This window comes from Heterocephalus glaber, unplaced genomic scaffold, assembly GCF_053883595.1.
Source record: "Heterocephalus glaber isolate CG9 unplaced genomic scaffold, H.glaber_assembly_v1.0 deba00001606, whole genome shotgun sequence".
NCBI classification, from domain to species: Eukaryota; Metazoa; Chordata; class Mammalia; order Rodentia; family Bathyergidae; genus Heterocephalus; species Heterocephalus glaber.
The window spans coordinates 29,627,226-29,681,538 of record NW_028258377.1 but is presented as its reverse complement, the minus strand read 5'-3'; the positions used below and the strand labels follow the sequence as shown (position 1 = coordinate 29,681,538).

Here is a 54,313-nt window from a genome sequence, read left to right as displayed (position 1 = left end):
GCGTGGCCCACACCCACACTGACACCGACCTACACACGAAGGGCACCAGGGACGAACAAACCTGGTGCCAGGAGACAGAGGACCTCAGCTTGGCATGTGCTCATCTGGACAGTAATGGTGCACTGCATCCAGAACTGTCTGAGACCCGCGCTACACTCATGCAGAGTATTATTTACAGCTAGTCAGAAGCCGTTACTTTTTACATTGAAACATATATAAACAGTAGGAAAGTGAAGTGTTGCTTCTACCTACTAACAGCAGAAAGAAAAAAAAAAAGGCCAAACAGCCAACAATCACAAAAAAGGATAAAGAAAAGAACATCAGGACAGGGATTTACCTCGATGGTTCCGCTGCCTGCCTCGCAAGCACAAGGTCCCGAGTTTGATCCCCGGTACCAAAAAAAAAAAAGAACATCAGTGTCAGTAAAGCAAAGAAAATGAACAGGTCTCTAGACAAGTGGGATTATTAGGATTTACTGTCTTCACTAGAAAATCCTACTTTTACTCTGAAACTTCTCCACACAATGCAACCAAGTACACTGCAGGAGAGAAGCAAAGCATTTCCCCAAAGGATCGAAAGAGTTGTTAGTTCTCTAACTTGCTTCTAATATTCGACTACTTTTTCCCCCTGGTTTTTCTGAGATAGGGTTTCACTATGTATTTCAGGCTGGTCTTGAACTCACTATGTAGCCCAGGCTAACCCTGAGCTCATGGTGATCCTCCTCCCTCAGCCTGCTGAGTGCTGGAATTACAGGTATGCAACACCACACCCGGTAATGACTATTTTCTAACCAAGTATTACCCTATAAAATGTAACCCTACTCGTGAAAGCCACACCATATTTTTTCTCCAAAAGCAGGAGAAAAAGGTGTGCCTCAATTGATAAAATACAAAATTGGAATGTGTTTAGTTTTTGGAAGCCAATGACATGCAGAAGACTTTTTTGAAAAGGCAGGAGAGTGAGTGAGGGTGAGTTGAGGGGTATACTTGCCAGCGAGTTCTGCTATCATCAAATATAAAGCAACCTGGAAGGCTAATTTCCAAATGAAATTACGAGTAAGTTCTATTCTTTATACAGTATTTGTCTTCCCAAATAATAAGCAATGTTTAAAATAACAATTTTAAGCATGTAACACATATATTTTTAAATAACCAACCTTGTAACTCTCCTACCTTCAACTCACCATGATGCTAAAGTTGGAGCTTTTACAAAATCCAGCAACAAAAATGTAAAGCTTAGTTTTTAATGTTTCCCCTCCCCCCATAACTGATACGATTTATTGCTACTTAAATATCTATAAGGTTCTTGCTCCATTATCATAGACAAAAGCCTTTCCTTTTCAACTTGGAAACTATAAAATTTTCTCGACCAACTAAATTCACAAATTGACTTTAAATTCAAAAACCTTTAGATCCAGAGTGTTTCTGATGGGAAGTCTTCATGACACATTTCATGTTTAAGAAGACATCCAAACCCTCACAAGGGGAGTCAGGAAGCCCTATACTCAATCCAGTGTTTAAAATCAGACCTCTAGAGAGGTGTAGTGCAGACAGCATGGTTTAGATTACTGGAACAAAGTATACAAAGTGAAAAAAACAACACAAGGTAGAAATATGTTAACCAGAGTAAGGGTTTAGATTGTTCAGTACTGGTTCACAGAGATAAAAACCTTTATTAAATTTTTAACAATACAGCTGGAGTCAAAATAAGTACGCAGTATCTGAAACACTGAAACACAGTACATGGTTTCAGAAAAATGGAATTTGATTATTTTCTCAACTTGCCTGAATATAATCAAAGGGAAAAACAATCTAGTTTTCTTCGTTTTTGGTGGTTCAACTGTATTTTCTTCATAAGTCAAAAAGTCTGCAGTGAATTAGACATCATTACAAAAATGACAAAACAGATAGCTGAAATACGGAAGGCACTGTACGGCTCTACCATCTCAGTATATTAGAGCAAGAAAAAAAATTCAGTCAGAGGTTCCCAACTAGTATGGTGTGAATCACTCACAGGTATGTTCCAAATTTTGAATGTGTAAAACCTCTGCACCAGAGCACTCATCAGTGAGTCTCTTTCCGGACTGCAGAAGACAACTTCTGTAACTTTCTATGGCCACCCAGTGATTCTGCCAAGGGATGGTGATCAGAAGTAATGCCCATGCCTGGGAAGAGCATGTGATTAACAGCCTTTCTGAATCCTTCCCTTTGACTATCAGGAAAAGCTCAAGAGTGGCCGTTTCACAGCCATCCATTCCGATCCCTGCCAACTGGACACTTACGCAGTGTGTGCATGAGGAAAAAACGCCTGCTGTTTTAAAGCCACTGTACCTGTGAGGGTTTTTGCCACAACTAATTCTCCTGAGTGAAGCAAAAGGTACACAGCTACAGGTAAGTGTCCACATCTACCAGGGTGCGGAGACGTTCATCCAAACCTGGTAACACACGTGGGGCCTAGTAGCTATGTGGAGGAAAAATTGTGTCACTACGTGAAACTGATGCTGAGGAAGCCTCTAGTATTTTCCCCTATAAAAGTGGTAGGCCTTTGGTCAAAAGACTCAGCGATCTCACACAGGTACTTAGTCCTGAGGACAACCAAATTCAACATACTATGAATAAGTTCAACATTATCTTTCATTCCTTTAAACGGGGCACCATAATGCTTAATATGTGAACATGTATCTTTTTCACAAATACTGTAAATCACTTTAAAACCCTACATCAGCACTGCTAGGTCTTCGGACACCAGCTTCATTACCAGTAGAGGGAGCTATCTGCTTTGTTTTCTGTCTACCATGGCTCCATAAAAGGATAGTGAGAAACGCTGGGTTAGCCCTAGAGAGAAATTTACTCCCATCTAGTCGTGCCTTTTCTAAACACGTTAGGCTAGTGCCAGACTAGATGGACAGTCACCTGAGAAGGTGTGAAATGTTCTCCGGCACCCTCAAAGGTGGATTTAGGGGTCTAAGTGGGGACAAGAAATACAGTAATTCATTTTTTTTACAAAGGCTTCCCAGATGTTTCTGGCGCAGAGCTGAGTTTGCTACCACTTAAGTGGGAGATTTCAACCAACCAGTCCTTCTGGAGTTCTGCCATCTGCAGAGCAGCATCTGTGATGGGGCTCAATCTATCTGCCCCAGCTCGGGAAAACAGAACAGCCTGAGAATAGAATTTCAAAACACTTAACAATCACAGAGACAAAACAAGAGTTATCTTCAAATTTAAATTTATTAAGACATTCAGTTATGTCTGTCAGTCTACATCCAAATCTGCTACTAAAAATAAAATGAAGTCACATCCCACATTAGGAATACCGAGTCTGAAAAACACTTTTTGAGCCAAGCCTATTGTATAAATAAATGACTAGTTTCTTTTCATATCAAAATTCCCATAAAAAATTACATTCCCCCCTCCCCAGTTCTACCTGTAGCCATGATGAATGTAAAAATTTAAATATGACACATCCTTGTCAAAGAAAAGGTGCAAAGTCTATTAACAGCTTTAAAAGTGGCATTTGCAGAGTGTGATCATACAGTTATGTACTCATTCCCAAAGTGCAAATATTGCCATAATTTAACACTGTTTTGATTCAGTTGCAAGAATTAACATTACACAAGATTGAAAAGTACACCCAGGGCCTGTATCAGTGCCCTAAAGCCCCTCCCACTTTGGCCTCCTTCGCTATAGCGAACTCCAAAGTGTTCATTAGAGTTTTAGATTACTTCACACAGCCAAAAAAGTATACAATATATTAACAAAAGTTCCATATACATCAAAATAATGAAGACTCCATCACAAAGTTCAAGAGTCTCAGGTAATGTGAATGCACCCACAAGCCCCAAGACCCCACCCACCCCTCTCCCTAAAGCACATCTGAAGTATGAGTGTGCTTCCATCTTTGAATACAATCAGTGCTTCTATATCTTTGATTTCACTGCAGTGCTGTACAAAATTCAGTAATCAACTGACTGAGTTCCAATTAACTGAAGGAAAAGGGGGTGGAGAAAAGGGCTGGTTGCTACTCATACTTTATAACAAGAATGATCCGGTCCCATAAAAAGGGAAGTGCCAGTTCCACTTCTTTGCAATTCTTCCCATGCTGGCCTCATGCTCTTTATTCTCTTTTCCTTCGCTCCTTTCAAACATTTAAATCTGATTTTACTTATGCCTCATGATTCAGAGGCCATTCCTGAAGTTGCTGAGGTTGAATTTTCTTGGCAAACCTCTAGAAAACATCAGCATAGAAGATATAAATACATTTTGATTAGCATACATTGCAACATCTCTCCTACATCAAGGGATGAAGGCAGGTGGTTTCCACTGTGAGTGCTTCCTAGAATCGATCACTGGAATGTCAGTTTCCTACCTATTCATCCCACACACACTCACTCCTCAGATATGAGCATGAATTCCATCTTCAGCCCGCTTCTCCGGAACACCAAAGTGCCACTCCCGCTTCTCTAGGCGGATTCAACTGGATGTGCTTCGGCTTTCGTACTCTGAGGGTACTCTCTGGAACTGGTGGCCCCTTCCTGGGTGTCTGGTCTTCTGGCAATGTGCTCAGTACTGTCCGTGGACCCTTCCCGCATCCCAGTCCCTGGAGGATGCTCACGGTCTGGGGGTTCAGTACCTTCCTGAAGCATGATGTTTTGCTCAGCTCCAGCATGAGGTGGTGAGGCCGGGTCTGACCCTAATCCTGTAAGCTGAGAGGAGTTTTTGAGGTGGCAGTGGCACAGAGGGCAGGTCTCCTGCACATACAGCCATTTCTTAAGACAGCCTGCGTGGAAGAAATGACTGCACGGCGTGATCACAGCTGATTTCATGTCCTAGAAGAGGGGCCAAAAATGTACCTCATGAATGTCTACCATCTAAAATTCTTAGCGCTACCCTCAACAGTTCTGGCTCGATGTAACACAAATAGAGTATCTGTAACACAAATCTTAGAATAAAATTCATCATTTTACTTCAGTAATAATGCTATTGCTATCAGAGACCTCTTATACAAATAACACAAGAACTAATGGCTAAGTAATTAAAAAACATAAGTAAAAACCAAAAATAAGGAAGAAACTAGCTTCTTAACTGGGTTTAGCTACACATGAAATACAAGGTTATATGACTGTAGCAGTACAATTACTTGAGCCATTGGTATGCCAACAGTGTAATTATAACCTCAGAATATCTGAAGAAGACAGGATTTTTTCCAGTTACACTTCAACACAACTGAACATATTATCCCATGATGAGATTATTTGCAGGAGACAAAATCAGCCACATGTAACACCAGGGTATTGGCAAGGAAGTGGCAGTTTTATTAGAGCCAATATGTATAACCCAGTTTTAAACATTTGGTCTGTACAAGCTCGTGTTTCTCAACGTGCATCAGAACCACTTGTTATCAACTCATATTCTTGGGTGACGACCTCAGATCTGTTGAATCAGGACATCTGGCCTAGGATTCATAAATCTGTAGTTTTAATAAGCCTCTCAGGTGACTTTCATGTGCACAAGTGTTATAACCACCAGAATAAAAAGTGGCTCATTTTGTATTAATATTTCTTGTATAAAATATATACGGGGACTGAGGACTTGCAGTTGAAATTTTAAGGATAAACATTTGATGAATCCACCATTAATTTTGCTTAAAGTCCCAAAACAATGAGGAATATCCCAGAAATTCCTTGCCAAGAACTGGTAACAACTGGGAATCAACTTATAAGCAGAAAGCCATCCAAAGAAAAGCGGCCAGCTAGAAAGCTAAGCAATTCTACTCTCATATTCCAGGTAATTTCAGCAGGGGAGTTCTAGCACTCAAAAAAGTGATGTGACAACAAGAAGTACAAACAGAGGCCTCTTGAATCCCAAAGTGGAATATTTAGACACTGGCTGCTAAAGCTGATGTGCCCTGTTTCTGTTTTTGATGTGCATTGTTCTAAGTGCACAACAAGGTTATGTAGCACAAAACTAGAGCTAGAGAACACTGTAACAATAAACAGAACTACAAGAAGGGGATCTAAACTGGGAAGTGGGGGCAGGGGAAGGGGCTACCTTATTTCTCATTTCCCTCCAATGCAAAAATAAGCTGCAAACAGTTTTACTAGTATTTAAAAGTATGTTCTAACCACAGTAACTATACACACACACACACACACACACACACATGTCATATATTACTGAGAAAGAATTCTTTTATTCTTCACAGTTTTAATCACATACAAATACATACACACCCCACCTAAACTGTAAAAGTAGCCCTGAGAAAGAACATTCCCTGTACACTCACTGACAGCATGGTTTCCCTCCACCAGCTCACTCCTTAGGAGTGACTGTAAGTGGACCATGGTTTCTGCTATTGCCCGTAATTTTTGTCCACCCCAACACTGCAGTTTAGTAGTAAAAGCTGCTGTCAATCACCCTCTTGCTTAGACGACTGATGACTAAATTCTATAGAGTCTTATTTTATTTCCAAGATGACTGAGGTACTATGTGTGAGTAGTAACAGAAGGCAATCATCAGCTCCGTATGGTGCACATGCCCGAGCTGGCAGGCAGGCCAGCTCTAAGGGTCTACCAAAGTGGCCTCCGCCACCTCTCCCAACCCCTGAACACAAATGCTTGCAACTCTGGTCCTAGCAACACACAGGTAAACACATTCTCTCTCCACCTGCATGAAGTACATGACAGCTCTTCCTCCCAACCCCAGCAATACTGGAAGAAAGAGTCAGGATCATGGCACACCACTTTTCAGAAGCTGCTGACTCCATATGATAGTATATATTTGATAGTACACATCTGTATAAGTGTATGTGGGTATTCAGGAGTAAATACAAAATACACCTAACCTGTTTTTCCTTTTTTTGTGGGTGAGCAATAATGTTGAAAACAACAATAATTAGAACTCAATGGATTGAGGTAAAAATTTAACTTAGAAATAAAATGGAAATATTTTATCATGTCTTTAATAATTTGAGGCCCATTTTAATTTTAACCCAGGAGTTAATTCTGCTGGCAATTTAAGTTGAATGTGGTTAATGTGGCTGCAGTCCCAGGGATATACCATGGCCCACCCACATGGATTATTACTGAAGAGGTTACCTGATAACAGATGGCACAGATGTCATTGTGTTTCTCCAGCTGCTCTTTTGTAGCAATGGGCAATGATTTAATCTTATTCACAGCATCCCTGCGGAGAAGAAAGCTCTTCCACCCCAGCTGGGCCCGGAGCCACACGTTGTAGTAGGAATGGATGAAGATGATCATTGAGCCCATCACAGTCCATTCTCCAAAAATGGTCTCCGAGACGCCGTAGGCCACCACGCAGAGGGCCACAAGGAACTCCAGCAAGCGGTAGGTGCCATTCACATAGTAGATGACATCATCCATGTTTTCCACTGGCTCTTTTCTGAATTCCTCAACCATAAATAAGACATAAATAAAAAGTGTTCCCAGAACCTGAAAAAAATGTATGTATGTATTATAACAGAATATGACAACTAAGAAACTTTTTCCACAAGCTTTAAATGATAACATATCCCTGGTCCTTTCAGGATACTATTATTTAAAATGTGAGGAGGAACACCCAGGAAAAGGTAGATAAATGTAATTGAAAGAAAAGACACTGGTATAATTAAAATGTGAATGACCTTGATAATGTTTTCTTTGACTCATTCAAACACCACCAAATCTAACTTAATTCTCCTCATGCTATTGTCATTCCTGCTCCTCAACTCTCGAAGAGACTTTACTTCTACAAAGAACAATGAATACATTTCAGGGGCAGCACTCTATTTTCTTTAACTTCTTACTGATCAGGCAACAAAGACTGACTTTTAAGTTATAAAAAGCCCGTCATTTGTATATCATGCAATTATGGGTATTTTCAAGTAGGTATTAAATCTTTAAAAAAATATAATTTCCTTTCTTTCGGGGTGGAGTGGTGGTGGTTCCGGGGACCAAACTCAGGACCTTGAGCTTGCAAGGCAGGCAGCTGAACCACTGAGCTAAATCCCCAGCCCTGCCCCACAAATATAATTTCTTTACTGGAAGGCAACATTTTAAAAATCAATTATATAAAGTTAATAATCTTGGGCTTACCTGGAGAGAGGTGAGAATGCTACTGGAAATGATGATAAGAAGCCAAAAATCCATGTGGAAAAACTGGCAAATCATGTAAGCCATATAAGCAGGAAATACCAGTAAAAATAAACAAAGGCTTACAGCACGGAAGTGTTTCCATAAACTCCTAGAAGATAAAATTATTCTTTCAGAATGCCTGTCACTGGGTCAAGCTGTTTACCAACTGCTTCAATTTCTTTGGCAGTTAAAAAGCTATCCATGCTTTTAAATTCTTGAGTTCCCTGTAGTAAATAACATTTTTCCCATTTTATTTGTTTTAAAAAGTAATGCCATGTAGCTGCTAGTAGTATTCTCTTACCACAGGCAATGGTGGGGAGAACAGAACCTAACAGTTGATCTGTATTTCCTCTCACAACCCCAAAGGCAGCCTCCTCTCCTCTCAGGCTCACGCTGCAGCCTCCTTGAGTATTAACACACACCGCACTACAAAACAACTACCTAGGCTTCTGGGTTTGCTCCTTTTTCTATGTATTTCCTCTACATCTGACTATGGAGAAGGAAGCCAGATGTGTGGACAGCTCAGCATCCTGCAAAGACCCAGAACTGGATGTGCTGCTTTCTATAGTAGTAGAATTACAGAATTTTTTTTCACTTTTGCAAATTTTCTATAGTATCCAATCAGTTTCATTAATATATGCTAAATTAACAAGTACAATTAATAACATATTTCCAGAGACAACAAAATACTAACTGTATTTAAGTCAAAGCAAACCATTTTTCAGATTAAATGGCTATTTAACTGAGTTCACTTTGAACTTGACATCCTAAACACTTCTACAGAGAAATATTAAAACTCAGAAACAAATCCAAATAACTATAATTAACTATGATGATTTAGAATATCTGAAGCATATCCAATAGCTGTGAGCTGATTCTTTCAGCCATCCTACCATTTGAGAAAATCTTGCAGAATGTAGAGCAATGTGGGTTACAGGGACACAAAGATAAATCTGATGAATTATACATAAAATGTTACTTTGGAATGTTTAGAATGTTTTAGAATGTTTTAGAAATTTGCTGTCATCAGTGGTTTTGCCGCCTGCTACACAAGCGCCAAGGACCCGAGTTTGATCCCTGGTACCAAAAAAAAAAGAGATTTGCTGCCACAATTCTACCTCCCAAAAGACTGCCTACTCCAAGCAATAGCTGAGATGTATTTCTATAATCAATAATCAAAATGTGGGTGTAACATTGGAAAAAAATAGTGATAATGAATTTTATGCAATTTTTAATGTAATTTCCTTGCATAAACTACAGCAGTCCAAAATAGTATCTTTAAAGCACTGTTTTTTATTCCTTAAGAAAATTTCTATAATACAAGACGAATGTGAACCCAGCTATGAATTTCATTTTGTCCCAGAAGGTATCAAGAATTCCTATAACCTTAGTAAGTTTCAACTACCTGAAAGACCATCGAATAAGGCTGTTACTGTATAAACACCTATCTTTATGACTATATGACAGCCTTTATATTTTTCTTCTTCACTTGCACTTTTCTCAATGCTTCTCCTTTAGCACTAAACAAAATAAAATGACCTATTGTTATGTTTACTGGACTGAATATGCTCTATGTTTTTAATTTTAAAACTGGACATATATAAAAAATATGATTTTTTTTTGAAGAAAGACTTGTCTACATATAACAGTCTCTGATGTGGCTTTTAACTATAAAAATATCAAGGAGGAAAAGATTAGAAAAATCAACTAAGTCAAACATATCATAACAAAAAAGATAAACGTTGAATTAATCTAAACTAATTCCAATTATCCATTTATTTTCCATCATAAAACAGTCATGAAATCTTTATATAACAAATTCATGGAAAGAATATTACATAAATTAAATCAAAAACCAGCAGGAAGTTTCTTACTTATCTCTAGATGCTCCCAGCGCCAAGACAATAGGATCTGCAATCTCTAACATGGACTGGAGGATTGAGGCTACAACAATGAAAAGGATAATACTGAGCAGGAAGGCCCGGTGAACCACCTGCAGTTCTATCAGCCCAGTCTGTACTGCCAGTATTAACAGCGTTACTCCTTCTGTCATGCCCCTAAAAACAAAAAATTAGATAGTTGCAGAAATAAATAAATAATCCAAATCTCATGTAACTCGAAGAGAAAATAATCCAAAGTCTTAGTCATATATTTTTGAATCAATTATAATTCAGAGTAAAAATCTGATCAATATATAATTTCATGTCTTATAACAATAATGTGATTCTATATACTCATATACATCTCCACATGTGTAAAAGCCTATTATTTTAGCAAACCATGAAAGAGAAAAAAAAGACAACTTCTAAGATATATACTTTTCTAACCAGACTATGTTAAGGAGGCAGGTACTTCTACCATGCTTAGCATCTACTGAAGTTTATTATTATTCTTATATCATGAACTATATATCCTAATTATAAAAGATAAAATATAAGCAAATATTTTCATAATCTTGGAAAGAAAAACATCTCTTTAAAAAGAAAACCACCAGAACCATAAGCATAAAGGAAGAGAAAGATGACTACAATATATTTGAAATTTAATTTTCATTTTAAAAACTACACACAAAGTCATGAGATATTTTATTCTACTGGCTTGATTTATAAAGAACTCTCATAAAGAAGACATAAGCAAAGGACTGGCAGTTTTAAAAATACACATTAGAAAATATGTTGACGTCTAATGTCACCAAGTACTAATAAGAAATGTAAGAGAAAATGTACACACCAATCTTGAGATATACATAGACAAAATCTTCCTGGAGAAAAACTAATAAATTTAAAATGGACATATTCTTCAATTCAATAATCCTACTGCTGGTAGTTTACTCTATACATGTACTACAAAAATTAAGGTATACATAGAAAAAAAAAAAACAATGAGTAGTGAAACATGTTCTGTAACACAATTGAGGATGCAATGAGCAAAAGCCAGACTCTGGGGGAAAACTACAAAGATAAAAGGGACCTAAATATTAAAAGAGACGTAAGGAAGGGGCCAGGGATTTAGCTCAGTGGTTTTGCTGCCTGCTGCGCAAGCACAAGGACCCGAGTTCAATCCCCAGTACCTAAAAAAAAAAGAGAGAGACGTACGGCCAGGTGTGATGGTGCACACCTGTCTCACAAGACTTGGGAGGTTGGGTAGGAAGATTGTGGCAAGTTCGAGGCCAGCCTGGGCTATATAGTGTGTTCAAGATCAGCCTGAACTACATACAGAGAAAGACAGAGAGGAAAAGAAGGAAGAAAAGGGAAGGAAGGAAGAGAGGGAGGGAAGGAGGGAGGGAGGGAGGGAGAGACTGACTGACTTAAGAGACATATCAACATGGGTCTTACTTGGATCTTGAGGAAAGCAAAGTGTTAAAAACAAAATTAAAGAGCTTCTGGGAAGATGGTGAAGTGATAAAAGCAGGAACAAATCAACCTCTCCAAGATTGGGAATCCAGACACTGGAAATAACAACTTGGAGAAGAAAAGGAGGAGGGAGGTGCATTCCTGGGACCCAGGAAAGATCTGAAGGAAAAATTGGACTCCACAGAGAAAGTGAAGAGGCAAATCTCAACACAGAAAAAGGAGGAGGCAATCTGCACTTTTTCCCTGGCTCGTGGCATGGGAGAGGATCAAATCTATAGAGACACAGTGAAGATGGCTGACTCGGGAGGCCTTCAGGGAGAACCCCCACCAGTGGAACACAGCAGGGAATGCTGTGCACTACAATAGCTCATGACTGATTCCAGTCCAAGTAACTGCTGTGTCCCCTGGACAAGGTGCTTGGCTGGATTTTAGGGAGGGGCCAGCTAAACCTGGGATTCAGAGCAGCTGTGGTTGGCTTCGTCTCAGGGCTCCCAGTGTTGAAATCCCACAGTGACTGGGGGAGGCACAACTTCGGGAGACATCCAGGGTCAGAGAGCTGTGGTCAGGCCAGCAAGAGATACCCAGAGTATTACAAGCTAACTCACTCAGGCCATAACTCCACAAACAGACCAGGATCAGCCTGAACTTCTGTGGATTTGAAAATATCCTGCCCTAATCCCACTACAGGCTTGCTGGGATTATCTAGCACAGATCTGGGTTGTGAGTGCCTCCTTTGGCTACCAGTGACAGCAGAAACATACCCTGAATTAGTAGACCCCAGAAGATAACCACAGGCTTGAAGTAATAGAGAGATTTCTTTTGTTGTTGTTGTTCATTTTTTTTTATTGTTTTTTCATGAGTGTGAGCAATGTTTTTAGTTTTATTTTGTTCTCCTTGGTGTTTTTTCCTTCTTTCTTTCCCTCTTGCCTAATTCACTAATTTCCCAAAACTTGGGTAGTGTCGTCCAGCCTTGCTTCTAATCATTTCTCTCCTTTTATTTCTCTATTTTTTCTCTCATCCTTTGTAAAATTTCTCCCCTTAGGGTTAAATTGCTCTATTGAGTAGATACTTACTGTATATAATTTTCTGATTTGTCTTAGATTGCATTATAAAACTATAAATCTTGTACCTATGGTTAAAGGTGGCAAATTATTAGTTACCTCCGTTTGCCACTGTCTATTCTGTGCTTGATGCTACCGGTATTACTGATTGTACTACATTAGCCAAGGTGACACAGTAGTTGCGATCAATTGATCTTTATTGTGTATCATACCTAGACTGTCTGGGTATTATCAAAAACACTATATTCCAGTACCACAGAACTGGGTGCCAGGCCAAACAGGCAGCAACCCTTTGACTCTAATAAATTGTAGATGCAGGATGCTGGGACAGACTCAAAAACCAAAAGCTGGCTAGGCCTAGGAGATATCTCTGAAAAGTACTTGTTTTCTAAAGAGGTCTAAATAATAGTAATAAAGTAATAAAGTTACCTACCAAAAGCAATTTACAAGCCTCAACCCAGAAAACAAATTTAAAAAAATAAAATGAGAAAACATAGAAGCAACATGCAACTCATAATCCCCAAGTCACCCAAGGCAAATCAAGGGGGAGTTGAGGTAGAAGAAATCACAGTAAAGAAGACACAAGAAAAATAAAAAGAGAACAGAAGGAAAAAAATGATACAAAAGCTTTTGTAAATACCGAGAGGAAGAGTCGTCAGAGGGAGGGGAATGGGAAAAAAAGAAGCAAGATATATCACATACAGGTACAAATTCCCTACGATGAATACTATGTATGTATATCTAAAATGTATCAATCAATGTTTTGCTTTAAAAAAAAACCTCTCAGTTGAATTTTATAAAATGGTGGCACTGGAAGTAAAGCAGATCAGTAGGTCTCATAACAAAAACAAAACAGATAAGTAGATGATCAAAATGAAGGAAATGATTAGTAAATCTAGAGTAGATACAGAGCAAAATAAATAAATAAAAAAGCTTAGGAAAGACACTAAAACCATAAGTCAAGATTCCAGAAACTCAACAAAAGAACAGACTACTAAAAGCTGTTAGAGGAAAAAAAAAACAAATCTATGAAGGAAAACCCATTGAGAATCAAAGCAGACTTCTCAACACAAACCAAGTCAAGGAGAGCTAGGAGTGAAGTATTTCAAGGCCTAAAACAATCTAAAACAGACATTGATGTACCCTGCAAAATTATCTTTCAAAATTGATAGAGAAATAAGATACTTCCATGATAAAGAATAGCTGAGGAAATTCAAAACAAAAACAATGAAGACAACAACTCCAAGAATTCCAATAGAATGAATCCACCAGGCAAGGCAAACAGTTAAACAGAAGGTAAAGAAAGGGAGCCAACAACAGAAAAAAAATATGACAAGGATAAGTCAAAATGTATCAGATGTAAACCATTAATGTAAATGGTGTGAATTCACCAATCAAAAGAAACAGACTGGTAGAATGGATCAACAAATTAAGATTCAACAATATGCTGCACATAAGAAATACATTTAACTCAAAAAGAAACTCACAGACTGAAAGTCATAAGGTGCAAAACAGTACATGTGACAGGAACCCGGAAAAAAGCAGGGGTAGCCATTCTATTTGCAGACAAAGTGGATTTCAAGCCAAGACTGATCAGAAAACACAAGGAGGGTCACAATATATTTATCAAGGCAATAATCCAAGAGGAAGAGATAATAATCATAAATATAAATGCACCAAATGTCAGCACACCCAACTATATAAAACAAACACTAATGGATATGAAAAATCAGATAAGCACTAATACAAGAGTAACAGGGGACCCTCAATACCCCACTGTCACAAATAGATCAACTAGACAAAAAAAACTCAAGAGAAATATCAGAGCTGAACCAAACCTCTGAACAAATGAACTTAGTAGATGTGTTCCACCCAACAACATCAGAATACACATTCTTCTTAGCAGCACACAAGACTTTCTACAAAACAGACATAGAACATGCTTAAGTAAATCCAAACAAAATAATCCCATGGATATTATCAGATCACAGTGAAATGAAATGGGAAATCAATGGCAAAAGAAACCACAAAAGCTACATAAACATGTGGAAATTAAATAATATCTTCCTAAATAACAAATGCATCACAGATGAAATTCAAGAAGAAATTAGTTTCTACAATTAAAAAATAATGCCATATGGATACAGAGCATGCAGTCTTACAAGAGAAATTTATAGCGGAGAATTCCCACATCAGAAAAACGGAGTGAGAGCAAATAAATGAGCTAATGTTGAACCTCAAGCTTCGCAAAAAGGAAGAATAAGTTAAACCCTCCACGTTATGAGGGAGGAAATTATAAAGATCAAAGCAGAAATTAATACAACTGAGACTAAGAAAATACAGAGAATTGATGAATTGAAGAGTGGTTCTTTCAAATATGAAATAAAAGTCACAAACCCTTAGCCAAACTTAATCAAAAAAAAGGAAAGACAAGACTCAAATCCACGCATAATGAAAAGGGCGAAATTACAACAGATCTTGCAGAAATCCAAAAGATCATTAATACCTACTTTGAGAACTTGTACTCTAATAAGATGAAAAACTCAGAAGAAATAGATTCCTAGATACATGAGTTACCAAGCTGAATCAAGAAAATTAAAAAATTCTAAATAACCCAGTTATCAATCAATGAAATCAAAGAGGTAATTAAAAACCTACCAACAAAGCTTAGGTCCTGATGGATTCACAGCTGAATTTTCAAGAATGTTACAGAAGATCTAATGCCAGTACTCCTCAAACTCTTTAATGAAACTGAAAGGGAAGCATATTCCCAAACTCATGCCTGGAAGGAAGCATCACCCTGATAGCAAAACCGGAGAAGGACCCAACCAAAAAAGAGAACTACAAGCCAATCTCCTTAGTAAACAAATATGGAAAAATCATCAATAAGATACAAGAAAACAGAATGCTGTAAATCATCAAGATTATACACCATGACCAAGCAGAATTCATCCCAGGGGTGCAGGGATGGTTCAACATATGCAAATCAATAAATGTAATACAACACATTAATAGAACCAAGAACAAAAATCACATGATTATCTCAACAGACGCAGAAAAAGCATCTGACAAAGTCCAATACCCATTCATGATTAAAAAAAAAAAAAAAAAAACCTACAGAAAATTGGAATAGAAGGTCCTTAAGGATCTCAATCTGATAAAAGCCTCTATGACAAACCAACACCCAACATAATACTAAATGGTCAAAAACTGGAAGCTTTCACTCTAAAATGAGGAATAAGACCATGATGTCCATTATCATCACCAGTCCTGTTCAATTTGGTTCTGGAAACATTAGGAAGGTAATTAGACAAGAGAAAGAAATAAGTAGCTCAGTGGCACTGTGCCTGCCTGGCAAGCGCAAAGAGCCTAAGTTCAATCCGCAGTACCAAAAGAAAAAAAAAAAAACCAGAGGCATATGGATAGGAAAGAAAAAAGTTAAATTACTACTTGCTGATGTAGCAGGATACAAAGTCAACACTCAAAACTCAATAGTGTTCCTGTACAATAATGAACTCACTGATAGAGAAATTAAGGAAACAATACCTTTCACAATAGCATCAAGAAAAAGGAAATACTTAGGAAACAACGTAACAAAGGAAGTGAAAGAGTGAAAGGTCTATACATTGAAAACTACAGTACTCTCAAAAAGGAGCTTAGAGAGAATAACAAAAAATGCAAAGATACCTCATTTTTTGGACAGGCAGAACTAATACAGTGAAAATGGCCATACTTCCAAAACGGTTAAGCAGACTGAATGCAATCCTAATCAAAATACCAATAGCATACCTCACAGAACTAGAGAAAACAATCCTAAAATTCATATGGAGCCAGAAGAGACCTAGAATAACAAAATCAACTCTGGGCAACAAGGGCAAGGCAGAGGACATCACAATCCTCAATCTGAAAATACTGCAAAGCTATCATGATAAAAACAGCATGGTACTGGCAAGAAAAAAACAGACCTGAGGCTCAATAGAACAGAATAGAAGATGCAGAAACAACTCCAAGGACACTCAGCTACCCTATGTTTGACAAAGGGGCCACACACCATCACTGGAAGAAAGCCACTTTAATAAACAGAGCTGGTAAAATTGGCCAAAAACTGAACCTAAAGCCCTGTTTCCCACCATGTGTATCAAAGATCTAAATATAAAAACAGAAACATTTAATCTCTTGGAAGACAGAATAGGTATAACTCTAGGAGACATAAATGTAGACCAAAACTTTATGAACAAAACCCTGATCAAACAGGAAATAACAACTGGAATCGTATCAAATTAAAAAGCTTATGCATAGCAAAGGAAATCAACAGGGCCAGGGATTTAGCTCAGTGGTTTCGCCACCTGCTGTGCAAGCGCAAGGACCGAGTTTGATCCCCGGTACCAAAAAACAAAACAAAACAAAGGAAACCAACAACAGAGTGAAGATACAATCCACAGAAGGGAAATTTTTTTACCACCTATTACTCAAAGGACTAACATCTAGAATATATAAAAAACTCAAAAAAATCAGAACCCCCAAATTTAAAGACCCAATCCCAAAATGGGCATCTGAAATGAATAGACATTTCTCAGATGAAGAAGTACAAGTGGCAAATAAATATAAGAAAAAAAGCTCAATATCACTGGTCATTCAAGAAATCCATAAAGCAACACTGAGATTCTATGTCACTCCAGAAAGAATGGCTATCATCAAGAAATCAACCAATATCAAATGCTGGCAAGGCTGTAGGAAAAAAGGAACCCTTCTCCATTGCTGGTGAGAATGTAAACCAGTAAAACCACTATGGAAATCAGTATGGAGAGTCCTCAAAAAACTACAACTAGAGGTTCCATTTGATCCTGCTGCTCTCCTTCTAGGTATCTTCCCAAAAGAGCTAAAAGCATCACACCAAAGTGATATATGCATACACATGTTTATAGCAGCACTATTTATAATAATTAAATCTTGGAAACAGGCCACATACCCATCAAAAGATGAATGGATAAAGAAAATGTGGTATTTACACAATGGAGTACTACTTTGCCAAAAAGAATAAACTTGAGTTATTAGTAGGAAAATGGATGCATTTCGAGACCATAATCTTAAGTGAAATAAATCATACATACAAGTTTAAATATTGCATTCTCTTGTGTGAGAAACCCAAAGGGTAAATAAGAAGCATAATGGAGGATTGATACTGGGAAGAAGGAAAAAGTTAAAATGGAAAGGGGAATAAGGGAAAGGGGAGAAAAGGAAGGGAAAAAGAGAATGGAAGAAAAAAAAGCAAACAAAGTTTTTGTAAACAGGGAGGGGAAGAAGAGTTGAAGGAAAGGGGAATGGGAGGAAAAAGAATTAAGATATATTACGCACAGGAACAAATTCCCTATGATGAATGGGATCAAGATGTATGACAAATATGTACTAATTTAAAATATCAAGTTAAAAATAATTTTAAAATACAAAATTAAATAGGGAAATTTCAATAGTTATTTGATATCAAGCAATTTTTTATTAGGAATGATCATTCCGTCATATTCATGCTTTTTCAAAAGATTTAGTTTGAAATATGTAGGACAAAACGGTATTATAGCTGGGATTGTCTCCAAATAGTTGCAGCCAGGGCACTGTGGGGATGGAGACAGGGTGAATGGAGCTGACAGGGGCACATATGACATGAGATTGGAAATGGATGATGAGAGGATTCATTTTACCTCATTCATTTTACCTCACCCTTAGTGGCTTGAAACTTTCCTACTAAAGGTTTTAAAAAAGAGACACTACAAGGATCTCACAGCAGCATTATTTCCTAATAGCAAAACAACAACAACAAAAAAACAACAACAAAAAAGAGATGCATCCATATTATGGAATTCTTTCATCAAAAGAATGAGATGTGTTATGTGTTGACATTTTTAAAAATGCCCTGTAAAACATACAATATAGAAAAATAAAGTACAGTGTATATAGTACATAAAAATGAACCAAGAAAACCCAAATATACACAGATGTACTTTTCTCTATAAAAATTGTAAAATAATTCTATAAAGTTGTTGCCTTTGGGGAAAGGAAATGGGATGTAAGGGGATGGAGCTGTCACTTTGCATTTTGTAACTTGTAAATGATATGAACTTTGTACTTTTATATGAATTATTTTTCTTTCTTTTTCCCATCATTCTGCCTGATTTTCCATTTTAAAGTTATTGCTGGAGTAATCAGGAAGATTATGAACTAAGGATTTTAAGAAGAGTTTAAATGGTTTTAAGAAATGGTTATATAAATTTATGTAAATGAAATCATTAAATCCCACAAGAAGATAACAAAAATGATGAAAAGTTCTAGAATCTTAGTGATTAAAACACAAAAAAGCTAACTGTCCTGCATTTTCATTAGTGCATCCTTTGGAAGTACATTATGTAGTATTCAAAGTATGTTAAAATTTACCAAAAAAACTAAACAAAAATTATGTAATATAGAAATCAAAATTTTAACAAAGCTACACTTAAACTTCAGATGGGAAAAAGCTTTTAAAGAATCTCTTAAAGAAATATAGAAAAGGAAAAGTATCCAGTATTTACTATAATACACATACAATTAAAATATATCATCTTTCCATGGGAATTTGTTTTCATAGTCTTAATCCAAATATAACTACTTAAGAAAACCTCAAAATTCCATTTCCTCTTAAAATTCATGAATGAAAGAAACTCACTGGGCTACTTCTCAAGCTATCTATAGGATTTAAATTACTAGGTATAGTCCAAATAAAGAAAACTCACCTATTCATGGCAGGATCATTCATGAAAGCTCTATAACCCTGCAAGTAAAACTTGCACAGTGTCAGGACACCCAAGGCAACAAAAGAAACCGTGAAGACCAAACCCAAAAGAGAGTAAGGAGTGCTGCAGCATTCAGCAATGCTGGAAAAAAGTGGGGGAAATTAATATTAACAGAATAAATCTTCTACTTGGAATAATAGCATTTAAAGCCTCTAACCATGAAGCCTGATTACATCCTCATTAAATCATCTCAAATCAGAATCTGGGGTGAAATCAACTGATCAGACCAAATATACTTTAAATTATATTATTCAAATTTTATTTTTTTCTACCTCTTTGGGAGATATCCAGTACATATAGTACCATATCTTAAACAAAGCCTTTATTTTTTCTTAATTATCTATCATCTCCAAATACAGTACACATCAGGTTTAAAGTTTTGTTCAAACCTTTAAAAAAACATAATTAATATGCGGGTAAGCATTTAAAAGAATCTTGTACTTTTTTTTGGTACTGGGGATTGAACTCCGGTCCTTGGGCTTGGGGGGCAGGGGGCAGAACCACTGAGCTATAAATCCCCGGCCCAACATCTTGTCCTTTTGTCCATTGTTTTTTGGAGAAACGATGGCCACTGGAATTGTTCAGACTGTACTGATAATATGGTTACTTATTAAAATTCATTATTTCACCAAACTGTATGGAGCAACCCTCCCCCCAACCCTCCAACTACAAAAGTAGCAAACATAGTATTGGTATTTCTTTTTTTTTTTCTTTTTGGTACTGGGAATCAAACTCAGGACCTTGTGCTTGCCAAGCAGGCAAGCTAATGCCCCACCCTGGTATTTCAAATTTTAATTTAGGTTTAAATAATTTTTTAAACGGTTGCCTTACAAACATGCCCAAGACCACTTTAAAAAAATTTTAATATCAAATTTTACCCAAAATTTTGCTGCCATACCACTTACAAAGGTAAACTGACCCGCTAGAGCTTAGAAATACTTTCACTGAACATATTAAAAATTAACTTATGGGTATAAATTAGAACTATTATGTACCATTGAGTTGGATTTTGCATTTATATTTTAACTCAGAATTTTATTTATATACATGAGGAATTCATTCAAGCAAACCAATGCCTGTCATTTGGTATGTAGCAAGCAAACTAATGCTTGAAATTTACCATATAGCTCCATGCTTCTATATAATCTTCTTTCCCTATGAAATTGTTTATAAGCTGACTTTCATGTAAAAACATCTAATTTTATATAGACCTATACTGTGTATTAATGAGGAGGGGAAAAGTTTTTTCTTTTAAGGAGCCAGAACAACCAACAATCATGGTAATTGATAGCTAAAGGAATAAGTAAATTTATGACATTCTTACAAATCTTAATTTCTAAAATGCTTCACATTTTTCTGACAGCCATCATTAAATATTAAAGTCACTAAAAATGAGAATCATGACTGAAAATACTGATTTCCTTCTCATTGAAAAAAGTCTAAAAATCTCACTAATGGTTCACTCTATTTCTACACTTGTCTCCATACTTAGAGAAATCATTTACACTTAAACAGTATGATTTAATATGTATCCAAGAGGATTACATTCATTTTTCTCCCACCTCAGAAAAGTATTTGGTACAAAGAAAGCATACTAAAGAATTTAGAAGGTTTCAACCTAGCTTTGCAAAAGTGAAAGGTCTGAGAAAATTTATTAACTTTCCTTCCCCAATTCTCTTCAGTAAGTGATATATTTATTGATTTTAGTTTCTATTTTCTGTCTGTTAAAAAAATATTTTGTTTTTCAGTTGTCTGCATGTGCTTGTTTAGTCAGGGTATTCTGGTAAACATCCAACCCTCTTTTTGTAAGTAAGTTGTTTTTGGTAAGGAAACACATAAAAATATAACCTGGCACACAAAAGCATCAAGACAGACATCAAACTCTTACAGAGACATAAACTAACAAAAGAATCAGTATGAGAAATTTCTCAATTAAAAGCCAAATCAAAACATTCTCATCTTGAGAAAAAGTAATCTATTCTAGCTATGTGTAGAAATAGAAGAGAAAAATTATTTTGGCAAGTTATCTAAAATCTATTATTTTCTTACTTTGCAAATAAGTTCAAATTCATTCATAGTTTAGTGACTTGTTGAGCCTATTAAACACTATATGTTACATCTTAATTTGTCCATTACTATGAGTAGCAGTCTGGTTTGAAGCATAATCAATTGCAGTTCCACACTGCAGCTATTAACAACAGAATTTTCTATCTCTATAAATTCAGTAACTTTGTTGATCATTTAAAATTTCTGCATAAAATCTCCACAATAATAGAAACACATACTATACTTATTTAATGAGGAATTCATCATTCAAATGTGTCTGACATTGATGCCAACTAACTGCATTATAAAAGCTACTTAAAAAAATTAAAGATAACTTATTTTCATAAAATACAAAATCTGACTTATTTCTTAAAATAGGATTGCAAACACATTTTATTGATTGATTCATTTATATATTTATCGACTTAGATTCATGTTAATATTTTCAATCTTAAATGACATGGTAATTTAGGACTAAACATTTGTCTTAAATTTCTCATTTTCTACACCACTAGGTACAGAGTTCTCCATAGGACCATATGGCTGAAAAGGAATGGCTCTATTAGCTACAACTCAAAACTTTTATCTCCTTTGCTTCCAGGAAGACAGGTTTTCATTCTCGTCTTTTAAAGTGACAATGAAACAGAGAAACAAGATGTTCTATATACCAATGTGCTAGATTCTGAGGGCCTGTGATTCAAACTTAAGATGGGAAAGAGTAACATATGTGGATCTAATATAAGCTCATGATAAAGATACTGGGATGAGAAACAGACTTAAATGACAAAAGACACACACAAAACCTAAACTACATCTTAAAAACCAAGCCCTAGGATTTTTAGGGGGTAAAACACTAAAGTATTATACATCCATTTCACCAATTATTTGTATCTCAGTACTGAAGCAAAACATTAAATGATAGTTAAAATGTACAGAAATGTCACAGTCTTAATTTAGACAGGGCCTGAGTGCCAGTTCTGCTTGTAAGAGTCATCCAGGCAAGTTACTCTTGGTAGTTTCCTCAGATATAAAATAATAATGACAATAAAAGTTCTTATCTTTCAGGGCTGCTAGATTAAATGCGAGGCAAAGGGTTTAGATGTGACATATACTAAATACTCAATAAATAAGTTACTTTCATAAAAGTATTTTTTGATCCACTAATTCAAAATTGAAGAAATACTTTCACATTTCATTAGGTACTTTTCCACAAATTATGTGCTGTACTTTGGTTCCCAAATATATCAACATTTTTCTATTAGTATTTTCCTACAGTGCCAGACTAGGGTACCTACTGAATGAAAATCTTATAGTTAAATATGAAGTTGTACAATATATAGCTCAGTGGTTCTGCCGCCTGCCTCAATATATAAAAATAATCTTCAAAACTGAACTAGGCCTACATCAACATTTTCTCTTCCTATGGCCATAGATATTCATATCACAGGCCCTAATTAATTACCTTGTGAGAAAAAGGAACAGAAGCCTCTCACGTGATGCTGGCTGATCTCGAGTGCTGAAATAGGAGTAAATCTGAAGAGCAAATAAGACGAGCCAGAAAACCATGAATAGTACAGGGACTACCAGTTGATTCCACAAGGACATTCCCAAGGCTAGAAGGCCATATACCTCCACTACCTAGATAAGAAAACAAGACAGGAAGAGATCTTGTATCACCTTTGACGGATACTTTTAAACACTCAGAAGTGTTTACTCTAAAATACATACAATAAAAAAAGCTTTTCTTTTTGCAAGATCTTTTTAGCTAAATTCCTTTACAGTTAGTTCTACACATAGTAAGTAACATGCTTTTAAAATTTAGTGATTTTTGCATTATTTTTTTCCTTTCCTCTGTTAAAATGATGACTTTTGGGGGTGGATCTTCCAATGCTGAACCAACACTGCCATCCCTATAACAAAACCACTTTCTACATCCTGCCAGATCTGACTTCTAATAGTTTGTTTTGTTAAACAAATTTCTATGTTCATACTTTTTTCTTCTATTACCTTTATCCAGTTTTAGGATTAGCACAATGTTGAGTTCCTAAAATGAGGGGAGAAGTATTCCTTTTTTCTGCTTTGTTTGATATAATTTATCAGTTACAATGTTTATGAGCCTGCTGTTGTCATATAGGTAGGTTTTCAAGCTAGGAATATACTTTCTTTAATAGGTGCTATTCAAATTTTATATTTCCTCCAGCGTTAGTTTCATTAATTTGTCTTCCAAGGTACTTCTTAGAAGTTATCAAATTTATTTCAAAAAAGATTTTTGTAATATGCTTTCTATATCCTTTTAAATTCTGTAAAATCTGTGGTAATGTCTCCTAGATCTTAATATTGTAATTTAAAAAATGTATAACTGATACTGTGTAACAGGAAGAAAAGGTCTAAAAGAGCAGGGTAACTGGGAGGGGTAGGGGAAAGGAAAAAAGGGAAAGGAAAAAAAATATGAGAAGAGGGAAAAAATGGAAACAAGGTCTTTGCAAATAGGGGAGGGTGGAGGGGGTGAAGGGAGGGCAAGGGAAGGCAAAAAAAAATAAGAACCAAGAGACTCATGTAATGGTACAAGATCCCAATGATGAATGTAACTGTATTTTATACCTAAAATGTACCAATAAAGTTAATGGGGGGGGAACATTCAATAGGGCCACATCTATGGTGATAGCAAACTGCCCTAATAGCTCAGGGATAAGGTCAAAATAAGGTCAAGGTCACAACAAAACTACCTCAAAGGCATTTTGAAGAGACTCGGTATACACTCGTGTCTAATGTGTCTAATCAAAGTAATCAAGATCAGCATGAATGATACAATACTTAGTGAGCAGAAAAAAGCGAAATGTAAAAAAAAAATTTTCAGGGTTTATTCAGGAGTAAGTCATAGTTAAGAAGTAGTTCAACAGAAGGCACAGTTCTGTCTGAACACTGGAGAAACTGACTCTATTGCAAAGATAATTTTTCCCCAAATTAATTCCCCATGCTCTTACTGCGCATTCATCAAGCAACAGTTTTCAATTCATTTGGTTGGCCAAGCACACTAACTCAAGAAAAAGGTACGTATTTAAAAGCATAACAATCTATTATAACTCAATAAACTTTTTTCCAGTGTATAAGACAATTCTTATAAAACTGATTAGCAGGGCCCGGGAATTAGTTCAGTGGTTCTACCGCCTGCCTTGCAAGGCAAGGTCCCCAGTTCGATCCCGGTACCAAAAAAAAAAAAACTGATTAGCAAGAATCAATTCCCAGAATCTCATTCAATCTAAGGTCATAGATGTCATTAAGTTTTTAGAATTACTAAGCCAGGTACCAGATCCCGGGAACCTAGTAGGATTCTGCCGGGCAGCCTAAAAGCCCTAACCCAGCAGCCATCTGGTCTTGCTGGAATTTTTCAATGTCAGAAATTGAAACATTTCAGGATGTTTCAATAAACTATACAGAGATTTCTGATTATTAAGTTTGAATACATTGACTTGCAGATTAGAAAAGTTTTAAATTTTTTCATCCATAAAACAAATGCTTTTTCTGAAACCTAGTTATGATTTCTCATTTTCCCAACTAGAAAATATTTTTTAGCCAGGCCTGGTGGTACATGCCTATTGTCTCAAAAAAAAACAAAGCAAAAAATTTGAAATTACTTGCTAACTAGCTACAGTATATTATTATTACTAAAGGCAAACTGATTATTAACAGGTAGAGAGTAGGTTTATTATTTTCTATTCAAGGCATAGGCTAGTTAAAAAGCCTGACAATTTTCACTTCTTGCTCATCCAACTCTTCCCAAGGAACAAACTTCACAACCTATAATTTATTTCCAACTTCTATGCCTAGTGACATAGGAATCATATGGCAGGAAATAAACATGACATTAAAAGTGGAGACTCTGTTTTATGGTAATCAAATATTTAATAGTCAAGATTCATTAAATACTATAAATGAGGATAGCTCCACAAAGTAAAATTCAACAAAAAAGTTAAATTTGTTATTCTCACTCTGAAAATAACTATGTACAGCCTTTTCCCATGAGTATCTCTACACTAAGGGCATGCAAATGAACTACTTCTGGGAAACCACCCATGTTAATTATTAAATTGAAGAAAGAAGGTGGAGTCTGGCTAAAGCCTAAAACTTAATTAAGAAATTTTTTTCTGGTCCACAAGAGAACACTTCTCTCAGTGGTACTGGTTTGGTCATTCTGAGAGATTTCTATACCATAAGGTCACACACACACTTGAAGAGGCAGAAGAGGATGACCATGTTAACACCCTCTTTTTACACTAATATCAGGTTTAAGGATCTGTCTCATACACTGAACCTTAACATATCAAATAGAAACATTTATCTCCCAAATATCTATTGTATTTGGGAGTAATCTGTTTTAGAGCAAAGGCTAAGAATGGAAGGACTACTTCAAGAAGTATGTTGTTAGTTCATGCTCTTTAATGAAATCCATAATAATATAACCCACAACTATTTAGCTTTTCAGTTTAAATAAATTAGGTAAACAGAGGGAAGAAACTATAGTCACAGGAGGACTACAGACAGAACAGTTAGGATTTGACCTTTAGGTATTCCATACTTCCTAACCTACACTGAACATCATCTGCCTGATAGCAGCCTCGGGGCATGAATCCAAAAGTCTGCTCCTAGAGTTGGTCCCTTTACTGTAGTCTTCTCAACAGAACTTTACAAGAAAGAAATCTTAGATGCTCTTAATTGGGCTAAAATCTGGGCTGCGGTTTTGAAAATGTAAAAAAGAATGTTACCATAACTAATACTGTGAAATAAAAATAAACTAAATATTTAATATTTATGTAGAATTTTATCTACCGGTGTGGGGTTATCAGTCTTACCTGAACCAATTCTCTGTATGCAGACTTAGCAAGGTTATAAGGTACTAAAAGATTAGAACCAAGAAAATAGAGAACTTCCAATCCAGTAAAAATCATGGCAAATTTGTTGATGATAACGATAGTTTCCAGAGGAACAAGGCAGAGTCGTGCTAGCAGAGGAAGCATGTGAGCTGAAAAAAGCCAAATCTGCTTGGTTTTCATGACACACGAGCATAAAGTACATACCACCAACTGACCTAAAATGAGGAAAAGAATTCATTTAATTTTGAGCATTTGGTAACCACAAACATAAAAAAAAATACCGTTGATAAGGATGATAAAACAGCCACTGAAGGTTTCTTAGATGTTTTACATCAAATTTTAATTTCATCTGACCATAGTTACATATTCACATCTACTGTGAATTCTGAATACCAATTTCCCAGGGCCAATGTGAAAAATACAGCCTAAATCTCCACTAGTCTTCATCGTATTTCTGATGGGATATATAACATGAAGAAACCTTTTTCTAAAAATGTCTAACTGAATTTTACAGTAATTCAGTTACTGCAGTTAATACAGAGCTCCTTTTCAAAAGGTACTCAACATTTAGCTGTTCTGGACAATAGGCAGAAGCATAAAATCAAAGTGATGCAATTACTTGTCCAAGATCACAATATAACAAGATGAATTATCCTGAGGATTTTTGGATCTTTATTTTTTACAATACTATGTAAGCCTCTTAATAACTTACTTAGTCATTAAAGTTAAAACTATGAAGTTTAAACAAATTCATCTCATAGAGAATTATACAAAATAACTATAGAAAATTGGAAACACAGAGAAGAAAAGAAAATCCCCAATCTTCTAAAATCTACCACTCAACCACTGGAAATCAGTGTGGAAATTCCTCAAAAAACCAAACGAGAGAGGTTCCATTCAACCCAGCTATTCCCCTTCTTGGTATATTCCCAAAAGAATTAAAAGCATCATATCACAGTGATATATGCATACTGTTTACAGTGGCACAGTTCGTAGCTGAATCTTGGCAACAGCCCCAATGTCCATCAACAGATGAACGGATAAAGAAGATGTGGTATGGAGTACTACTCTGCCATAAAGAAGGATAAGCTTGTCACCTGCCCCATCAGCATAAGGTCCTGAGTTTGATCCCTAGTACCAAAAAGGATAAGCTTGAGACATTTCCAGTAAATAGATGCACCTTGAGACCATACTCTTAAAAGTGAGATAAATGGGACACACATGTTTAAATACCACATTGTTTTTCTGGTGTGAGAAACTGAAACTAGAAATAAGGACCAAAATATATAATAGATACTAGGAAATGGGAAGAAAATGTTCAAATGAGAAGGGGAACAAGGGATGGGGGGGAGGGGGAAAGGAAAGAAAGGATAAGAAAATAAAGAATAGAAGGAAGCTTTCCTAAATAAGGAGGGAAAGAGGAGCCGAAGGGAAGAAGGGGGAATGGGAAAAAAGAAGAAAGCTATATCATGTACAGATACAAATTCTGTATGATGAAATGTTATCAGTAAGTATATCTAAAATGTACTAATAAATGTTTTGCTTCAAAAACAATTTTTAAATAAAACAAAATGCCACCATTCAAACAGCCCTATGCATACAGTACCCATTAAATGAAGTATTAAATATAAAGCCGTAACACTGTATCTGAAACCTGGGAAGTGCTCAACAGTTACACTACTTACTACCGTTTCAGATGTAGTCTATCCATATGATTACATAGAAATGTTTACTTTGTACTCTAAAATTTTCAATACAGTGTATTTGGGTTTAGGTAGGAACTTTCTATTATTTTCTAATGATCTACTCTGATGATAAAGGCATCTTGCTCCATTTCTCTGACTACTGCTTTGTATGGAATTTCCTGGATATTCCTAAACATGTTATCTTCCAGACTAAGAATCATTTAGTCAAATGCTCTTCCTCCTTACCAGTGAAAAGCAAAACAAAATTTGGGGGTTTCTGATGGTGTCCTATTCATTCAATTGTTAGAATACAACACTGGCAACCATTTACACATACTAAACATTTAAAACAATCTACTATACTATAAAATGTATGGTATTTTCTCCCAGAAAGCATTATTTTTGCCTTTAAAGAAATAATATTTAAAGAATGTGAATACTCATCAGTGTATAGGAAAAAGAAAAACTCCTAAAAGTAAAGAAAATAAGAAAAGAGGCCACCAAAAGAGACTGTTCAACATATTTTGGAAGACAGAAAACAAAAGACAGGAAGCTCTCACTGGAGGTTTTAACCCACTCTTACTCTTCACCATACTGAGAAGTCTGTCCTCTAAAGATGGTGAAACTGAGGCTGGCAGAGGTGAGGTGCCCAACTGAAAATAGGAGAGGAAGATGCATCTCCAAAGCTGGGCTCTCCCAGTTCCCAAAGCACTACTGTTAAGTTTATCACTTAGTTCTCAGCAGTTCTCTAGCCACTGCCACCATCCTGCCTTCAGATTTTTTTCCGAAGCTGACCATTCAAGTCAAAAGATTTATAAAGACTAATATTTTGGGGTAACCCCCCAAAAAAGCCAGTCTTAACTGATTAGCCGTGGTTGCAACACAGGTTGGTAAACCCTAAAGAGATTCCAGTAACAAGTTAGTAGCTCCCTTAATACAAATGATTAATCAACAACTCCTAGGCATTTAATAAAACTTATGATTTAATCAATCTCAGATATAGCCTAGGCATGGGTATTTATTTTTAAATATATTAAGGTGATTCTAAGTCAGGCTTCAGAAACACTGCTCTCTCATGAAATACAAATACCAAAACGAAGAAATAGGAAAAGGTCTGAAGACAGGGAGAGAATGCAAGTAGCAAAAGAAAGTTTCAAAAAGATAATATTTATGAAAACAAAGACTGCCATAATAAAAGAGGCATTCAATGAAAACAAGCTGTATGATATAAAAAAAATTAAAATGCACCAAAAGGGTTGAAAGATAAAAGGAGAATTCTCAGAAACTGAAAAATACACTCCCTTTAAAGAAAAACAAAAATGACAGGAACAGCTCTAAAATAAGAAAAATACAACGTATCAACAGTAAGAAAATTAGGGCCTCAACGTAGATCAAAATTCAATTAACATGATTTCTAGAAAAGAACAAAAAAACAGCAGGGAAGAAATCATGAGCTGGAGGAAGAGAATTCTAATGAGTGATACCAGGAAGTGTGGATGGGTGATGCAGGAGACGGGATTTTCATCACAGAATTACAGTAGTTTTTAATGACAAAAATAAGCGTATTTCTTTGATTAAAAAATTTAAAAACTGAAACTAAAAAAAAGGAATCAAAGGAAACGCTTTAGTATTGGAATTATTAGAAATTTTAATTCTGGCACATCTTTCTTTCTTGTACTCAGAGATAAACATGAATTTCCTTACATGCTATGATGTAAACTTCCCCAACCCTGAAACTCCCATCAGCCTATGCCAGCATATGCAGTGTTCGCCTGTGGCAGCATCAGCTTCCTTATCTTCTTTCATAGAAGAACATGACTCATACAACATGTTCATCTTGAGAGAAGACCATTCGTGTTGTTTAGGTGAAAGAAGGAAGGAGTCATATTGTGAGTAGAATCTCCTTTATCATTCCAAAAGAGTTTTTTCCTGTGCCTGTTCCAACTAGTAATTCTGAGTAAATAAAAATCACAATGTACTCTTTGGATTTCAGAGTTCTACTATTAAAAATAGCTCCAGAAAAATCTACAATACTAAGAAATCATGGAATATTCAAATGCTTTTCCATTAAAAGTTTATTATTAAAGTGGAAGAAAAAGAATAGGAAGTTACTTTAAATAAAAGTCAGAAGAAAAGTGTCATTGAACAGTTCATGAATATTATTTAATTTTCTTATTAACTGAAATCTTAGTAGAGTATTGGGTGATGATAAGCCACTGACAGAAGAATGTAAGGAAAAATCTCTCAGGCTTGTATTAAGGTGCATCCACAATAAAATCTTGTAAGCATTCTAACCTTATAAGTATGTCTGTCCATAAGGGTTCGTTACCATTACTGTAAATACCAACTCATAGGATACAGTCATAAAGTAACTAACATTTTGTCTCCTGCTGATTTAACATCTATTTTGTGGAGATTAGTCGTTCTTCTGGCCCCAGATGAAACCTAAGACAAGCCTCCTAACTTCTAGTCTAGTTTAAGTTTCACAGTCTCCATTTAATAATAATCCAAACTGCAAAACTGATTTAAAGTTGAGACATCTCTCTTACTGGACCTTGGGCTCCCCTCCTATAGCACTACAGAGGAAAACTGCAATTTGGACAAGAGGTGGAGTGGCTGTGGTTAGCTTCTTCTTTTTAACCCAGCACATCTTTCTCTCAGCCCTGATTCACCCAGGAATGGAGCAGGCAGGGGACAAGGAGGAGAGGGCATAGCAAAGTTCCTAGTTTGGCTGTTCTCATAATGATATGATGCTGGTGCTCTCTGGACTTGAAATACTTAAAACTGATTCATGTCCTTTCTCCTAGGCACTTTTATGGGTTCCTCTGAGACTCCTGCCATCACCATGTATCTCTCCCCTGCAGCATACTTGGTGCTTGGTATGTACCACCCATTGGCTATTTTTGACTCTATCTTCAGTTCCTGAGAATCTGGAAGTTCAAATGCTGTTTGGATCTCCTCATCCTTCAAAGGGCCCTTCTGAATGGGACCTAAGAGTGCTCGCTTCAGCAGCACACACACTGAATGGGACCTAAGAAAATCCTAGATTCCTGTGACCTTTATATTCAGGAAACTCATCCTTTCCCTCCACAAATCAGAAGATGGAGGAAAACCCTACAAGGCATTTTCACTTCACAGTCAAAAAACTCTATAGGCAACCAGCCTGTTACCAGCCTTTTACATCAAATTAGAAATGAGTCATATTATAACTTAAAATGATAGCAGCCTCATTCCAAAGAGTAAAAAGAAACAAGTGAAATTAATACGCTTGAATATATCCCAAATATTTTCATATGCAGTATAGTCAATCTATAGTAAAAATTGAAAAACTTTTTGTGTTAAGTAGAAATTGAGTGTATATGCATAGCACATCTTTATTTGTAACAGCCATATTTCAAGGGCTCAAGAGCCACTTGTGGTGGGATTTGGGCAGTGCACCTCTATATTTTTTAGGCCTAAGTTAGTGCACAGTATCCTCCCAAGCCACAGAAGCTGGGGAAGTAGTTCAGAATACAGGGCCAGGGCAGGGGGAAGATTTAGCTCAGTAGTTTCGCCGCCTGCTGTGCAAGCGCAAGGACCCGAGTTTGATCCCTGGTACCAAAAAACAAACAAACAAAAAACAGAATACAGGGCCATTTCTCAAGAAATCTTCCTTTAGGGCCAGGGATTTAGCTCAGTGGTTCCGCCGCCTGCCTTGCTGAGTTCCGCCTTCCTGAGTTCGATCCCCAGTACCACAAAAAAAAAAAAGAAATCTTCCTTTAATCTCAAATATTAAACTTTTTACTATCTTTTACATAAGTTAAAGAATCACAAAATGGGTTTCTCTCATTTCCTTTTTTGGAATTCTGTCATGGTAAGGGTCTGATAGCTCACTTCAGATTTTATCTGTATTGATTTTAGGCCTCAGTCAACATTTCTATTTTTAACACTCTGCTATCTGAATGTTTCAATAATATCTCAAGGCTTGATGTTTATGGCTATTTTTTTTGACAGCAGGGTGATGACTTTCAACAACAATAATCAACTTTAAAATATTATATATTGTGTTTTAATATTTCAAAGTAGTAATTAGCTCTGGTTAAAAATTAATCTTCCCAAATACTTATACTTTATAAAATATAAAGTATAAAATATACTTTAAAAAACATCAGCAACTATGGGCCATGTATATAATTATAAATACAAAAACTAAACATCTACGCACATGGGAAAAAAGACTAAATAAATGTAACATTAAACAATAGCTGTATTTGTAAAGAGAGGGCATAATAACTGAATTTTTATTTAAGTGAATATATACGAATTTTTTAATAAAGTATTAAGAATGGATGGTTCCAACCCATACTTTTAATTCTTTTAACAGTACATACCTATTAAGGCTGTGGTAAACCGATTCATGGAAAGAGGTTCCAAATACATTGGTCCTTCATAGGCAGACTCCAGTTCACTCCTAACATAGTCCCTAAAAAAGAAAAATGCTAAGAATGTACTGGATAGAATAAAGAAGGAGTTCAATCACACCATTCTCATAAAACACGTTAGTAGCTTTTCTTTCTACATCTAAGGAAACATTTATAAAGAATTACATAAGTACAGCCTTCATCTTTGTCTTCCATACCCTGGAAAGATACAATTTATTGAAACTTAATTTTACAATGCAGAGAAGGTTGCCATAGCTCCACTTTGTGGGATTTTCTTTTTTTCCATGGCCTTATTCATTATTTTATACCTAGAAAAGAGCCAGTTGAGACCTCATTTCTCAACTCTACTAATTACCTGAAACTAATAATACATTAAACCTTTCCCTCTTTTAGCTTGCTTAACTATCACCTTATTGTCCCCAAAGTTTGTTCCCAATTATGTTTTATTTGGTATAGACAAAACTACAATCTAATGACAATCCTTAAATATTGTTACTTTAAAATCTATAGGTAATCTATGATGAGAATTATAATACTCAAATAGGCTAAATATTTATTTTGAAACAAATATTAAATCACAAAATATTTCTTTTTAAATTTAGTTCATTTAACATGTTAATACTAAAAAATAAAAGGCTTTAAAAGTAGTAATTTAAGAGCCTTTTAAACTGAGAAAATAGCCGGGGATTTAGCTCAGTGGTTTCGCTGCCTGCTGTGCAAGCACAAGGACCCGAGTTCGATCCTGAGTTGGATCCTTGGTACCAAAAAAATAAAATAAATAAATAAATAAAATAAACTGAGAAAATATACACAGGAATCACAAAAGGAAAATGTTATTATAAGTAATTTAAGTGGTATTACTGGAAGATACTTGTCTTAAGTCCTTTTTGAATCAAAGAGAAATGTGTTAAAGAAAATCCTCTTCGACTGTTGAATGCTTTATTCATTGCACTTTAAAATAATTTGAATGTTTCAAGTATTTCTGAACTCAAATTGTGTATTTAGTTTTTTCCCCGTGAAATTACTTCCTGTTAGGCAATCAAGTTGAATTCCTTTAGCTTAGCATAGCATAGCAAAACAAAGAATGACCCTTACATAATCAAGGAGCAAAGTACTGCCAATTCTAATTTTAAAACTAAAATTTTTTTTTTGAAGAATATGAACAGTTTAAGGGATGACCAATTAATTTCATAGCTAATCTAGCAATTCCATCACTCTCTAATAACAGCTTTTAATACAAAATGTTTTCATATTCTCTCTCTCATGCAAGAGAAAGCCAGATTCTAAGGAGTGTTTACCAAAAAGGGGCAAGTGCGCTCACGAGAGGGCATTTTGCATTATCTAGTAACAGTTCTGGTTGCCAGAACTGAAGACGGAAGGGTGCTATCAGCACTCAGTAGGTGGTAAAAGCCACGGATGCCATCTCATGTTCTACAATACATGGGATAGTCCCCCAAACAAAGAATTATCTGGTCTAAAATGTCAATCACGCCATGGCTGAGTAACCTGGTTTTAATGTGAAGAGATACAAATGCTGTATTTGCAAATAACACATAAATTCTGATCATTATGGGTAACCACCAAGGTAATTATATTTCATACAGTTCTAAAATAAAATGCTAAATAATTAAGAGAATTATGAAGTTCAAAATATAAATGTAAATAGTGATAATACTTACAAAGTTTTGAAATGCTATTAAAGAAATAAATGTATATTTAAAAGAGACAAAACTGAGTCTCAATACTACCTAAGACTCTAAAGCCCAGTAAGTTCTTTGTGGACATAAAATATCCTGAGGTCTAGCTGAAATGGTGACCAGGCAAAACCTACCATTCAGCAGACTGGAGGCTGACAGGGGTTACGGGCAGGAAAAATAGAGGTAACTCCTTAAGGGGTACTGGGTTTTATTTTAGGGTAATTAAAATGTTTTGGAATTAAGTAAAGGTGAGGTAGTCATGAAAGTACTATGTACTATTTTACAATGGTTAATTTTATATTGTGTAAATTTTACCCCAATTAGAAAGGTGCATCAGAAGAGCACTGACCCTGAGGGGAAAGCCAAAAGGTGCCCCAGGAGGGCCTCGGTCCCAGCAGCTCTCTTACTAAGGGCTAAAGGAGACTAGAGTGCGTTCCCTGTCACGTTTGCTCTCCCGTTTGATTTTGTCATATTACTGATGCTTTACAACATAACTCAGCAAACTCAACATTACAGAATTGCTTAGTGGGGAGAATTTCATTATTTTGTATTATTTCATAGCTTTAGTTGATCTACTTTTTAAAAACTTCTTGTCTTTTTTTAGAGTTTCTTACCTTAAATTCTAGAACAAAACTAACAAAACTTCTAAGGACAATTAACATGCCCTGTACTTTTTTTTAACTCCAAGAAATTACTGTGTATGGAGTATGTTGCTAGCACTCTGCTAGGCCCTGTTGGTATCACTGTAGCTAAGACACAGATGCTGCTATGGTAAAGCTTACAAATTAGGACCAATACTTAATTTTATAACTAAGGACGACTATGAGAAGTGCTGTGATGATTACAAAGTTATTTAAAATTTACTTTTAAGTTCATAGTCCTAATTAAAAACTTTACCTTTTATTTTCTTCTAGGTTATTTTCATTTAGATAGTTCTCTTTTACTTCATCTTAAGTATCACTTATTCTACTTCCTATTCTATAAGATTATAAAAGGTTGTAATGTACCTCTTTTCTTTTATTAAACCCTATTTTCCATTCCTTTATTTTTTAAGACTTATTTTCCAATCCATTTCATCATTTTCTTTTTAGTTCTTTTTCACTTTTTGTATATTCATTACCTTGTGACTTGCTACAACTATAGGACGCTAAGGGAGGTCTACAACCCAGTATAATAAGTAATCAACCTTTAAGCCATAACCACAACAACCCTGATGTGAAGCAATTTCTTCCCACTACCTGCTACTTTGCCCTCCTCTGAGATCCTAGAGATGGTTCTCTCCCAATGCTCCAAATTTCACCATTCCAATCCAACTGATCCCATGTATCATTTAACCCACCCTACACATTAAATTTTCCCTAGATACCACCTAGACACTTGCCCTTTTCTTCAATTCCTCTTTCTCAAGTCAGTCCTTCAGAATCCCCCCCGTCTAACTAACCTATAACTCTCACATCAGTAAAGCCAGCCAGGCCCAGAGAGCCAGCAGACACCTCTTTTTGGGCCAGCTGAGCTGAGTGTGCCAGAGGGCAGTCTTACTTACTGGTGAGGGCAAAACTAACTAGTACGCCACACAGCCACTATGGAATTGTCCCTTCTAAAAGAAGATTCTAGAGACTGCATGCTATACTGTAGAGAAGAAGTGAAATTATGATCAGTGCAATAAGGATCTCCATGTCTAACTTACGTACAACTTCAGGGAATCTCATTCAGCAATGAAAACTTCTGGTTACTTAGTCCCAACAGGGAGGGTCACTCACAAGATTAAATAAATAAATAAAACAAAAAGCCTACAAGAAGGACCCAGAAGAGTTATTCAAAATTTTGTGAGTCACTTTAAGTCAACTATTAGTTCAAAGTAAAAGCCATGAAAATTCTAATTTTAACATTTTATAACATTTTAAGTATCAGGTGAGCTGTTCAAGAGGAACATAAATTTTCAATTTAGAAGATTTAAATTGTAAAACATATTAAGTTGATCAGAAGTGAGAATTCTTGCCATTCTATTTGTAACTGAATTAAAACCTTTTCCTTTTTTCATTTGTGCAATTTGTAGATTGCTAAGGATCAACCCTGAGCACTAATAAACCAGATACTTTGAAAATGTTCTCTAGTCCTCTGGGACTATGTCTTCTCTTTGAACTGGAACTGTGTGGGGGGAGTAAGTAATGTGTAGGATGTTATGAAAAAGGCCTCAGAGACAGCCTGTAATTAGAAAAGTTCTTGCTATAAGGAGGCATACAAGTTATAAAAATAACAACAAAACCTATGAGCTTACTACTCTAACTGACGAAAGACTTTTACATAATGGTTTCTTTAAGCTACCTGACTCAACCTCGGGACAAGCTAGGAACAATCTGTATATTCTGGCTACTTAAGCTTTCAAAAGTTATTCATTCCAAAGAAATCTAATCTTTCATACAAAACAAGTTGTCTTTTGCAATATGAGCAAACAAAAAGCACCCTTCTGGGTAAGAGATCCCAGAAACTAGAATGTTCAAATACCTGATGTAAGTATGTACTGTACATACACACCTACTACACCCTCAGCACAATCACAGCAATTGAACTACTCATCTGGTCAAGGTTATTTAAATTGTTTTGATACTCGGCTTCTCTTTCCAGGTTCTTTCTGGCTCCCTAGATATTTGATAAAGTTCCAAAGAAGAAAACACGAAACACAGGTCAATTTTATTCCTGTCAAAACTTAAAAGTTTAGTATATAAATGACAAAATTCATTTTAACAATTCCTTAAAGCAGTAGTTCTCAACTAAGGATAGTTTTGCTTCCCAAGACACAACATGGCAATGTCAAGGGACACTTTTTGGTTATCACAACTGCTAAAACTACTATCATGTAGTAGTTGAAGACTCAGGGCAGCCTCCACAACAAAGAACAAGCAAGTCCCAAATGCTAACAGGTTGGAGACAGAGCAACTCCTTATCTACAGCTCTGAATTATACAACTTTTCATCAAACACTGGTCAATTTAATTCCTGTCAAAATGAAAAGTCTCATTATAAATGATAAAACCCAGACTGGCTAAAGCTTTCTTAAATTAAAAAAAAAAAAAAAAAAAGGAAGTTGGTTTTAAAGCTGCCTTATGAAATCTGAACACTTTTAACTAAAAATTTCAACCTTAACATCCATGTGGCATGTTCAAAATATTTATTAAATGTGACATGTCATGAATAACTCAAGGACAGCATTCCTGAGAAAAGTACCAAACAATGTAAATTACACCAAAGGAAAACACTAAAATATACCATATCCTGAAATTCATTCATTTAATACCAAAACAAACTACCCAAGAGTTTCAAAGAAGTAATTTAGGCTAGGCATGGTGGCACATGCCTGTAATCCCAGCACTTGGGAGGCTGAGGCAGGAGGATTGCCACAAATTCGAGGCCAACCTGGGCTACAGAGTGCATTCAAGGTCAATCAGAACTACAGTCTCAAAAGCAAAACAAAACACCAAAGTAACTTAATGAAGTAAAATACTGAAAAGTGAAACTCTCACTAATTTTCTTTCCACTGACTATGCTGCCTCCCTAAGAGAAGTAAACTAAGAAGAAAACCTGGATTCAAGTTAAAAGTCTGGGATTGTCCCCAGATGTCTGCCCACTTCAATTTTTCAAATTGTAAATTCCAAAGGATTACAATGATCAAAGTGAAATTTAAACAGGAAGTAGTTTTTCCCACATTATTAAAATTCTTTTTATTAACGTTTTAATTTTCTAACAATGAAAACAAATTTAAAAATCACAAAACATTCCCATAGACTAAAATTAAAAAGCTGAAAATTACCACAAAAAGAAAAGTCAGAAAAAGTCTACTTTCTTAGCCTCTGAAGCTATTCTGGGTCCCTTTCCCCTCCACATAACAGAATTCTAACCTCTCAAAAAGTGCATGAGTTGATAATACAATAGATAAAATTGGTTTCAGCCATTACTAAACCATTTGGATTAAAGGGGGGCGGGATTTAGCTCAGTGGTCTTGCCGCCTGCCTCGCAAGCACAAGGTCCCAAGTTCAAGCCCCAGTACCAAAAAAAAAAAATGATGGAGGAAAGCCCAAGTTCATGGTTTTTGCCCAGAATTATAATAACTAAAAAGCAACTGTTTTAACAGCTCTATCTTCAACTTCAGAAATTTTCTTGACTGAACATCAAAATCCTAAAAAGCTATCATCAACATCTTAAAAAGCAATCATCATGGAATACTCTGCAATTTAAAAAAACCATTTTTAAATATTTGTGACACAATAAATTTTCACTGAGCACCTACTCTGTCAGAAACCGTGCTCAGAAATTCACGCTCCATCTTACTGAATCTTACAATAATCCTTAAGTATTATCACCATTTTACAGGTGAACAAAGTAAGGAAGGCTTATCTTTCTGGACACCCTAAGTTAGAGAGCAGTGAAAAAGTAACCTGGAATTGGAACCTTTCCAATCATCCATCCATGCATCCAAGAACCAGGAGACTGGCTCTTAAGTGCCTAGGCACTCATCTAGATGCTATAATGGTGACTACAAAACCTGAACCCTAAAGCATACTACATATGCTTTACAAATTTGATTTTTCACAATGAACAAAGACAGAGAAGTATTTCCAACTTGAGCCTGAAGTGAGATTCGGAGGTGTAACACCAGAGGAATGCACCGTGTATGGGTTTGGGGTTAGTAGTGCTGGATGAGGACAACAAGTTGTCTGGGTCAGTATTGGTCCTCAGACTCCTAATAAGGCTTTATGGAGAGAGAAGCTACAGGAAAAGACTTCAGTTGTTTTCAGGAAGGAGTCAACCTGGGTATATACACATGTGACACAAAATAACCAAAGTCAATGTCTCCACTTTTGAATGGAAAACAGCTTGAGGTGAGCAACATGAGAATGACAAGAAATGCAACAGTAATCTGCCAGGTTCTGATTTTGTAACTTGGACACCAGAGGATATACCCTAAGCAAGAATAGCAGCAAGAGTTAAAAAGTAAGAGACCCCTCCAAGTACCATCTCCAAGTACCATTATGAACACAGCAAATCAAACACGTAGGAACTGAGAAGACAAGTGTAAGAAGATGGATTTTCTGGGAAACAACTCAGGGATGTTGAGAAATCATATAAAATACTAAGGAGGATAGAAATCTTTTATCAAGAGGGGCTGAAAGCCAGTGACTAGTTATTGCAATTATTCTTTTGTATTCACAGAAGCATGAGACCTGGAAGTAAGAAAAAGTGAGAAGGGAATACCAGAATATTAACAAGTCTCTGGTGATATAATTTTAGGTGACTGTTACTACCTTTAAATTTTCTACATTTTTCAAAAATTGTCTACAGTGAACACTGTGATTTTATAATCAGAAAAAATGTATAGTTTTTAAAAACTCAGATATTAAATTCTAGTAATAAAAAATGCTCTAAGATTAAAAATCAAGCCAACAATACAATCTGTATTTCAGACTTACTACAGCGTAAGTGCTAGTCATAGAATTGGGAGTATATTTTATTATAGTAAGCACATTTCAATCAAAATTATGAAAATTTACATTTCAAAAGATATTATACCCCTAAAATTTATTCTATTATATTTATAATATCATTTTCGTCACCTATATTTTAACATTCTGTTCCAAAGTAGAAAGCTGATATTCTTTGGCAGAATTGAGTCTTAGATTTTAGGTCTGGCAGACCTAGGCAAACAGTATCACTCAAGATTGTCAGTTCTGAGCTATATAATTAACCCAAACAATTTATAGTACTCATCCATTCTACATGGATGTAAGCTTATGCTAATTCTCACACTTCATACATTGACTTTTTTGGTTTTTGTTTTTTGAGGCAAAGTAGTCAGGTTCAGGCCAGCCTCTGGCTATCAACTCACTGGTACGTAGTCCAGGTTCGCCTTGAACTCAGTCCTCCTGCCCCCACCTCTCCTGTGGTGGGATTATGGGTGTTACACCATCACACCTAGCTAAAAGTTGATTTTCTAAAAATGATGAAAGTAATGAAGTCTGTAAGAGTTAAGATGCTCCCTTAGCCTGTCTTTAGAAATTCTTTTCTCAGGTAATATAGAAAAGCTCAAAATACCTTCAAACACAACTTTCAGGCTTGTTTAGTATTAAGCTTGCTTTTAAGCAAAAATAAAATTTGAACATAACCCCAAATTTACTTTAAAAATAAGTATTAAAAAATGGGTTTTGGATACCTACCCAAGACTTGACTTAACAGTATTTATGAAAAGCATTTTATTGGGAAAAGAAAGTTTAAATTCAGTCACATATTTCTAATGTGTAGTCACACTTACCTGGAGATTTGATGTCCAGCATAGAGAAGCAAGGCAGTCAAAAAATATAAATAAAGCTGAACCAGATGCTGCCTGGGCAAGGTGAGTAACACAACACTTAAGATATAACCTGCAGCAGAAATTAAGAAATATAAATTAAATATAATTCTAACTCAGTTTCTCAATTAACTATATCAGAAAGCGCTTGAAGTAGATTGTTTTGCATTTAGGCTTCAACTTCTGAGGTTTTTTTCATATCACTATCAAAGTTCATTCATGGCCTGGGGATTTAGCTCAGTGGCGCTGTGCCTGCCTTGTAAGCTCAAGGTTCTGAGTTCGATCCCCAGTAACAGCCCCCCTCCAAAAAAGTTTGTTGAGCACAGGAATATCATTATGGATTTTTTTGTTGTTCAACATGTTTTAGCATTTGGCACTTTTCATGTAGATTTTCGAACTCTGTACTCAAATACAGAGTACAAAGGTATAACATGACTCCTCTTATCATCTAGTTTTTCTCAACGACTTCTTGTTTTACACCAATTTTCTCTCTCTCTGGTGGCACAGGAAGAACTGGGTCTAAGACTGCCCCTTTTGATTTCAAGATCTTATTTCTCTAACTTCAGATTTTCTCTCTCCTAAATTTTCAAATCATCCCACTTAACACCAATTCCTGTTTGAAAGAATGTACAGGGCTCTTCCCCATCTTGGAAAAAACAAACACTTCTCTTCAGTGATTTCTTCTATTCTTAATTTTTTTCAAATTATCTGTATGCACTGCCTCTATTTTGTAACCATCTATTTCCTTCTCTGTCTTCCATAATCTACAAACTCCCTTTTCTCATATACTCTAAGGAAACCTGGAAGTCAAAAACAGCCTACTCATCAAATGTAACACACATCCTGCTTTCCCTTGGTGTTATGGTTTATATCTACATCTTCCCTGTGGCCTCATGGGCTCTGAGGCAGGGCTTGAGGAAGGTGATGAGACCCCGGGGGGGGGGGGGGGGGCGTACAGCTAAACATGATGTTAGGAGGTAGGGCCTAGTCAGAAGAGGTGGGTCGCTGGGGCCGCTACCTGGTAGGTTGTTATCTTCTTCCCTTGTTCCTCTTCCCTTAGCACTGCTTCCCATCTACCATGAAATGGGCAGCTTTCCTCCACCTAGGCCCTTCCACAATGCTGCTGACTATGCAAGGACCGAAACTTCTAAAACATGAGCCACAATAAACCTCTCTTCCTTTAAGCTGTAGGGTCTGGTATTTTGTCCTGGTGGCGAGGAAGCTAAGACACTTAGTCTTACCAGCTAAGGCCAAAACCCTCCAAACCCCATTATTCTTCAGCTCTGTGACAGATTTCCTCTTACATTCTAATATCTCTGCTTTTCACTTTCTCTAAAGAACAAAGGAAATTTGGTCGCTAAACAACTGTTTTTTTCTCTATAAAGGATCTGACACAGAATTTATTTTACTGTTTTGAATACTGATATCATCCCATATATATGTTACAAATAGTTACAAAGCTCCTACAACAATCACAAAAACACGTCCTCATTTCTAAGTGGACATTCTGTACATCATGATGCCTTAGAGCCCATATTCTTCTATGGAACGAGTATAAACTGCGCCATTTCTTCTCCCTTAACAAGGTATCTCAACCTCTTTTACACTCTGAAATTCTGTTCACTCTGACTCAAAATTGGAGTTTTGAATGAGTATGGCTTACTATTCATTCTGCAGAGCTATCCATAACAAAGTTGATAATGATGAAACTAATGCAATAGTAATTTATAATTAAGAAGGCCAAAACATTTAAAAATGTAGACTTGCTTAAAGCAACACTGATGAATCTATTAATTTTTACTATTTAAATATAAGATAGTACTAGAGAAAAATGAGGCCCTGGATTAAAACAGCACCTTTAGGTAAGGAGTTGGTTGAGTCAGCTACAAAACACACTATTTAAATAGACTTTATTGTCGCTCACTGGATGAGTGGATGAGAACAAGGAAGTGAAAGTGGTTCTAATTTTTCTAGTCTGGGTAACCAAGAAACAGCTTTGCTATTAAGATGGGAAATGAAAGAGGATGATAAGGTCTGAGGTGGGGTAAAGGTGGTAAGTTCAGTGACTGAAGACAAGTGTTTACAGAAATGTCTAACATGTGGTTAGAAATTTGTCCATTATGGATCAGATACTAGCTAGGTGCTAGGAATACTGGGATAACAACCTCTCTCTGAACTTTAAACTCACAATCTAGCTGGGAAAGAGTTTAAGTATAGAGACCCTCAGAATGCAGCATAGTAAGAGCCATGACGGTGTCAACGAAGTACTATGGGTCAGAGGAAGAACTCCAACTCCAGGCTAGGTGGTCAAAAAGAAGTAGAAAGTGAAGACAGAGATTTGTAGCCAAAACTATGTGACATCAACCAAACCACCAAAGATGAAAACTGGACACAAATTCTGGGCACTATCAATACTTAACTCTAAAGGAAAAAAAAAACACTGAGAAAGAATGGTCAGAGTTAGAAGAATCAGAGCAAAGATTCAAGAAAGGAAAAGTAGTCAATGGCTTCATAAACGGTTTGAAAAAGCCTGCAGAATTAGGACACAAATGAGGTTTGAATTTTAGTAGAGCACTAATGATTTCAGTAATGGCAGTTTCAACAGAGTTTTTATATCCAAAGCAATAAAAAGAAAATATCTACACATGAACTTAACATGAACTTAACAACAAACGTCTAAAACCTATGTGGAGAAAACTTAAAAACACTCCAGGATGGAAGACAAATCTTGAACATAGGAAGGCTTTCTGTATTCCTACACAGAGAAGTGCATCTTTAAGCTATCACTTTGCCCTAACTTAAAATGTTAATAATAATGCAATCTCAATAAAATAACAGGTTTTTTTGTTTGGGGACTAAACTAGATAATTAAGTTCTATAGAAAACTAACAATAAAAACACTGAAGAGAAAATAAGGAAAATGAAGGGTCTAACTAGCATCTAATCTAAGTCTTCAATAAATAAAGCAGGGTGATAACAGTCCACAAACAGGCAGATAGATGAAAAGACCAGGAAAAATGTTTGGGATGGAACAAAATATCCTAGGAAGAGACTTCTAAATAGTTACTTAGAAAAAATAAAATAGCTCTTATTGGGCCGGGGATTTAGCTCAGTGGCACTGCACCTGCCTTGTAAGCACAAGGTCCCAAGTTTGATCCCCAGTACTAAAAAAAATAGCTGTCATCCACTGTATATGCAGATAAAATTCTAAATGAGACAAAAATGTAAGCATGAAATATGATAGCACAACAGTATCAGAACTTTTAGAATATATTTAGGAAATATTACATACTTTGACAGGTTACTCTAAACAACAAACAGTTCAAGCTGAAAATATCGGTTCATGCTACACAGGAAATACTACAAAGAATCAACAACTGGGACCTCATCTTATTAAAAAGCTTTTGCACAGCAAGAGAAACCATTAAGAGAGTGAAGAGACACCCCACAGGGTGGGAAAACATTTTTACCAGCTATTCATCAGACAAAGGACTACTATCTAGACTAAAGTACACAAAAACAATCAGACCCCCAAATTTAAAGACCCAATCCTTGGGCCAGGGATTTAGCTCATTGGTGCCATGCCTGCCTGGCAAGTGCAAGGTCCAGAGTTCAATTCCCCATATCAGAAAGAAAAAAAAAATTCACTCATTAAAGACCCAATCCAAATATGGGCATCTGAAATGAACAGATACTTCTCAAATGAGGAAGTCGAAATGGCAATTAAATATATGAAAAAATGTTTAACATCACTTGTCATTGGAGAATTGTAAATGAAAACACTGAGAGTCCATCTCAACCCAGAAAGAATGGCTGCTATCAAGAAATCAACCAATAACAGATGCTGGATGGGCTGTGAGGAAAAAGGAACCCTTCTCCACTGTTGGTGGGAGTGTAGTCTGGTGCAACCACTGTGGAAATCAGTATGGAGATTCCTTAAGAAACTAAACTTGAGGTTCCAATTTGACTCAGCTGTTCCCCTTCTTGGTATCTTCCCAAAAGAATTAAAAGCATCATACCACAGTGACATATGCACATCCATGTTTACAGTGGCACAGTTTTTAATAGCTAAATCTTAGAAACAGCCCAAATACCCTTCAACTGACAAATGGGTAAAGAAAATGTGTTTTTTTAATACAATGGAGTACTACTCTGCCATACAGAAAGACGAGCTTGAGACCTTTCTAGCTAAATGGATGCACCTTGAGACCATACTCTTAAGTGAAATAAATCAAATACATGTTTATAAATATCCAACTGTTTCGCTGGTGTGAGAAACAGAAAGTGGAAATAAGGCCTAAAGTGTATAATAGATATTGGGAAAGGGGAAGAAAATGTTCAAATAGGAAGGGGAATGAGGGAGGAGGGAGGTTAGAAAAAAAAGGAAGGGACAAGAAAAAAAAAAGAAAATGGGAAAAAATGGAAAGAAAGCTTTTGTACATAGGGAAGGGAGGGGGCTTTAGGGGAGAGAGGGATTGGGAAAAAAGAGGCGGAATGTATCATTTACAGGTGCAAATTTCCTACAATAAGTGTTATCACTATGTATGCCTAAAATGAACCAATAAATGTTTTCCTATTAAAAAAAAAATATTGGTTCATATAAACTAAGTTTTCTCTACCACATCATGTAATAAGAGTATTTAAGAAGGCTCAGTTGAATTCCCAAAGTTACAAGCCAGAGTATGAATTTCAACTGTATCAGAACCCATTCAACTTTTAAAATTAATGTTTCTGGTTATTAGGCAGCTGTTTTATAATAAATATTTTAATCTTTTCATGCATAATATATGATAAGCACATTTTAAAAACCACAGTGTGTATTACTTTGCTGATTAAGCTTAAAATCTATGCCAAGTACCCAATTGTTCTTCTATAACTGACTGGAATTACTTTCCATAAATTGGCTAAGATACAAAACCTTTAATAAAAGGCTGACAATTACAGTGTTTTGCACCATAAAGGAATCTTATTTCACCAACTTTCCTAAGGTAAGCCCACTGACAACAGACGAGTTCTGTTTCTAATACACTCTTCTTCCCATAGTGACTCACTTAGTTCTCTCTTAAAGGCATGGGGGTTTTGAGGGCTAAGATTTAGAACTCAAAAAGTCCTTCTGCAGATAAAAATAAATCTCATACAGGGAGAATAACCTTTCTCAATTTTATAAAACATACACAGTGTGATGAACAAATTCTAATAATAAAAATACTAATATAAAAACACTGTAATACCTCATTCAAACCATGTCCAGAGTTAGGCAACAGCAATGTCATTAAAAATATCAATTACCTACCAACTAAATATTCATTTAAATTAAGGATACTTTTTTTTTGGTACAGGGATTGAACTTGGGACCTTGCACTTGCAAGGCAGGCGCCAGAACCACTGAGCTAAATCCCCAGCCCAAGGATACTTTTTTTATAGATGAATATTATCTGTCCCATGCTTGTATTTCTTGACTTTAATTTCTTTAACCTTTCATCATCTCTTTTACCACAGCCTTCAAAGTACACCAATTATAATTTCAGATGTGTTTTTTTAAGGAAGAAAATAAACCGCAGTACCATTTCCTACATTTCATTTAATTGAAATGAATGCTTTATTTTCAACTGGTATGAACATTTTGTTTGTCTCAGGGAACAGTAGGGAATACTGCACTTTAAAAAAATCTTACTTTTTCCCACTACCAAACTTTAAGGACAATAAGAAGCAGCCAAATGCCTGGAAAAATACTTCTCAGTATTCACATTTCATCATATTAAAAGCTAAAATGTTATCTTCTGCATTCCAGTTATATCCAATAAAATACTGCCTACTATCCTCTAGCCTTAATAATTCATATGCAATGATAAGACAAAACTATAAACAAGATGCATATACACTCATTAATGACCACCAGTCACCTCTGTAAACAAAATTCATTTTACCCAAATTCAGAAATACCTAGATATAAACCATAATGTTCACAATATAATCAGAATAAGTGTGTAGATACTTACCTACATAATGCATATTAAGGGCCAAATACTTATACTGGAAAAGAGGGTTGTTATTGAGGCTACTTCTTTGAATCTGCTGGAAAAACGAGCTGACATCCCATCTGTACAGGACGTCCAACAGCATGATGCTGGGCACCCTCAGGGCCACATTTAACACCGCCTCCAGTTTTTCCTTTGCAGCCATTTTTTTGCTTTGTTTTTGTTTTTTCGTGGAACAGACCTAAAATTCAGAAAACACAGTATATTTTAAAAAGTCAAACTACTTTTAAATATCCTCTTATGTATCTAATGCATTGCCATATACCACACAAATACTAAAACTCCTTAGCTATATCTATTTTTAGGTATTTATGAAATAAGCCTTGTATTGTGTTTTTGCATTGACACTTTCAGGTCTGCCCATATTTATCACTCTGATTAAATGATCAGACCCCAAAACTTACTTTTTAAAAAGCCACTAACTTCAAATATAGCTACTTAGCAACAATACGCCATATAAGAATACTTTCAAATTTTGTCCAATTAAATATGAAAATCCAATTGTATATAAATGAGGCTTACATGGCTCCTAAAGAGAATAAATCTTAAATATTTGCTAAATAAAAACATCTATTCAAAAAGAGTTTTACAAATTCACATTTAGTTTGCAGTAATTTTATACTCTATTCTTCTCCTTATTCACTTATAATCAAAGCTGAAATATTACATTTACAATCCAGAGCACTCATAGTGAAGATACAGGTAGAAGAAACATTTACAATATTGTTTCCTTGAATTATTAAACTCTTAAATCTAAAATTCGCACAATCTAGCCAGGCACACCAGCTACTAGAAGGCTAAGGCAAGGGTATCAAAAGTTCGAGGCTGGCATGGGCCTTGAGACCCTGTCTCAAAGGGCTTGGGTTGCTCAATGGTTGAGTGCTTGCCTCGCATGTACAAGGCTCTGGGTTCAATCCTCAGTACCCATGGTTGCCCCCCCCCAGGAGAAAAATTCCCAAAATGTCTCTTCACAGTGGGAAAATAACACTGATCAAATTCTTCCCTTGGTATACAGACAGGCAGGAACACTGAAGTCAGGCACCAAATCTGCAAGGCCTTTCCTTAGATGGCGATAAGTTTTAACAGAAAGAAAGAAAAAGAAAAAAACCCCGCCGTTATCAGGATCTTAAAAGGACAATTAAATGCAACAGTGTCCTACATGTAAAGCTGCAGATTAATCCAAGGAATTTTAAGAGTGCAGTGCAAACAAAAGTAAAGGACAATTTAAGAGTAAAGATAATTCTAGTTTGTTGGCTTTAACAATATCCTTTTAAGAATTCTGCTGAGAAAGCTAAACACATTTCCAGCTTTGGCAGTAATTTTAGACATTACAGGATAAATGAAAACATTTATTTCTGAAGAAAATTACAGTGACAGACTGCTATGCTATGGTTAAATATTTGCCAGTATTTTCCATCTTACCCTTCAATTTTCCTAACTTCCTAGGTCAGACAGTGAAAATTCAGAAACACCTCAACTGAGCACAACACTAATACAAGTTTTTTTATGATCATGTATCAATAATTTCCATAACCCAATGTGAGATGTGGGTATACAACTACCAATGACATATAATTAATATTTTATGGATGAAATCTGTAATTCTGATTACATTAAATGAACAAGGCCCAAGGCCTTTGAATAATTTTCCCACACATGAAAACAGTATTATGATTATCAAAACCAAATAACCATGCCCTAAGGGAAAAAAAAAAGAGGTGAAAAATCAAGTCTCTAACATTTATTGCAAACTACACCATTCAGAAAACTGAACTAATTTCTGTAAACTCTTGAGGTTATAGTCAACCCTTCATCGCTACAGGTTTTGCATCTGTGGACTGAAGCAACCTCAGTTCAAAAATATCAGGGAAAAGAAATCATGTCTGTACTGAACATGCACAAACATTTTTTTTTTTTTTGCTTACAGACTTTTTTTTTTTTTTTTTACATTATTTGCTCAACAATATAGCATACTATTTACACAGCACTTACACTGACTGCATTGGGTATTGTAAGTTATCTGGAGATGATTTAAAACATACAGATGGGCAGAGATTATATACCGCTTATATACAAGATTTGAACTTCCACCGATTTTGCTAAGGAGGCTTCTAGGACCAAACTATATTTAAAAAGAAAAACTATTAAAAAAAAAAGAACTATTGGGAGAAAATACACTAAAAGAATCCCAGGAATATTCTTTTATACAGCAGGTCTAGGGCTGATCCCTTTTTCTGTTTGTCAAGTTTTTTAAGACTATCCATGTATCCTTTTATCATAGGGGCAGAATTAACAAAGAAATTACTGATGAAAAGTATAATGTACCTACGCCACTGAAATGACTTCAGAAAATACTATTTACTTTGGTGGTCAATTTCTTTTAAAGTATATGAGTAATTATTCTCACAATCCACAAGACACATATGGAAATGGCCATGTATTGAGATGACAGTATACCTGACAGTCTTTATATTGTAATGGGAAAGTAACTATTTTTTCCATATCCCAGATCTAATATAAATCATTTCTTGTTTTGTAACAAAAAGGCAAGGGGGAGCGACTGCTAAGTTAAAACTTATGTTCTGTATTTATTTCATCTGACTCTGAGCCTTCCTCTTGCATTTGTTTTGTTATTTTAAAATATACCCACTTTCACCATTTATTGTAGCTCTTAAAGGGGTGAAGAAATCTAAATCTGCTAGGGGAAAAAAAAAAAAATCTCCCTAATCCATACAGAGGATCTACTACAAAAGAAGTCCATTAGCAGAATGGTACATGTTCTCTCATTTTCCAACCAAAACCTTACAAATATAACAAAAGGCAAACCTCACAAACACACCAAAAAGCAAAACAAAATAAAACCTCCCTAAAGCTCTGCCAATACAGAATATCCAAGAAGCAACAGAGATCTCCAAACTCTGTAGCACAATCAACTCAAGACTCGAATGTACCTAAGAAGGATGACACCAGATAAAATTATACCGTCTAATGACAAATTTATTACTCAAGATTTATTGCTGTACCTGAATGATATTTTAACAAGTCATTGTCAGCTGGCCACGTGTAAGGACATGGAGAAAACATTTAATACAGTACATGGAAAATCAGATAGGAAAAAACTCGTATTTTTCAAAAACCTTGTAATCTTGAACCTTTCTAAAGTACAAGTATACATGATAGGTGGTAACCATCACAAATAAATACTGCATACTAACTGGCACCAGACACTAAAACCAACACAAACAAAATTCTGAAATACTTATCTTGATTAGATACTGTACCTGAAATCACTCACCTGTCAAATTACTGTATTACACTACAAAGTAAAAACAAAGCCTTCTTTGCTGACATAGACAGATACACCTCCATAACATTTGTTTCAAGCCCAACTTACTTTTTCCCTACATGTACTGTCAGGCTGGTGAGCATATCAGAAAGTTGAAGGGAGATCAAAATTCTCTTAAAACCAAAATAATACCAAATAATCCTAGAAAATATGGAGAGCTGAAAGCAAAGAAAATTTATAAAAGTCTGACACACCTAAAGCCAAACATACAAATTTTGTGCAGTTTTACCTTCTATGTAAGATTTTAAAATTTTCTTCTTGAACTGCAAAAAGAACTGGGATGTAATACTCCAACATGACATCTCTGTAAGTCATAAGCTAAATGTGACTGTAGTTCAAAGATGCTTTACACAGTAAAAACAGCTTAAAAAATAAAAAGACTTTTCTTTCCAAAATCAGAATCTACCAGGAAAGGTTCAATAAATGCTAACAATTTCAAGAAATGACTTTCCCAGGCTTGGAAACAGCAATCAGTACTTACAAACACAGTAACATCTAGTATAAGCATGTATAATGTGCAGAGTTTACTGTTCAGATGTGTAGGTTGGGAAACACAGGGGGCCTCGTTCTACCCTTTCCTGAAAATACAGTACTTTGGTTTTCAATATGAAAAAACCAAACAGGGCTGGGGATTTAGCTCAGTGGCACCGTACCTGCCTGGCAGGCGCAAAGTCCTGAGTTCGATCCCCAGTACCAAAAACAAAGCAAACAAACCATCCTAATAAAAATGTTTTCAAAGACACAGTGGGTCTCTGCTGGAAAACTTAAAGCAGAAAGAGAACTGGAAAATATGATTTATTTTACACCGCCAAAAAAGGTCCTCACATCTCCATCTCCTACACTTCCCTCTAAAAAGACAAAGTAAAAATGACATGTGACAATGTAAAACTGGTAATTAAGATAATTAGATAATTGGTGATAATAGATAATTTAGGACTGAACGTTCTACACTCTTTTCTCCCCAATATAAGAAAACCAAAAATCACTATTCATCATTAACCTTTCTTTGTCCCAACCAATTTTAAAAAAAAATTCTACCGTCAGCAACAACTGATCTTAAAAGATCTTTCTGGCTCTCCATTTGTTAGAATGGTAAGACCTTAAAATGAAAAAGGGCAAAACCAGAGCCTAAAATCGTAAGTAAACTCAGCCCAGAAATGAGATACAACGAAAAAGAACGCACTTCTTACATAAGCACTGGGACCTGTTTTAAACATAGCTGGTCCTCCCCATTCCCACACGTACCAGCTAACTTTGTATATATCTGATTTTCACATGAACTACTAGCAATTCTGATTTCTTATCTCCAAAACGGCAAAAATACGAGTCTACTCTGAAATAAAAGGGCTGTCTCTCAATTTAAAGAGCAGACGGAGGAAATGAAAAGAGCTACCTCTGCCATTGGGCGCTCAGCCCGGGTCACGACTGCAGCACGGACAGCTCATCCTTTTGGACAGGATTCCAGACTCAGAAATGCATACTCCGTATTTTAAAAAACAAAAAACCACAAAGTCCTCTCCTCTCCAACTAGTTTTCTGTTTACTGCAGACTGCGATGCAAAGACATACATTAATCTTTGATTGCTTTCTCACTGCAAAGGCCCCTTTCTCTCCGGCTGCACCTCCTCCCCCACGCCCTGATCTCAGCCGCGTTTGAACTATAGTAACCCCAAGCCAGCTCGCGCACGCCGGCAGCACAGCAGCAACAGCAACAGCAACGTGTCCGCAGCCGCCCCGGGGCTCAGGAATTACGTTCCGCAAAAACTCTGCCAGGAGAAGCAGGCCCGGGAGCTTCCCTCTCATCTCTCCAAGGGTGCTGGCTCGGCTGTGCCACACACCAAAAGGCTTGCAAAAAAAGAGATGCCAGCAAAGTTCACAATCCCTGAAAAGAATGGGGGCTACTTCCAGCAGGGAGGGCGGGGGTCTCAGAGTCCCCGGATGGAGAAAGTAGACCTGGAGGGGGAGAATCGCGGGATCACCAGAGGGAGAGGAAACTGCAGGCACAAAAAGGATGAGCAGCCTACTTATGGCTAAAAAAGGGCTGACAGAGGGGATGCGGAGCAAGGGATTGCCACTCGAAGGGTTTGCCAGGCCTTTCTGCGCTCTCAAACCTTACAGCGCTTGGAAGGAGTAGGGCTGCGTAGACCAAAGGGGAAGGCGACGGGGACTAGCGAAAGGAGGCAAAGTGGACAAAGAGGCGAAAAGGTAAAAGTTGCAAATGGCGACTGGGAAAGGGGCAACTCGGGAAGGGACTTAGACAAGGCCTTGAAATGGGGTGCAGGAGAGGCACGAGAGGAGCCCGAGTTTGGGCAGCTCAGGAACGCCAGGGTCTCTCCAGGCGCGGGAGGGCGCGGAGGCCCCGGGGCTGGAGGAGCGGGCTCCCGGGCCCGGGAGGCTGGGCAGAGTCGGAGGGGCCCGGGGAGCGCGCGAGGAGCTGAGGAACAGAGGGCAGGGGTGCTGGTGAGGAGCGGAAGTGGGCTCGGCCGAGGATGGGAGGGAGAGGAGGGAGGTGGGCTAGGGAGGGGGCGGGGAAAGAGGAAGGAGCTGGGGCCGGATGGGGGAGGGGAGGGACGACGCGGGAAGCCGGCGGGGACCTGGGGGTGGCGTGAGGAAGGCTGCGCGGCGCGGTCACCTCGGGCTGCAGCCTCCCTCCCCGCGGGCCGGCAGACGGGCTCTGCAGCAACCGGCTCTCTCGCCCGCCCTCCTGTTCTCGGGTGGCGGCGACGGGGGCCGGGACTGCGCGGCTCGCTCACAGCGGCGGCTCTTCTGCTCTGGGCCTTGGTTGCTGCGTCTTGGGCGGTGGAGGCGGCGGCGGCGGCAGCGGTCCGACCCTTGCGGTCACCATCGTCCGCGGCAGCAGGCGCCCCCGGGCCGAGCCCCTCAGCAGCCGGCGGCGGCGGCGGCCATGGCCTCCAGCTCGCTGCTCCCGCCCCCGGCGTTCTGCGGCGGCCAGCCCGGCTCCCGAGTTCTGCGCCTGCGCCTGCGCGTGCCCCGCCGGCGCGCGCCCCGCCCCCCCGCGCCCACGCTCACTCACAATCGCGCACGCGGGGTGCTTCCTGCGCCGCCCCCGGTACGTGGGCGGGAGACACGAACCTCTCCTGGCGCACACGGCAGGCTGGGGCCGCTATGAAGACGCACACCACGCCGACACCTGTACTCGCACTGTGACACGCGCCATTCTGACACGTGCTCTTGCACACTTCCCAAACACCAGGACCCGCACGGGCTCTCCCCCACACTCACCTGCGGAGACCACGTGGGAGACTGTGCAGGGCTGATCCCGTCAGGGTGCAATCGCAGTAGCAGTGATGTATGCGAAAAAATTTAACTCCTTCGCTGTGTGGACAAGACTGCGCACTGCAAGGCGTCGGACACGTCCGCTAGGGCTCAGCAATGCCAAGCACCGAATGGTTTGGTTCAAAGAATTTCATTATAGTATGAAGTTGAACTGTGTTTATTTTTCTTTGGGGGGCTAAGTAAGGTTTAAAACAGAGATTAGTGTACACATCCTGTCCCCAGTATCGAATTCTTCCCATTTGTTCTGTGCCAGTCTCTAACATTAATGCACATTCCTGCCTTAATTTAAATGTCATGTTTTAAGGCAAGAAGCAGTTCCGCAACAGTCTCAACTGTTCGGAGTGTACACAGAAGAAACCAAGGATGTCATGGTTCCTGGGCCCTGGCAGGACTTCTCATTCACACGTTATGATCTATTGCCCTTTGTCACTACCTCCTTCCACAATCCCTCTCTGCTGTTCTTGCTCTTTGGTTAGTCCCTGTAGAGCCAGTACAGTGGCTACTGGAAGCTAGTGTGGCCTTCGATGGTGAGTGTACCTGTGTAAAGGGAAGAGGAGCACAAAGTAATGGGTAAGGTGTTGCAATTATAGTGCATCATTCTAAACTTCCAATGCCCCAATTTATGCATGCACAAGAGAAATTAATGTACCCTGTTTTGAAATGTGAGAAAGTCCAGTTGCTGTCCTCTGCGTTTTAACTGTCAGCCATCCACCTCCCCCAGTTCTGAAAATTTAGTGTCTCCACAGAACTAAAAGCAAGCTCATCATTTACAAAATGGAATCCCTGGAGGCATCAGTCAACCAAATTCAGAGTGATTTGCCTTCCGCAAGCTTGATAGAAGACTTGGAGAGTCAAGTTTTTTAAATTTCTGGTAATTGTGTCCCTAACTCCTTAAAACAAGCCACCTTTCATCCAGGTGCCTCAGACCACTTTAGAAAATCTCTAAACTCGCCACATCCCAGGGAGGCAGTTTTACGAGTCTCTTTGTATGGTCTAGTAAGTGAGAAATTACAGAGGCCTCATGACTAATGACTGGAATTTGAAGCTGCCCAGAATACCAGGGCCTTCTCTTTGGTTCCTTACCTGCTTAACAGTTCTGCTACCAGCTCAATCAAGAAAACAAGCCAAAAACATTACAAAATTAAGACATACATAACACTAAATTCTAATTGGATTTGCTTATTCTTCTTGGATAAACTACAAAGTCT

The 54,313-nt window shown here is 37.0% G+C and overlaps 1 protein-coding gene across 7 annotated transcripts; it reads right to left on the bottom strand.

Moving 5' to 3' along the window:
- Nucleotides 1-3,208: 3,208 nt before the first annotated feature.
- Rnf145 (ring finger protein 145) lies at nt 3,209-53,280 on the bottom strand. Of its 7 annotated transcripts, XM_004836473.3 has the most exons (12): nt 52,441-52,750; nt 51,203-51,358; nt 46,425-46,644; nt 40,390-40,498; nt 32,339-32,430; nt 26,263-26,498; nt 22,875-23,050; nt 19,307-19,447; nt 10,006-10,188; nt 8,093-8,240; nt 7,094-7,450; nt 3,209-4,825 (listed from the first exon to the last, which is right to left on the bottom strand). In XM_004836473.3, the coding sequence occupies exons 2-12, from the start codon at nt 51,209-51,211 to the stop codon at nt 4,460-4,462; spliced, it is 2,037 nt and encodes a 678-aa protein (XP_004836530.1). In that variant the 5' UTR covers nt 51,212-51,358; nt 52,441-52,750; the 3' UTR covers nt 3,209-4,459. The 7 variants fall into 7 exon arrangements, with proteins under 7 accessions (XP_004836530.1, XP_087051027.1, XP_087051026.1 ...); XM_087194901.1 differs by lacking the exons at nt 51,203-51,358; nt 52,441-52,750 and adding an exon at nt 53,052-53,280; XM_087194900.1 differs by lacking the exons at nt 51,203-51,358; nt 52,441-52,750 and adding an exon at nt 52,902-53,054.
- Nucleotides 53,281-54,313: the final 1,033 nt, after the last annotated feature.

Excerpts from the sequence above, each read along its gene's own strand:
- Rnf145 (XM_004836473.3), bottom strand. Across the intron at positions 19,448-22,874 it reads CTGTTCCTTTTTCTCACAAG|CATTGCTGAATGCTGCAGCA; the intron begins GTAATTAATTAG and ends ACTTTTTTCCAG. Across the intron at positions 8,241-10,005 it reads CTGGGAGCATCTAGAGATAA|GAGTTTATGGAAACACTTCC; the intron begins GTAAGAAACTTC and ends TTTATCTTCTAG.